Raw genomic sequence first — 72,089 nt, forward strand, 5'->3', positions numbered from 1 at the left:
TTGCTTATTTTCTATCTGTAAAACCTAAATAAAGTTTCTCTTCTCAATACAGTATTTAGGCCCCTTCTTCTGTTATACCTTCTTCTGCTAACCTACATGGAGATCCTTCAAATAACTAAAATATTTGCAAAATATTTACAATAAGTCTGAATGCAGGAAAAGGGGTATATGATTTTCACTGAAAGATATATTGAGTATTTAAAGTATAAAGAGAGTGTTTTATTTGTAATGAAGTTTCCATGATATAAATATTTTTTGTTGAATAGTATATGCTACAATCTTCTTTTAAAAAATTTTCAGAACCTCTTTATAATGGAAGAGTAGGGGTTTACACAGAGAATGTCTTTTTTTAAATTTTTTATCTCTTACATACATGACAATAGTGGAATGCATTACAATCATAATTATCCATTCACAGCACAATTTTTTGTAACTCTATATATAAAGTATGTTCATGCCAAATTATACCATTATACATGAGCACTCATTATTATTATTATTTTTTAATTACAATTCTTAACACACTTTTATACCACAATTTATCATGTTTCTGTTTGTATATAAGGTATGTTGACACCAAATTTTCATCTTCATACATGTATTTTGTATAATGATGAGGGTCTCCTTCCACCATCCATGCTACTCCCTTTCTCCCTCTCTTTCCCTCCCATCCCTATTCTCTATCTAGAGGTAATCTTCCTCCCATGCTCCCTCTGTACCCCATTTTGAGTCACCCCCCTTATATCAGAGAAGACGTTCGGCATTTGTTTTTTTGGGGGGATTGGCTAACTTCACTTAGCATAATCTGTTCTAATGCCATCCATTTCCCTGCAAATGCCAGTATATGCTACAATCTTAAAGATAACTATGTTTCTTGGAATATTTCCTATATATTTCTAGAAAGCACTTGCTATTTAAAACCCACAGGAAAAATTATTAGACAAGGGCAAATGATATTGTGCTAATGAGTTACAAGAAGTATCTTTATTTTATTTTATTTTTTGATATTTAATTGATTCTATTTTTTAAATACATGACAGTGGAATGCATTACAATTCTTATTACACAGAGAGCACATTTTTTCATATCTCTGTATATAAAATTATGTTCACAACAATTTATGTCTTCAGACATGTACTTTGGATAATGATGTCTATCACTTTCCACCATCATTGCTAACCCAATGTCCCCTCCCTTCCCCTACCAACCCTCTGCCTATCTAGAGTTTGTCTATTCTTTCCATGCTCCCCCTCCTTACCCCATTATGGGTCAGTCACCTGATATCAGAGAAAAAATTTGGCATTTGTTTTTTTGGGATTGGCTAACTTCACTTAGCATTAGGTTTTATGTTTATGTGACTGTTTTAACAGTTTAGTTTTGGTGATGTGTATAATAGCTCAACATTTTCATTGACATTAGATTTATGTTTCTCCTTTGTCGGTTAAACAGAATGCTTATTCTTTACAGAACTAGTTTTGAATAATTTATAAAATACTCATTGCAACTACTGTTAAAAAATTTCCCCTTGTAGTTCAAAATTAACTTTTAAAATGTTTCTATGATAAACTTGCTGATAATAAATATTTTTTATCTAACTTATAACCAATAGTGATTTAATCTTTTTGGCTTATAAATAGTGCTATGGTTTTGTTATAAGTTTGAATTTGTCTTCCTGTGCTTCATGTGTTGAAAGCCTGGTGGTCCTCAGTGTGTAGTGGAATATGTTAGAACTTTGAAGAGTTGGACCTTAGTGGGAGGTCTTTGCGTCATTGGAGGCATGCCAATGGAAGTGATTATGACAGCACAGCTTCTCTGGCATCTTGTTTTGAGATATGATCACTTTCTCCCAAATGGATTTTAGTCATTGTGGTGGCATACACCTTTATGGCATCTTTAGTTCACAGGCTTAACAATGTAGCCATATGGCCTTGAACTTTGAGTATCCAAAACTGTAAGCTAAATGAACCTCTTTTCTTTTAAAAATTAGATTGTCTCAGGTATTTCATTAGAGTAAAAATTTAGATTAATACACATGTAAACCACCTTATTGAAAATACCAAATAAATGTCTATGAGGATACACATATTTCTGTGTTTTTTTGTTTGTTTGTTTGCTTGTTTGTTTTGGTACTGGGGATTGAATTCAGGAGCACTTGACCACTGAGCCACATCCCAAGACCTATTTTGTATTTTTTTGGGAGACAGGGTCTCACTGAGTTGCTTAACACATTGCTTTTGCTAATACCGGCTTTGAACTAGCTGATCTTCCTGCCTTAGCCTCCCAAGCTGATGGGAGCTGGGATTACAGGCATACACCACTCACTTGGCTACATCTGTATAATTTTTATGATTGAGTTATAAAATATATATCACTAAGGTATACCAATATTAAATGCATAAACAGGTAAATGAAATTTTATATATGCCTATGTTATTGCGATTTATTAAAAAAAAGATAGCAAATATGACACTACTACAGAAATCTCCTAATTCTGATTTTCCAATCTATATTACTCCTTAGCATAACAAATATTCTGATTTTACTTTCATAAATTATATTTCCCGGTTTTCTTTTATATAAATGAAATTAATTCCTATGCACATTTTTATATCTCTTTTTTACTAGAAATTCTAATGTTTACATTTATATCAGTGATTGGTTCTTTTTCATTATTCTGTGACATTTAGTTAATATAGCATATTCTATTTACTCATTATTTTGTTAATGGCTACTTGATATAGTTTCTGGTTTTCTAACTTTTGGTTGTGACAAAACTTATAAACTAAAAAAAGTATTTCTTTGACAAACATAAGCACTCATTTCTGTTAAATATATTCACAAAATACACAAATACTGAACTGTTAAGCTATTTGAGATGTTAGGTAATAGTCCTCATCCAGTTTATTTTACTTGTGGTTTTCCTTTTAGGTATGTAGAAGTTGTATGTGATAAAATATATATCTGAATGTATATAACAGATTCCTTCAATAAGTATAAGGAGCAAATTTAAATGGATAATTATTGTGTGTAACTTTAATTTGCATTGTTTTTGATTTTAATCAAATATAGTAATGGCAATTTCTAAATAAAATATAAGCACATCAGTTCGGTGATGTTTATGTATATTGTAAGGATTCTGGCTGTGGAAATGTGCAGGACAGCCTTCCTCTGGTGAGCTAAGTACCTCAGATCAAGGTTGAGAAGACATAGCACATGTATTATCTTAGTAGGTCCTGGGAGAAACTGTAAAATGTTCCAAGTATGGAAAACAGGGTGCCTGTTACCCCTGGGAGTAGCTGGTCTAGTGATTCTCCTCAACCTCTGTCGGAGGGAGGTCTGACAGTTCTATAAGATTAAAACTATTTTCATGAGTCATAACATTAATAAGTTAAAAGAAAACTAAGTAGATGCAGGAAAAGCATAAGAATATTTAATAAAGCTAGAGGTTACAATAGAATTCAACCTATACACAGATTTATGTGAAGACCTGATAGCCATCTTAATACTTATTGAGAAACTAATGTTCCACTTTTACCTTCAGAAGCCACCCACCAATCCCGAACAAAGTACTCCTTTTGGCCATGGATGCACAATTTTGCTTTACCTCCACAAGACCTTAGCTATTACATAAGGCTTAAAACTATTAACTTCCAGGCCCTGCAGTACTATGAGCTGAAATTTTAGTCCCTATTTTGCTTATTATCTCTAAATCAGAATATTTCTGTTTTTGCTCTTATGAGGTTATATAAGTTATATTAATGCCATAACAAAATTTTTAGTAATAAAAAATTAATAATATAAAAAATAGGCCCAAATGTTCACCATGTTGGCTTAGGAAATGACTTCCTTAATAAGACTAATAAAGCAGAAGAAGTAAAATCAAGAATCAATAAATGGGATAGAATCAAATTAAAAAGCTTCTTCTCAGTAAAAGAAACAATCAGGAGTGTGAACAGAGAGCCTATGAATGAGAGAAAATCTTTTCCACATGCAACTCAGATAGAGCATCAATCTCCAGGGTATATAAAGAACTCAAAAAACTTAATACCCTGAAACTAAATAACCCAAATAATAAATGGGCTAAGGAACTGAATAGACACTTCACAGAAGAAGAAATATAATTGATCAATAAATATATGGAAAAATGTCCAACATCACTAGCAATTAGATAAATGAAAATCAAAACTATACTAAGATTTCATTTCACTTCAGTCAGAATGGCAATTTTTAAGAATGCAAGCAACAATAAATGTTGGTGAGGGTGTGGGGGAAAAAGATACACTCACATGTTGCTGGTGGGGCTGCAAATTGGTGTAACCGTTATGGAAAGAAGTTATTGAGATTCCTCAGGAAACTTAGACTGGAATCACCATTTGACACAGCTATCCCTCTCCTTGGTTTATACCCAAAGGACTTAAAATCAGCATACTACAGTGATGCAGCCACATCAATGTTTATAGCAGCTCAATTCACAATAGCTAAACTATGAAACCAACCTAGGTGTTCTTCAGCAGATGAATGGATAAAGAAATTGTGGTATATATACACAGCAGAATATTACTCAGCCTTAAAGAAGAATGAAATGGTGACATTTTCCAGTAAATGGATGGAGGTGAAGAATATCATGCTAAGTGAAATAATCCAATCCCAAAGAACAAAAGGTCAAATGTTTTCTCTTATATTCAGATGCTAATTCATAATAAGGAGGCAGGTGCAGCTAGGGGAGAATAGAGTTACTTTGGATTAGACAGAGGGGAGTAAAGGGAGGGGAGTAAGTCTGGAGTAAGAATGATAGTATAATGAATTGGACATTATTACCCTATGTCCATATATGATTATATGACTGGTGTAACTCTAAAACATGTACAACCAGAAGAATAGAAGTTATATTCCATTTATCTATGATGTATCAAAATGCATTCTACTGTCATGTATGAATAATTAGAACAGATTTTAGAAAAAAAATAATAATGTAAATATAGCAAATTCCCGAATTTTTATGTATTAAATCTTCAGGGTTTTAAAAAAAAACAACATTTTTTTCTTTTGGTACCAGGTAATGAACTTAGGGGAACTCAACAACCAAGTCACATCCCTAGCCCTACTTTGTATTTTAGAGACAGGGTCTCATTGAGTTGCTTAGCACCTCACCATTGCTAAGGCTGGCTTTGAACTTATGATCCTCCTGCCTCAGCCTCCCGAGCTGCTGAGATTACAGGTGGTGCCACCATGCCCAGCTTGTTCCTAAAATTTTCCCATTCATTTCTTTTTGCCTCAACCAGAGGGAGGTCTTATTTACTTATGTGCTAGAGTTTAGGATTCATTCAGCAGAAGCTAACTATACTGTGTATACACTAAGTGCATCTTTCAAGGTTCTCCAGAGAAGAATAGCAAATATTATGTGTACATGTATAAAAACAGAATTATTTTACTTGGTGGTATTATGAATTATAGAATATCCAAAATCTATAGGATGGGCCAGCTGGCTGGGTACCAGGGCAGAGTTAATGCTATACATTAAGTGTGAGGTCTGTTTCAGTTGGAGACCCAGGGAAAACTAATGCTGAAGTTCAGGTGTGAAGGCTGTGTGCTAGTAGAATTCCCTTTTACTCGGGGAAGTCAAGTTTTGTTCTCATGGGTATATAACTCATTGGATAAGGCCCCCTTTATTATTATGTAGCATAACCTTCTTTTATCTAAGCCACCAATTTAAATGTTCATCTCATCCACAAATGCCTTCCCAGAAACAACCTGAATAATATTTGACTACATATCTGTGGCTTAGTCAATTTGACACAATTAATCATCACAAGCCTATCTCTTGTCAGCTTGATAGAAATACCCTGAAATAAAGGCAAGAAAAAGTTTACACTTCTGCCTAATATGAAATAATAGTCCTATGTACAAACACAAGTACACTAACCCTTTCCCCAGAAGAAAATTACCAGCCTCTGGTTAAGGTTGTTCTTCTCTTTGGTACAGTATAACTCACTACGATGTAAAGTAACCAATATTGAAATATTGATACAAATGTCATATAACCAATGCTATATGAAAAAGGAATAAAAAATTAAAACCAAAAATATTATATACTTATGTATAACAAGATGATGTAGAAAATCTCATGAAAAATTTAATTCTTTTTTTTCTATAATTATTCACATGGCTACTGCTGGCATTTTTAACTATCTTCTTCCACTACCTATTCCAAATTCCTCTTTCCAGTAGCAAGCACTTTAGCTGATCATGATTATTTGGTTGATTGGGTGATTTTAGCTTTTGTTCCTAAAGCACCTGGACCATTAATAAATGTTTCTAGATTAGTTTGTTTTAATTTTCTACTGAGGGTGATCACAGGATATGTAATACTAAGGGGATACCTTCAGGGAGCATTATATTCCAGGTGTACTCTTTTTTTACTGTGTTGACTGAGGTTATTGATCCAGATTGCAAAAGGGAACACAGTAATTCCCTTCTTTGCCTTTATTCAAGCGCACGAAGAATCCAAAGTTGCTGGCTGATAGTCTTAATGTCCTGTTCAGTGGGATCATTGCTGTATATCCTGGTGGAAACATTCCTTCCTTTAGACTTTTAAGCAAGCAGAGCATAAGGTCATGGATCCAGTAGGCACATATTTTGGTAATGGATCACTGAGGGTAGTGGTGAATACTGCCACTTTTATTTCTTTATCACCAAATTCTGAACTGATTTTTCATACTATCTTCCTAAAATTTCTTTTTGCTTCTGTAACAAAGCACTGCACATCTTTTGGGTTAAGCACTAATAAGTGCCTTGGAAAGCTTGTAGTGAGATAAGAAGATACTAAGAAATGTTATAATGAAGGAAATTGAGAGGGAAAGCTGACCACATAAAATTTAAAGAAGTTCAGTATTGCTTCACCTATTCAGAACTAAAAGTTTAAAGACCAAAAGGTGACCTAAAATAATTTTGTAGTTTGTGCCAATGAGAGCCACCTTTCTGGTTTTAACCAAAGACTACATTCCTGGATGAGAAAGAAAATAAAATAAGTATAAATTGCTCAATCCACCAAAACAGTAAAATTCACATGTATTAAAATTCTGTCAATTTTAAGGTGAGTCTAGTTTTGCATTAAAGACTTTCTTTCTATGATCATCAAAATACTACCTTATGTATCCCTCAAAGCTGCAGTACCAGCTGTGACCAAGTGCTGAAGTTTGTTGAACATACAGGTCTGTACAATCTGTTCATTTAAGACACACAGCTTGCCTTGCTCAAATTTGCACCTGTTACAAACATTTCCCTACCTGCACACACCTGCTGTGACAGCTGCATCATGTGGTTAGTTCTTTCCATGGGTAATTTTGGTCCCCAAATACCATTCTTTCTGCCAATTTCTCAGTTTCCTTGCCAAAGCTCCACGCGTTAGAGTCTGAAGGTGATAATATTGCACATATGCCTAAAATACAAGTTTTCAAAGAGTAGGTACATACAAAATCAGATAGGGATAAATATATAAAATGTTATGTCATACTATGCTGTTATGTTATTACAAGATGTGGTAGCTTGTGCTTAAGACCAAAATGGTCTTTTTATTTCATCTTTCACCACCAGTCTAGACCTTTGCACTAACTGAAGAAGTTGGTAGTTTTCCAGCCAGTTTTACAAAGGTTTGAAATCTTCTTTGGAGAGAATTGTTAAAGATGTACAGCAAAAGAAAGCCTTTATTTTATTGGTGATGATATAGATTACTAAGACCATTTTGAAAAATTATTTTTCTTACAACAGTCATTCACATTGCTAACATTATGAGAGAATGTTTTAGCAAAATTATGCACATACATACACTCAAGTACTTACATGTATACTCATACATACCTCTCAGCAATTATGTGGGGAAAGGTAACAATGATATTCCCTAAATTAGAAATTTGCTTTGATATGTAATGGCTTATATTGTAATTTTCGGGTAACAGATATAAAATATATAACAATGTTCATTTTGTACTACGTAACATGTATGTGTTGTTCTTAGACCCACCAACTATATATTTATAAAGTTTACTTGCACAGATTTGTGCAATCTACTTTGGGATCAGCATGCTTTAATTCTGATAAATGACTCAAGTTCTAAATATTATATAATGACTTGAACATACCATACAAGCATCAGGTCTGCAAAAACAAGCAAGATTTAGATATTGTTTTCAAGAAGAAATTTATTTATTGAGATCAGAGGTGTGTGTGGGGGGAATGGATTTGAAAACACGTGAAATAAAGTTCCAAAGATGCTATTTAATGAGTGTGTGTAGAATATACTATGATAGAAGAAGAGGCAGGAACAATTTTCATTTGAGTTTTTGGTCAGGAATTCCTTTTAAAATGTAGTATCACTTGAATAGAGTTTCAAACCAGAAGTTGATTTTCTTGGGCCAACAGATATAGAAAAAGATTTCCAGGAATGAAATTAAATAAAACAAAGACTCTAGTGCATTTAAATAATCAAAATCTCTGAGGACTGTATTTATGGAAAGACAAAGTGTTTTAAGGAAAAAAGAACTAAAGCATAGCCAAACAATTCCCATTTCCTTAATATAAGAAGGAAGAATAACATGCTATGGAAAACTGGCTTAACTTGAATTTCATATTTAATTGTATATATTAACAGCAAATGAAAATTCATCCATACAAATAGTTTTTGGAGTGGGAAGGTAGATCTATATGTATTAACATTGGGTAAATTTAATATGGCAAGAGAAAAAAATCTCATAATTTTATAGTCATTTAAATCAGATACCCTTCAGTTTAATTTCAAACCCACTTCAAATTTCATGCTTTCTAGCTGAAACTGTTGCCTGTTTGCAGGAAATACTTTTCTTAGTATTATGCCTATAATATCACCATTGAGGCTAAACTTGGCACTTGGTAATAAGCTATTAGTGTTTAGCATATCTAGCCAGCTCTACGAGCTAACATTATTTTCATAGGAGCAAAATTAAAATTTTAATATGAGTATTTCATGTGTTATCTATACATTCACCAGTATATATTTATACTTTATGGTTAGGTGAGAGAAAACATATAATTTTATATCCCAGAATACTCATTATATACTAGAGTATTTAACAAATTCAAACATTATACAAGCTTGATGTAGAGTCATAATGGAATCTTTGATCAGAATAGAGACTGGGTCTCACAGAGCTCACACACTTAGATTTATCAGCTTATATAGTATTTATAAAGTTGATTAAAGAAGTTTGATTTTCTGGTTTCCATTTGCATAATTCAGTGTGTCTCTGAAAAAAGTTATCAATTGGAATGAGCACTAGGGCTGTGAGAAACATCAGTAGTGAGAAATGAACATAGGTGAGACTAAATATTTATTGTAAAAGACCTTACCAGCACAGTGGTGCACATCTGCAATCACAGCAACTCAGCTGAGGAAGGAGGATCACAAATTTATGCCAGCCTTAGCAATTTAGCATGGCCTTAAGCAATTAGCAAGACCCTGTCTCAAAAAATAGATAGATAGATAGATAAATAAATAAATAAATAAATAAAAAGTAAAAAGTAAAAAAAATTAAAAAGGACTGAGAATGTGGCTCAGTGGTTAAGCACTCTTGCATTCAATTCCTGGTGCCTAAATAAATAAATAAATCAAAACCAAATTGTAGTAAACACACATGTGCGCTCTCTCTCTCTCTCTCTCTCTCTCATACGTGCGCAGACACACACACACACACAAATGCTGCATCAATTATAATGATTCTAGAGCATAAGAGTAGGAGAATTGTGTTAAATAGTTCATGTTTGCTATAGCAATGCACTAAGGAAGCACTCTGATTAATTTATTTTCTAAATTGCAACCAGAATAAAATATTCAAAGATGTAGTTTACTATACTTCGCAGCTTAACATTTTTCAATAACTTTCCATAGTTCTTAGAAGTCAATCTTTCCTATTCAGACGCTTTTCTTCTTTTTAGTGAGACATTTTGCCTCTCTGCTTCATTCAGTGAATCCCAGCATGTCAATTCCTCAGGGGTCTTCCAGAGTCCCGCTAGAGAGTTCTCCCTATTGTACAATCTTTTCTACTTTTAAATATTAATCAATTGTAGATATGTGTTCAATGACAATCTTTCTACTGAGACTATAAATTCCCTGAGGTGAAAGACATGATTCCTTTTTAAAAATTTGTAAGTGGTACACATAATTTGTACATAGATAATAAGCCCAGTATGACAATTTGATACATCTATGAAATAATCAAATCAGGGTTATTAGCATTTCCATATTCCTTATACTGCTGATTATCAGTGATGAGTTCTCTTCCTCACATGTTGAAGTTCGAACATTAGAGAAGCATGCTCAGGCAAGCATATAAAGCTGTGTTTATCTAAAAAGTAGTAAAGCAGATTTCTGGGAGGGAGAAGTGGGCAAGAGATCCTATCCTGATATCCCAAGAAGTGAGAGCTTCTGCCTCTTTTATATATTTTAGTCTTTCTTTGTTCTCTTTCCCCTATCTCTCCTTCACGCATACTGACTAGACCCAGGGGATGGCCCAGGTAGGATAGCGGAAAGGTGAGAAATAGATGGGCAGGGGAAGGGCCAAATGGAGTGATCTAGGTAGGAAGCAGCCCAGGAGACATTAATCACAAACATTTACAACTCCCTGTAGGGAGGGGCAATTCCTGGGAGAGGTTATCTTAGGTACAGGTTGGAACAGGGGCAGGTTATCTTGATAAGGTACAGGAAGGGCTCTGGGCTCTGATGACATTAACATTTCAATTCCTCAGTACAATTCCTCCAACTTCCAGGACCCAAACTGACCTCCATTCTCTCAATCCGACCCCATTGCCACCACCTCCCAGTAGCATCACAGACTTGAGAACAGGCATTTCCAATGATTTGGGGATCATTTAAGAGCCAAACCATAACAAGGATTGTTGGGTCTTCTGTGTATATGGGTTTTAGGTATTCAAATTATAAACTTAGTATATTTTACTTTCCTAACAAAATTTATCTTGTGATGAGACATATATAAAATTCAAGGATTAGAGTTAAATGATTTGAACAGTTTTCTAGAAGTTTGAGTCCATGGGATTGGTAAAGATGTCTGTTTTAACAAAGAAAAAGAATATTCTTATGGAAGAGATAAGTAAAGAAAACAGATGAAGGAGAGTGTGAATGGAAAGGGAGGTGATATAAAAACAGGAAAATAGGAAGGATATAAAACTCTAGTAAATATCTAGGCTATGTAGATTTCCAGATGGTAGTAATGAGAAGGAAAACTAGGGAAATATTTAATAAATTATTTCCATTAAATGTGGTATTTAAGTTTTTAAAAAGTTTATTTTATGATAGGGAAAAGTTTATTCATTGGTTTTCTATATAATTTTCTTAGTCTAAAATCATCTTGTAAATCCATATGCAGAAATACTTATTTTTGTGTGCAAATACTTACTTGTTTTTGACATAGTTCCTGATGCATAATGGAAAATTTAACATAAATGATTGCCTGAAAAGCTGATTAATCACACTAGTAGAATTAAGGTGCTATTGCAGATTGAGTAGGAAAAGTTCTGGGTAGGAAAATTCCAGTGGCCTAGAATCTTACTACTCTGGGAATGGTTCCAAAGCTGATCCAAACGTTGGTTACTAAAATCCAGAAAGGATAGTCTGATTTTTTTCCTCACTAATGACAAATTATCACCTCTCCCAATTATCTATTCTTTTCATTCATTCTTCACCATGATTTTGGCCTTTATTTCCTTGATCACTTTATAAGTTTTCTTTGCATACATTATTAGATTATGTTATTATTTTACATCATTATTTTATTTATTATTTTAAAATTATGTTTGACCCTTCCTCCTGTTTCTACTAAGTATGGAAAATACACTATTTTTAATGTCTTGTGATTTAAGCTTTTAAAGTGTCAATATGCATAAAAGATGGAAAATGATAAAAGCAGTATTTCTTTTAAAAATGAACTTTGCTGTAATTTTATTGCATATATTTCTAGAATGATTGTCTGCCTAATTCCCTCTAAGTAAATATGTATTATTCATAGAGTGCCAGAAAAATATAAAATTAACAAAATGATGCCTTTATATTTGTCCTGAATAAAAATATTTAAGAAGATGATTTCAGTCATTTAAGAGTAAATGTATGTGGTATACAGGTGATTAAAATATTTTAAATTTCTTCAATACCAGACTTTGACTTTATGTATTTTTTGATAGTTCCTTTTCATAAAAGCTTTGCTAAATCTTAATTAAAAGTAAAATATTTGCATGCACATACTGACATCTAGTGGCTCCTCTATATTATTATTTCTATATGTAAACTGAAGGAAAATAAAATCACTACAATAAAAACAAAGTTCCATTTAAATGTATTAAAATAATAAAAATGGGTTTCCCTTTATATTTTTAGGAAACTAAATATAAGAAATATTTTTTCTAAGAACAAGAAAACTGTGAACAATTTTTTTAGACTCTTAGTAAATTTGTTATGAATTGTGTTTTCAGTTTATGGAAACATATGCAACCCATTGCATCCTAGAGTCTAACAACAATGTTTGCAGACTGTAGATGCTTTGCTTTTATGGTATTTATATAAATTGTACCTAATATCTATATCTTTTTAAAAATTTTATTTTGACACAGGGTGTCACTAATTTGCCCAGGCTGGACTCAGCTTCCAGAGTAGTTGGGGTTACAGGCATGAGCCACTGTGCCTGACTATGTTCACTCCATTTATTTATTTATTTGTTTGTTTGTTTTTGGTACTGGGGATTGAACTCAAGGGCACTTGACCACTGTCCACATCCCTAGCCCTATTTTGTACTGTAATTTAGAGACAGGGTCTCACTGAGTAGCCTAGCACCCCACCATTGCTAGGGCTGGCTTTGAACTCACCATCATCCTATCTCAGTATAGCAGTATACCGCACCCAGCTTATATCTATATTTTGATAGCTAAAATTGTCACAGGGTTGAAACAACTTTACAATAAGGGAATTGAGAAAATGTAAATGCTACATGTTTAGCAATGTTTTACTAAATTAGGAATATCCTGAGAGTTGGGAAGAAATTAGAGGAGAGAGTTTCACTAAAGTACAATATCCTAAAAGTGTGGGTACATCTTTTATCTTTGAAGTAGACTGTGCAAAGCAATGCACTTCATCTCTGTTTCATCAGGATCTAAAGTAGCCCCCAAAATAAACCAAGCAAACAAACAAACAAAAAACAAATAGTAAACACAATATGCTCAAAAATGTTGTGTAACCACATCTTTGAAATATGAGATAACAAGGATTTATTAGTCTAAAGGCTGAATCTTAAGCTTATATGACAGAGTATACTTATGTCTTCTTATGAAATAATTCATGTATGGCTACTCCTGAGGTGCTAGACTCACATTTTCTAGGTGTGAAGTTCTCACATTCTCTAGGTGATAGAGTTGGGATTTTGTGGTGTCCCCCAGAAGCTCATGTGTGACATAATACAAGAATGTTCAGAGATCAAATGATTAGATTAAGAGAGCTGTGACCTAATCATTGGATTAATTCACTTGAGTGGGTTAACTGAATAGTACCTGTAGGCAGGTAGGATGTAGCTGGAGAAAGTAGGTCACTGAGGGTATGTATGACTTTGGGATTTTATTCTGGACCTGGTAAGTGGAGCTCCCTTTCTGCTTCTACGTTGTCATGAATTGAGTAGCTTTCCTTTGCCAGACCATTCCACCATATTGTTCTGACTCACATCAGGACCAGATCAATGGAATTGACAGACCGTGGACTAACCCTATGAAACTGTGAGCCAACATAAATTTTTCCTCTTTTAAGAAGTTCTTGTGAGGTGTTTTGGTCACAGCGACACAAACAAAGCTATTAAAATGGTAGGCAAGCAGTCATCAGAGACAGTCTAGCTTACACATGCCATAACACTCCTTGATCTTGTGTGTTTATCACATCCCTGTTTGTGGTTTCTGAAAAAGAGATCTTGAAATTCAAGTTGTATTTTATGACTGTTTTCAAATATGAATAGATCTTATGCTGTGGTGTCTTTCTCACAGATGACAATGATTTTTTTTTTCAGACTGTAATAAACCTTGAACTTTGTCCAAGTCTGACCCAAAGCTTGACCAAGATTACTTTTTAAGAGTCTGAAAAAATAAACACATTCAAGAACCATTTATTGAAATCCACCCCTATAATATGTCTTGATTTTACCTTACCTAGGTATAGAGCCAATGAATATCTATATGTTCTTAATATCTGTTTTTCTTTTTTCTTTTTTTATTGGTTGTTCAAAACATTACATAGCTCTTGACATATCATATTTCATACATTAGATTCAAGTTTAATATCTGTTTTTCAATTGTCAATTCAAATTAATCACTTAGTCTTTAAACATCTTTTAAAGTGCATTTCCATATGATTCTTGATATTTGTTTTGAATATATTCCTTATCATTCTGTTGCTTTTGTCTCCTCCTCCTTTTCTTATCTGTGTCTGACCATCTCTGATTTTGTAGCTTTTCTTTCTAATTTCCTAATCTATGTGATAGACATCGAGGCTAAGAAAATGATATCTGATACATCTGCCATGACTGCTATCTTAACATGATCTTATTCAGCAACAAAAATCACCATACAGTTTATGTATACTTATTTTATATGTGGATAAAAAATTACATGAAAACAGATTAAGTAATTTGTCCAAAGTTATTTGGAAAGTACACAGAGCTAGAGTTATCCCTTAATTCATTGGTCTGGTAGTCTTTCCCTATTTTTACCTTTAGTTCCTAATTAGTCCACCATTGTGCAATCATAATCTAACCATGTTTACACTTCTGAAAATTATTTCCAGTCACAATTTTAAGTTGAGACTTGTGATGATTCCTATCTTAGTGATGGTGAAATTGAATCTTTTTGTTTACATATTCCCTGATTTTAAATTCACCTTCCTCAAATGAACTATAAGTTTTCAAGTGGGATAGATACTTTTGTGTTTGTGTATGCTGGGGCTCTATCCTGTGGCCTTTCACGTGCCAGGTGAATGCTACACCATGGTACTACATTCTCAGCCTGAGATGGACACTTGAATAAGACTTTATCCTTTCAAATGTTTGTGTTTACTTGTTTCCCCAAAGAAATGTTTCTTTCTCTTATGGCAAATCTGAAAATACGGCAGGATGTTGAAGTAGTTGTAACTCAGATGGAAGGGAGTCAAGAGGCAAAAATGTCATTTTTTTGTAGCTTTTCTATTGCATCAACAATACTGTTTCTGAAAGCTTAGATTCTCTACATCTTTCAGCTTTTAAATTCAGTGGTCCTTATAGTTGAAAATGTTTAGTTAAATTTTCACCTTTATTTTTTGAAATTTTATTTGTTTTACTTTTTATTTTTTTTTTGGGGGGGGGTACCCAGGATTGAACTCAGGGGCACTGAATCACTGAGCCACATCCCCAGCCCTATTTTGTATTTTATTTAGAGGCAGGGTCTCACTGAATTTTTCACTTTTGCTGAGGCTGGCTTTGAACTTGCGATCCTCCTATCTCAGCCTCCCAAGCCACTGGTTTTACAGGTGTATGCCACCATGCCCAGCCTCACCTTTAATTTAATTACTTTTCTTATTCTTATTGATTCCACCAAATTTGTGGTAGCTGCTCACTTTTGCCACTGTTTGTGCTAGGAGCTTGAAGATCACAGGTAAAAGCAATAACTCTTAATCTTGTGCAGCTCAGTATAGTTCAGTAAATCTCTCTTCCTTGAAAGTTTCCACTCAGCTTTCTGCACAGAAAAAAAAACTATTCCTATTTTTTTTCTCCATTTTTGAGAGGTCCTAATCTCTTTGATTTTCTAGCCTCCCTCTTGAGATCCATCTAAAAATTTGATTCCTCAAACACTACGTTTTTTTCTTCACTTATACTACCTTTGGGTAATTTCATTGACTTTTCTTGTTTCAACTGTTAATTATATCACTTGTTCTTCCAAATTTGTTTGTCTTCCTACAAGCTAGGATTAATTAATCCAACTGTTTTCGTGCTGTGCAAACATAGGCAACACACAAGAGCTTCAAAAAAATGTCAAAATTGAACAAATATTCTACTCCCAAGGTTTATTTTTAAAAAAATTTTCTCTCTCTGTGCACAGTATTGATTTTGGTTTATTAAACTAACCAAGGGTCTCAAACTTCTTAGAACCTAGGGTCCTAATTTCTTATTCTTTCTACTTATCCTCTGTAATAATTAACCACCAACTTCCCTGATTTTATTCTCCATATATTTTTGCAGTTAATCCATCCCTTGCATTGATATTACCTTTGCCCTCTTTCAGAACCTTATTCTTTAAAAGTAAAAACAATGTAATAACCATATTTGATTTTTTTGTGTCCTTGTCTCATTCTCTTTTCATCTGTCCTTCTTGTGCATGTCAGAACAACATATCAAATGGAATTTTAAGCAATTACCTAAATATTTTTTTGGAGCTCAAGTTCATATTTATTTGTAATCAATTGGTCTAATGTTAGAAATAAGCAACCTATGAGCTGAATATAGCCCATAACCCCAAGTTTATGTTTTTCTTAGCCTTCATGATATTTAAAACCAAGACATTTCCCGTAAGTATACATTTTGGCTTCTTTTGGTAGGGATGCGCCTGTCTATATTCCTGTTCCTGCAGCCCCCAGTATACCTTGTTCCTTAGCTGCCTGGCTCCTGGAGGCACTGGAGTTCATGATCTCTGGGTTGGAGGCTGCAGGGAGAGCAGGAGAGACTATGTCCACTCCCTTGACTAAGACGTGGCACTTGGCTGTCTCCAGCAGAAGACTGCTGTCCCTGAGCTCAGTTTCCTCTTTGGGAGGGATTCCTCATGTAGGACACTGACCATGGTCCCTGAGGCTACAACTGAAAAGGTACTAAACTCCAACTTGAGAGGACCTTCAGTCTCTCTTCTTCTATTTCTTCTTTTTGGTGCTCTGGTCAGTGCTGACTCTCGTTCTTTCCTCCCTGAGTTGCTGCAGCCTCCTCTTCTTACCTCTGTTCTCTCTTTCCTCAGTCCTGCCATTGTCACCTTCACAGCTTACATCCGAGAACACCTCCTCTTTCCTGCACTGCTGTCTTTTCTTCTTGCTTCTGCTGCTTCTGTTACTACATGTCGTGCTTTCTGCTTCCCTGGCTGCACCCTCTAAAGCAGTCTCCTCCCCTTCCCCATCAGCCATGCTCAAGTCCTCCTCAGGCTGCTGCCTTTTCTTGTCTCTGCGGCAGGGGTCCGTGTGCGCTCTGCTCTCACCTCCTTTCTCCCAGTACCACTTGCAGGATCCTTCCCTCTTCCTTCTCCACCCAACACCACTGTCTCTTCCTCCCTCTCCTACCCTTCATGGTGTTGCTTCTTCTTTTTCTTCCTTTTCTTAAGAGATGGATGGACTTGCTCTCTGCTCCTGAGTTCCTCAAGCCCACTGGTTCCCGCAGCCTCATCCTCTTCACTCCCTACAGCTGTTCCCCCTCCCTCATCTCTTCTTGATGTCTCTTTTCTTTTTTTGCTTTTCCTGATGCTGTGCTCAGTGTGTTCTGGGTGCTCCTTATCCACACTCTTCTCAGTTGCTCTAGGCTCTTTCTGTTTCCTTTTCTTTTTTTGGAGGGTGGGGGGCTGGCTTTCAGACGGTGGCTGAGAGCCTCAGAGACCTGGCCTTTAAGATGAGTCAGGAAGGCCTGCTCCTGGGCCTCTAGTCGGGCAAGCTTGGCCTTCATTGTGATCCCAAGACCTGCAGCCTTGTGTGCTGTTCGCCCCTCGCAGGCCTGGAGCAGCATCTTATTAGTCAGGATCTTTGGAGGCCTGGGCTCCTGGCTGTCATCACTGCAGCTCTCCAAGTTTCTGTCTGGCTTCTCTCCACCTGAAGTCAGCGTGACTGTCCTAGGCAGGAATTTGCCACCCCCCCAACTTGCTCCTTGCAGAGCCACAGGAGTGGGGGCCTGCATACTTCAACCTGGCAGAAGGTGGAGTGCAGCGGCTGGAAGTAAGCAACCTTGGGCTCATAGCTGGCTTCATGAACTTCTGATACAGCATGTTAGGCTTGGGATGATTATGAGTGGTCTCCTTGAAAAGGCGTCTATCTGCACTTGGTCCCCACGAGTATCTTGCTTCAGAGTCACCTTGATGGCCTGGGTGATGCCATTCTCCTTCCGGCCTAGTCCTTTGCCTTGAGTCCGTCCATGCTTTAGCTGCTGCTCCTCAGCAAACTTCATCCCATGACTCTTGACCTCTGTGGTGATGCTCATGGTGGGCAAAGAGGCTCGGCTTTCACCAGAGGAGGAGAAACGACATCATCCTTTTAAGAGGAAAGAAGAAAATACCCATAGCAGCCACGAACCCTACTACGGCTGCTCTTGTAAGAATTCTCTTTCTTGAGCCCCTCATTGAGAGGTACTCTCCTCGGAAACATGTGCCACGCCTGATTCGGGCGCCACCATCTTCCCAGAAATCGCCTTACCTAAATATTTTCAAAGGCTTCTCGTTTTGGAGATGAACCCCAATCTCCTTAATCAGATATGTATAATGTAGACTCTTACAAACTAGTGCCTGGTATTGTGCACTCTGTTGAAGCTGGAAGGTTATTAGTGTCATATACATATCATCTGCATCCCAGGTGCAAACTGGATGCTTCCCAGGGTCCTTGCTGCTGGCAGCTGGAAGTTTGGCCCCAGCAAACTTCCAGCTGCCAGCACTTGCTGCACATGTCTCACTTCTGTCCATAAGTTAACATATTTAGCAGCAAGCCTAAGCTGATATGCCATATTTGGCTGAGGTTTATCTTCTGTAATTTCTTAATACTGTCTGTGTATTACTACTGACCATCCACAATACATCAAAATTAATATCTGACTTCATCCCCATGCTTTCCTTATCTATTGCTAATAGACTGTGGAATATGTGAAGACTGGAACATCCAGTACAAAAGCGTTGTGGCCCATGCAAGGTAAGTGAGCAAATATTCCAGGAATAAGAAATTGCAAATCACAAAAGTGCATTCTAGGTAATACTTTATTACAAATACATTTTAAACATCAGTTTGGTTATGCCATCTCCCTGCTCAAAACCTTGCACGAGTGTGTTACTATACTTAAATTGTGTCATGTAAAGCTCTCTTTTCTCCTGTGTTAAGAGTTGATCCTTCTGTACCTTTGCCTAAAATCATCTCCCAGATCTTGCTTGGCTTACTTCTTCTTTTCTTTATGATTTTTGTCCAAATCAAAGAAGTTTTTACTGACCTAGGTCACATTCTATTTTTTTCCTTGCCTCATTTTGTTCAAAGCTTAATGCAACCTGATATATATTAAATATATATATATATATATATATATATATATATATATATATATATATAGTTCATTTTATTTATTTGTGCTTCACCCTGGGTTCACCATACTATAAGTTCCAAAAATTTAGGATTTTAAGTAAGATATTTACTGTTATATCAATAGCATTCAGTTTTATGGAATTATTGTGATAAATGGATGAAAAAAATAGATACAAATTTGTTTAGTTTTTTTTCCTGGTTTTAATGAAATGTATAATTTTTGAAACATTGCTTAGAGAAAATATCTCTAGAAAGGCCAATAAATTCACCTTGATGACAGTATGTAAAGTGATGGTGTTTACAGATAGGGAAGTGCTGCTTGGAGCATCTGTCTTGATTTGCCAATGTCTTAAACTGACACATGGGAGTGTTTTTCCTACTTAGTGAATAACAAGGTTGTGTAGAGATTTGGGTATAGGCTGAAATTGTTAATACAACAAAGAATTGCTAAAGGTTCTTGTGCACAAGAAATAGTGTATGTTCTTCTAAGATTTATCATGATTGGAAAGGCAGGATGTATATACAAAAATGAGTGAAAAATGAATGAACTCTTACTGAGCACTCAGTACATGATAAATGAAGTGCACTGGGATTCATCTATTGATTACATACAAATCTTGCTGGGGATTATTTCCCATGTTATCATAGATTGTATAAAATAATTACAGAAAAATGAATATAAATAGAGATTTAAGGGAAACCGTATCCCTAAATCAATGAGTTTTACAGAAAAATATTAATTATAAAATAATATGTTAAAATTATCCCTGCTATTAGAATTCATTTGTTAAATTTTAATTGTATGTGGACAATTAGAAGGTGATTCTATCTAGATGAATAATCAAGATCTGCACAAAACTGGTAAACAAAATCAGATCATCATTTATTTCAATTCTTTCTGTGCATGCTTTTGAATCATGAAGATAGTGATCTTGTGTCCAAAGAGATATGGAAATAATATTAATTGAAAAATTTTAAACATAGCATGCATTTGAATAAATTAATAAAACTATACAAAACTTCTCTTTGTCATTAAATGAGTCATTTATATATGAAATAATATTTATAATATAATTTTAGAGAAGGTACAGTATTGCTTTCTTATTTTAAGGGAGGATACTCTGAAGTACCCATACAATTTGGAGATTCCAGGTTTAATAGAAGTATTAATGAAGTATGCATTTAGTAGCTATTCGACTATTGTTTAGAGGTTAATATCAGTACCAATGCAATATTCCCAATCTATTTTACAAAGTTAATACTCTCCCTGTAAGTAGTATTTCTTTATCCAGTGTATCTGGGGATTGCTCAAGTTAAGTTTTCTTTATTTTAAAGTGATCATATGAAAGAAAATTTATTTTAAATCTTTAGGAGTGGCTCCTTTCCAGCATTATGATTCACATTGAAAACTAAGCATTTTTATTACCCTGAAAGCACAAATTTTTGGAATCCTCTTTGTTTCAAGTCTAGCTACATATGATTCAAAGTCGACTGGTAAGGACTGCTTCTGTGCATAAGGGTAGGACTGTTTGAATCTTCTCACTCCCTGATAGTTAGGATTAAAACCAAATCTGTAGAGGCTATTACTGCTGCTGCAAGTGCAGGGATGTGGAAGTGCAAATAGAGATGTGGGTAATACACAGATAAACAGCTGCCATGGAGAATGAATGCAGTAGAGAAGCCAAAGTGAATGCCTGACACTTCCTTGCTCTGCTAGGGAGAAAAATGATTTTCAACAAGTTGAGTTTGCTTGCTGTGGCTTAGGGATGTAATTCCAAGGAAAACAGCAGGCCACATAAGATGCTGACATCTAGAAATGGGGCTGGAGAATTGTGCTATACTTTGTGTCCACAACCAACTGGCTCAGTGAGTCACTGGAGAATAGCAGTTCAGCATGTTTTACTAAATCCTATTCTGCATATGCCTGCATTTTAAAGTAGGTGAAAATTGTGCATCTCTTAGAAACATGCATTTTTGTCTTCTCCCCAGTTTAATCCCTGCTCGGGAATTCACATAGCTATTATTTAGATTAATGTATTTCTGCTCTGCTCAGTCACCCTTCCCATGTCCAGCTGCTTCAACAAAATGATCAATTTTGTGTGGAAGCTAGATAATGAAAAGAACAAAATTTAAGTTATTTTTGGCTCTTTGAAATGTAGTGTAGTTAATTTGAATGATTGCAAAAAATAAATTGTTAACATGACTTTAAAATCCTAATTATCCAGGTTATTCCTGATTTGGCTCTGTCAGCATGAGGTAAAGTTATTAGTTTCTTAATAGAAAGCTAATCTCTTAGCTATATTGCATTCAATATTTTTATTGCATGAAAAAATAGATTCAATTATCTTTACTATTTTTATTTATTTATTATTATTTATATTATTTTTTTTCAGGTGAGGTCATATAACATAAATTCCTAAATAACTATTAGTAAACTCATCATTTAGATGGTTCAGAGAAAAAATGATCATTTTCTCTTTTGGAACAGGAAATATTTTGTTAACTCATTAAATAATACACGTATACATATAAAATTTATATATATTAATGTGCCCTTAATTTTAGAGTTTTCTAGAACTCTAAAGTCTTATATGCAATATACTGTACTCTGTGTTTTACATGTATTATCTCCTTAAATCTTCTCGTTAACTCTATTATGAGGGAAAAATTTAATGTGGGATCTGTGGCAAAGAATCACCAAAGTAATGCACTTCTTCTGTGATGAAAACATAAGCCTAATGTTATGCATTCCAAATAGAAAGTTGATATATGACACATATGATCTGCATTTTCATAAAGAATTTGAGAAAAGATGTATTTCCTTATTGGTGATGTTTCAGACATTTCATAACTGAGATGTTCCAAGAGAAGAAATCTTCATGCAACTTCAAAAACAAAATAGTTTTGTTCACCTCTCTGTGAACTCCTCATCATATACATGATACTAGGTTAACACTCAAAAGTCAACTCATGTAAAATAGCCAATGCTAAAAATCATGGCTGTATTCATCAACCAACATTTAGTGGCATTTTAAAGATTGTAACTACATCATATATGCTTCTAAACTACTTTTTAATATAAAATTTAAAATATTTCCCCAATATTAGCATTTCTTCTGCACTCTCTTCATTTACATGCCAGACCACAGATTGATTACATTTTCTTTGTCACTACCACACGTCTTCATTTTTTCTCTTGGCTTGCATTTCTTAAAATCAAAACTATCAGTATAGTCATCTACACAGTGACCTAAACTAAAACCAAACCAAACCAAACAAAAAAAATGGGACTTATTTTCAACCAGTCCTTTTCCTATTTCTTCATTCACTTAATTATATAAACCTATAATTCCTTTTCCAGTACTTAAAAATGAATTTCCTTTGTTTTTCCTCCAAACTCACTGATGTTTTAATTGATGTCCTATCACTTAAGATCCAATATCTTCCTTGTCACGTGCAATTACCGTTTTGCTCATGTTAATTACACAAGTAACATAGTTGAAAACTGTGTTTAGTAGGTTATTGCTGTACCAAGTTGCATGTGATCATTTGTTGTCAATTTCTTATAAATATTTCTCAGATGTGTTTTATTGCTTTCAACTAAGTTCTGAACAAACATTTAGTGGAGCTTGCTTCTCACCTGTTTTAAGATGCAGAGGTAGGTCTGCATTTGGAAGCTTGCATTCCAGCTGTAGGAGTGCAGTCTCCTTTGTGAATGACAGCATTTGCGATTTAAGTCCATCTGGAATACCTCAAGCATTCAATTCATTTATTAACTTATTACCAAGCTTGGCATATGAATTCTCAGACTTTCAGTGAGGCAGGAATTTAAATGAAATTAGATAAACAGACTTTAATAGAACAGTATGTGTATTAGAGATATTGAAAAGAGTTTCCTGTTTTTCATTTTTAGGAGTACCTGTCTATTTATCTCTTTGATGCCAGATTAGTATTAATTAGCTTTACCCTAAATTTGCAATAGATTTTTAAGACTACTGTAGATAAAAAGAAATGAAATAACTCTTGTGGCCAGAAGAGGGAGATCTTGTAAAAATATTTGAAGCACAAGTTTAAAATGATTTTTGATTTGCACTTAATTCAGTTAAAAAGAAAATTATTCAAGTTTCTGAAGTTAACATTTTCTGTAATTAGATGAGTGCATTTTGTAAACTACTTCTGGGGAAAGTGGAACTAGCAATTTATGTTTATATATATATATATATATATGTATATATATACATAATATTCAAAGTATATGCTATATCAAGAATTAATTAAAATACTAATTTTTAAAATTGATAAAACATAAAATGGTAAAAATAAGAGAAAATTATTAGTAGTAAATAGTTTGTCTTATTTATAAGATTGTTGTTCATTCCTTTAAATAAATTTTTGTCCTTTATACCATGAATACTACAATTAGAAATCTAAATATGACACAATGACATAGAAAAGAACAAATAAACATTGATTATTTATCAGTAAGAATAATTTTAGCATTGATTGTATATTGCTAAGAATCAAATGTGTGTGGTAGTCCAAATTTATACACACATATAAGTATTTGAGCTACTGTATATATTCTCCTCTCTCCGTGCATTTCTATCTGTCCATCTGTCTCTGTTTCTCTGTCTTACATGTGTGTAATGTATGTATGCATATATATTTGTATTATAATATGTAACCATTTAGTTTTACTCCTCTCTTAGTTATAAAATATATAAAAAACAACCACAGATGGGGCACTAATTGTGCCACCTGGAGGGTTTCACTTGATGAATTTGTGATATGATATGAGGAGAAGTTTGTCACTGATTATTATTAATTTTCTCCTCAATGAATTAAGAACCTAGAAATTGACATTTGTTTTGAGTACCACCAGTAACACTTGCACATCTCCATAGGCACTTCCAAAATGCATGTCCTCTTTTTTAATGAAAGCTGCATTGTTAAAGAATATTAGTATTTTCATCAAATATATGATCAGCTATTGCCATATATATATATATATAAAATTCAGCTTGATGGATAGACTCACATATATATGTATATACACACATATACATATGAGTTCATTCATCAATCAAAATGATAGATAAGTATAAACATATAAATATGTATATATGTTTATTTTTTAAGCTGAATGATAATATTTTCTTGCTTGAGTTATTAGATCTGGCCCTATGGGCTCTTCTGTATTTTTGAACTAGCATGCTACCTTCCTCCCAATCCTGAACTAGTACCTGGAACTCCAGAGCAAGATCTTGAGTACTTGCTGTCATGAACAAACTTCTTCATAGTCATCCAAACTGGAGAAGTTGCAGATGTTAGTTTGCTTATAATACTTGAATACTTTGAGTAGTTGGTGCAGGAATCTGTTTTTAATATTTATAAATTAAACACTGATTTAAGTCGGTGTAGTTCTGGAATCAATGTAACTTTTCTTCCACCTACCTAAAAAATTAGCCTTCTCTACTGGGGAAGCAATGTATTGAAATCTTGTTTACAAAGATTATTGGAGCTGACAATAGATCTCTTGGTGTAATTTAATCTAAAAATACACAACTTTACATTGCTAAAACATTTCTTCAACTTCTTCTAAAAATGATTTGTATATTTTTCTAATGTTAAATGTTCTTGAATTTGAATGGCTCTCTTTATTTTCCATGTCACATTGTTTATTTTTCAAGGTAAAACAGTAAAAAATTACTTCTGTGGAAAAATTCACCAGAATACAGAAAAGTAAAATATAAAAATGAATATCTTGGACATCAAATGTGGGTTACTTGTCTGCAATCCATGTCTCTGGCATGCAGAAAGGTTAGTAGGGGGAACACACAACAGGATGCCATTGATACATAGGTATCATATGTAAAATAATATGACACACTGAGTGTGTTAAATACATATGCAATCAAAGTATAAAAGCATATATGAGATTAATAAGCAACATAATATGAGTTTTCTACTGAAACAAAAATTCTAACTCTATATTAGGTAACATTTAAGTTAGGAAGTAAATGCAGAGGTATTTAGAGTGCTTTCTACCTAGTTGTGTCTTAAATGTTACATAATAAATATAATTAAGCATGTATAATGTTGAGACAATATTTTCTTCGTGTTTTGCAGTTGTCCTAGTTTTGCATGTAAGATTTGCTTTTCCATTTTAAAGACCCATTTAAACAGATCTGCAGGACAAGATAAAGGACACCAACCTGTAACCTAAGAATTACATCTCTTTCTATACTTTTTTTTTTTTTTTTAGTTGTAGATGGACACAATACCTTTATTTTGTTTATGTGGTGCTGGGGATCGAACCCAGTGCCTCATGCATGCTATGCAAGCACTCTACCACTGAGCCACAACCCCAGCCCTATACTTTCTTTTTGAAAATAAGGAAAAACAATACAAAGGATGGAAGAATAGCAGAATTTTTATCATTCCATTGTAGAAGAAAATATGTAATGTTACTTTTTAAAAATTGTACTTTCTTTGTCTCTAGGCATTTTAAAGAATATGATTCAAACCATCTTACACAGCCATCTGCTTCAATACCTCTGTCTAGCATTGCCAGAAAAAAAAAATCAACCATTTGATTGTCCCTAAGAACATATTAAATTGGGATCTCTTTGTTTTGAAAATATATATTATCATGCAGATTCAATAGACTTCATTGGAACCCCTAATAACCATTGGTATTTTCTTCTTAAGAAATTGTATTTTGTTTCTTTCCTCAGCCCATTATCCTATTTATGATTTCAGGGGCTATATAGCTTCCCCTGGTTAGGGAATGTATGGATGCCAGTTCAAGTCTAGTAACTTGTAAGTTTTTGTGTATGCTTCAATGTGTGTCTAACTTAGCCTAATAATTTGTTGAAGTAAATTCTGCTTTTCTGATGGCCCCTGCTTCTTTCTTATTGGCTACTTTTGGCATGCACTGTAATTTTTATTCTATAGTCACTACAAATCTGGGAGATGTCTGTGAAGTTCAGTTAGATTCAGAAAACTATCAATAATGGGAACAGATCATTCATTATGTGTTTATATCCTGAGTGTTGCAGAGTTATGTATAGGAGTAATCTAATTATCTACAAAATAAAAGAAACACATTCCTTCCCCTGTCTTACCTATGGGGTAATTATCAAAATTAATTTTTTATAGTGCAGAACCTTATTTCCAGATAGAAGAGTGGGTTTGTGACAGTTGCTCAACAAAGAAAATCTTCACAGGTAGACTGTATGTGTGTATGTATGTATGTGTGTGTGTGTGTGTGTGTGTGTGTCCATTAGCCCTGGGAATATACTACATGATAATTGGATATCTTTTTAAGAAAGAATAAGAGATCTAATGTGTATCAAATAAGAGACAAGTATACTTAATTTGTGGATTCCCATCAATAATTGTCTGTCAGAAAAGTCATTATAATAATAGTTCATTATTATAGTCAATGTATAATAGTTCATTAATTTTTTCTCTTAGTTATAGCAGGTTGTTTCAAAATACAACTTTAAATTTAATCTTATTGTATTATTTCTCAGAATATTTTTTTCAGTGTGGGTTTTGTTAGCCTTTCCAAACAGTTTTTTTTTCTCATCAATACTTGTTACTCTAGGAATTTTGGGCTTGCCATTAATAAAAGATAACTGAGTTTTACTACAAAAGAATTGTATAAATGAAAAGAATGTACTTTAGTTTTGATTTACTACCCACTATCAACCACTTTGAGGGAGTCCATTTATGTCTATGCAATAATGTTCCATCAACAGAACAAGGGGGTTAATTTGACCCGAGTTCCTATTTTAATTTTTAAATTTCAAAGCATACGTGCAAGCACGTTAACACAATATAAACTACACAAATATACATACAAAAGACTTAGTGCATGTGTTTTTTAGAGATAACTTTTGAAGCTCTGATGTTGGAGAATCTACCTGAAGAGATAGGATGTATGAGCATTCACTCATCACAGCACTGAGGGAAAAAAGCAAGAGAAAATGAAAGTCAATACATTCTTTAATGAAGTGAATAATATTGTATGTATTCTTGAGGCTCAAAAAAATGACACCGTGAATTTGGCACAAAGAAGATACTTGCAACAATTCATTTTCTTCTAAAGTTCCTAATTTGTTTCTCTCTTTTCTTCCCTCTTTTCTCTCATTATTTCAATAGTTGATTTCTTAACATTTGTGAAAAATTCCTAAGTTTTCTGCTTTCCTCTGCGTATTATAGAAAAAGTAGGGTTTTTTCAACTCAATTACATTTTAAGTTTTTTTATTGTCAGAATTTATTTTAGATTTGTACATAATAGTAATAACTATAATGTGGCTAGTTATTTATTGTAAGTAACTTCAGATAAAGTAAGTAATTGACCATCTATCTTATTTTTTATGCTATTAAACATTTGCTGTTAATGATAGTTTCACTTCTAAAATTATTTTAATAATCAAATTTGACATATTGAGTTTTGTTCGCCTTAAAATTTGACAGATTCTATTTTGTATATCTATGAAAATTATCTACATTTTCTTAATTTTAACCTGACATAACATGAAATGTATTTAAGAGAAGGAAAGATATATAACAGAATTGTCAATATGATTTATCATTATCATTAATTTTTCTTCTCTGTTGCAGAATTTTCTTGTTTTGGAATACTGTTCTTACAGCATCAATACTTAATGTTTACATGATTCATTTAAACATACTTTTGTTTAGAGAGAGAGAGAGAGTGAGAGAGAGAGAGAGAGAGAGAGAGAGAGAGAGAGAGAGAGAATTTTAATATTTATTTTTTAGTTTCCAGCAGACACAACATCTTTGTTTGTATGTGGTGCTGAGGATCGAACCCGGGCCGCATGCATGCCAGGCGAGCGCACTACCACTTCAGCCACATCCCCAGCCCTAAACATACTTTTAAAAGTTATGTTTTGGTACCATTAAAACACATTTTTAAAAAGTGTATAATTGGAACCTATTATCAAGGAGTAGAATTTAAATCAACATAAAAATGTATAGCCAATATCAAAGTTTAATTGTTAAATTGAGCACATACTAGTTTTTATTAATGTCAATAGACTTACCTTATGTTTAAGTCTATAGTTATAGCTATCAATATCTGTCTCTCTCTTTGTGTCCACAGCTAATTGCTTTTTAAAGCCAATTTTACTTGTGTCATCATAAAATGGTTTTAAAGCAAGAAAGAAACCCAATAACAATCATTTATTATCTAGTTTGCACCACCCACTAAAATCAGGCAAAAAGAATTCAGTGCAGTGCCTTCAACATATATGTATTTCTTGTGTCCAATCTAAATTATTAATTAGTTCTACAGTGTTCTCATGCTTGTGTTCCTTAGACTCTTCTTTATAGAAAGAAATCAGCTACTGTATTTCATGTAGACTTTACAAACTCACATAAATTGCCTAATTTGATAGAGCAGTATTTCTTCAAGCTGATTATTAGTAACCTACTTTTTACAGAGAAACAAACTAAGGATACCTTATTTCAAGAATCAACTGCAATCACAGACCTAGAATGATCTGTCTGTGATGCCAAATAAAGCCAGTTTGATTTCATATTTTGTTGCCTTTATCCTACATAAAGTATATACATTTTCTTTCATAGAGCCAAATTGAAAACTTCTATTGAGATAAACAAAACTCATTTCAAAGACCAAAGTTTCAACAGTAACATAGTATAACAAGCATAATACATGATGAAGGAAAGGGTTGCATGTTATTGCAGCTAGATGTGTATGTATGTTTTTATGTTTTCCAGAGAAAGCTTTTGTACAGAGATTCATTTAAACACACTTTAGAAAAAAGAAAGTTAAGGTGCTGTGAATAGGACAAGGTTAACCTTGAAGTGAAGGAGAAAGCATTTGGGCTGCACAGCTTCATCACTGTCCATTTATTTGCCCTCAGGTAACTTTTTATATTCTACAACCTCAAAGGCTATTCCAAATGAGTCCCATTGTTCCAGTTCATTTCCCAGATAAACATTATAAAATGAAATTCCAAACCAGTGACTTTGATTTCTGTTTCTTTTGTTCCACTTTTTATCCCTGTTTGAATAGTGTTTTTCTTCACAATGTAAGACAACTCTATTCCCAATGCTATTGATTTTCATTGTCCCTGCTTTCTGTATATTATTTGTGTTTCTTGTGTATATAGTTTGCACTTCTGTTTGGTTTTTGTTTTCTCTCTTGCTTTATCTTAGTCTAGGAATATGCATTCAGTCAATTTTGGAGTTACAATTATTACAAATAATAGACCTGTCATGGAGGCTTAAACAATAAAAATTCTATGAGAAATCTATAGTTAACAGCCATTGATGTTAAAGACATATTAATGCTAAGGCATGTCCAGGACTTAGGCTCCTTATTTCATCTTTCTATCATGTGCATGACTTCTCTTCTTAAGGTCAAGTTAGGTGTTGTTTTCTGGTATTTTAAAACAATGTATCCACCTTTTAGGCAGCATGGCAAAAAGAAAAAAGAGAAAGCATCCCCATCTTTTTAAGACGTCGAATGATAGGTACCAGTGTCATTCCACACTCACGTCATTGGAGATCACTAAGGCACACAACTACACCTAGTTACTAGCATGATTGTAGGTGTAAGGGTGTAAGGGTTAGCTGGGTTCCGAAGGCTAAATTTAACATTGGGCTTCATTGTCTAAGCAGAAAGGAAAGGGGATCTTTTAAGGAAAGTTCCTAGTCTCTAATCATAATTCTAATTTGTGATAAGAAAATTCTAACTTTTTTAACTGGCTAATGATCTTAAGTAACCCATTTCCTCCATTCACAATTTTTTCAAGTTTGTTAATACTTTACTCTCTAACTCATGGTGCACATTTATAAAAAAAATACTTTGCAAAATTTTGTGCAGTAAAGAAATCACAATGATTTTAAATTAATATTTTATAAATTAACTTTAAGATAATTAATACTTTGTTTATTATTATACAGTTAAACAGTTAAAGAAGAAGAAAATGATATTATTTGGTTATTATTTGGAATAAACAGTTTCTGTTAGTAGATTTGAGTTGAATATTTGTCCAATTTTTTTTAATAATTACAATTTGGAGAGAATGATTATAGGAAACCCAAATAAGCACTGCAATTTAATAAGTGATGGAGAGCTATACTATAATGAAATATAAAGTCAAACTGCTGATTTTTGATATTCCTCTCTTACAGATTTTTTAAATGTGTGCTTTTATAGTTTGATTTATTTATAAGAGTTATAATGGATTCAAGACTTTCATTTATTAAAGTTTTTTTAAGACTCTAGTAGATGTATAAATATTCTCATTTTAAAACTGACATTTTTTTCTTTCATGTGTGAGGGATTAATATAATTATAGCAACTAATCCCATAATTTGAGCCATTAATTAACACATATTAGGATAAGGTTGAATAATAATAGATGTTTTGTGATTATTTTTATACTTTGACCTATAATTTCATTCTACTTTTACTTTTAAAATTTTATAGTTTAACCTTCAGTTTCAAGTAAGTTATAATCTTTATCAGTTAAGTAAATACCTGAAATTTAATGTACCATAGTGATAGTCTCCAATATTTCATAAAGAGCTGCAGAAACATATTTATCATATACCTGAGTGTTAATAAATAAGACATATTAATTTACTTAGATAAATAACTGTGAGCTCAAAAATAACTGTAAATATAGTAAGTTATCTTTTAGAGGTCAAGATTATCTAATTGTTGGAGGAAGGAAATAATATAACCAGGAAATCCTAGATACTTGTGAATTACTAAAAGTCAATTTTTAAAATTCCCCACAATTAGTAAATGATATATGTTAGTGAACAATTGAATGACTTCTCTTTAGAACTTAAGATATGTTTATGCAAACTCTAAGAATCCTAGCAACTATGTTGAATGGATAAATATAACATTTTACATGCAACCTAATATAATAGAACATTTCTAATAAAAGATGGTGAATTAAAGTCATTTTAAAATAATTTACTCTTTTGAAAACTTATGAACCATTAACAAAAAATTGCTTACATGTGTGGAATACAATGTTTATCTTTCCTTACTCTACAGTTTAAACCTATTCAGTTTCTAAGATTGTGCCCATTTTCCTCGACATTATCCTTCTATTTATTTCATTCTTCAAATCTGTTTTTATTTAAAATGTATTTTTCTAGTGCTTAATGTTATATATTCATATTAGAAATTCCACACTGTGCATGGATATCTTTGGTGGTCTAATGCTGTTTTTGGCTTTGTATTGTGATTTTTACTTGTGGCTTGTTTTTTAGAATTTTTAAGTCATTTAATGTGACATCTTCAATAAAATTTTATCCATACAGCTTGATAAAGGAGTTTCCCTCCAGGAAAATTTTGCAGTTACTCTCATAAAATTCCCATTCAGCTGCATCATCAAATAGATAAAATTTTAATATTTGTTTGGTTGAGGCTTTCTGCAATTTGCCTGAGGTACATTTGTTATTTTTTAAGCATGTTTTCAGGATATGGGTGGTTAGTAGTAACTGATTCTTCTCTTAATATTTCCAACTTTTCTAAATAAGCTCTTCATTATAATTTCAGACAATCCCACATATAATTCTCAACATAAATTTGGTATGTTTATCTTTATATGTGCTTAGGAAACCAAGAATAAGTTGGGGAAATCATAGCTCAACAGATTCAGGAACCTCTTGATATAATATATTGGTATTCAGTTCCTGAATCGATAAGGAAATTGTTATGCTATTCAATATCAATGCTAACTATTAATTTTGTTAAAAATGTTCACATTAATAAACATTAATTATTTTATTTACATATATATTCAGTCGTGAAAACTATCTTTTTCTAAAAACTATTTTTAAAATCAGAGAAATCACATTGTATATCCCCTTGGATTATATTTGAATATTTTTATAGCTAGGAGAAAGTTTTCTTCCAACTCCCAACAGTCCCTCTTGACTAGCTTTGTGACACAGCTTGTGACTTTGCAAACTGCAAAGCTAAGAACAATAGCTGCTTCTTGCATTTGCTGAATCTCTTATAACTTTTTTTGCTTTTAAGTTTTCAATGTCCAGAATTTTTCATAATAAATTCTCTGTTAAACCAATTAATGCAGTTTCTATTTCTGGACAAACCAGAAGTGATTTTAATATTGTTTATCTTATAATAATATTGGTGGGCAATATTTTAGTCAACAAGGTTTATTTCTCCTTTGCCACCTATTAGACTCTTACAATGGGGTGACCTAAAGAAGGCTATGAGGCTGGACAAGGAAAAAGGTTTAGGTGATTTTGTGTTGGAGTCTTATGTTTGTGTTTGCTTCTTATTTCTGTTCTTGTCACTAGCCTTCCTCTTTGAACCAAAGCCAGAAATTTATTATACGTGAGGTTTTCCATCTCTTACAGAACTAGTGCTGTTATACACTCTCAGAGACACCAGCAGCAAGTAGCCTGATCCCTTTTTCAGAGGCTTGTTCTCAATTCCGTGGGACCCTCCTCTTGCTCAGATACAAAACCAACTTTTGAGTAACACCATCTTTTCAAATATACGAGTTTAAGCTCCACGGGCTCTTTTTCCAGGACTCTATACATTTTAGTAATTAGAACCTCTTACATTGTTCCTCAAAGCTAAGAACAATAGCTGCTTCTTGCATTTGCTGAATCTCTTATAACTTTTTTTTGCTTTTAAGTTTTCAATGTCCAGAATTTTTCATAATAAATTCTCTGTTAAACCAATTAATGCAGTTTCTATTTCTGGACAAACCAGAAGTGATTTTAATATTTTTATCTTATAATAATATTGGTGGGCAATATTTTAATCAACAATGTTTATAATTTTTCAAATATAATTTGAATTTATTATTGCCTTATTATCAATGGTATAAAAGGCCAAAATCCAATTAACCTTTTTACGTGGTACTCCAAGGCAACATATGTTAGTAAAATAAAAAGAGGAGAAATGTTTAATGGGAATTCCAAGAGGAAGTTTCCATTTCTTGTTGGAAAGTTTGTAGGTACATAGAATAATACTGATGATAATAATAATAATGATGGCAAAGATATGCAGGTAAGGAGTGGGACGCATGGGAAAACACAATGTGAGAGACATTTGGAGAGAGTAACAACCAGCACATTTTGATTACGGAATGTAAAGACTCCAAAGAACAGAGTGTGAGCCCATGTGAACTGTGTTGTTGGTGAAAACACAGAAAGACAGTGAGAATCAATTTCTGGTAATAAAATTTTAAAAATGGAAAAACAAATTGATTATTAAATACACAACGGATGGGTTGGGTTTGTGGCTCACTTGCCTAGCCTGTGTGAGGCACTGTGTTCAATTCCCAGCACCACATAAAAATAAATAAACAAGATGAGGGTATAAAAATATTTATAAAAAATATGCAACTGAAAATAACGTTAATATGGAGAAATAGATCAGGGATGAACATGAGAAATATGCCTGAGTTAATAGTTTTGAGAATCAAAACTAAATAGTATTAGTCACCAATTAACACTTTGTTTTTATGTCAAGATTTATAATGTTGCAATTAGTGATGTTTTGAAGAAATGCTCAGTATATTCCTCTGCCCCATTAAGTTTAAACTTGGTCATGTAAATTGTTTCAGGTGGGGTGGGCAGAAATGTTGAGAGCTGAGGCTTATGCCTGCTTGTTTGGTTTATGTTGTTCATGAGATTTACCAGAAAGGGTGGAGGGAGGCCTGGAAGCAGCTAAAGCAAGAAGAGTGTGGAGACATAGAGCGCAAACATGAACCTAAGCCAGTGACTAAGAGACAAGCCATGGATGATGTGCTGCATGACAGAACTGTTCTGGTTGAAATGCAGACCTGTGAGCAAGAAAAGTATACGTTTATTACAGGCTACTGAGCTTTTGGATAATTGATAATCAAGCACTATTCTAACTAGAGTTGGCTAATGCATCTAATACTTTTGATTTTGTGGGCCAAAACAATGAAAGCAAACAGCTTAATTAAAACCTGCTTCACGATCAACCACAGAGGACTCACCTGGGTAACCGTGAGGTATGTGTGCACTTTCTTTGATAATTTCTAAGAATAACACCACAAAAGTTAAGTAGCCAACATTGAGTTCCTCTTGACTTCCATACTTCTCCACTTGTAAAGAACTTCTGTTACTTCAACAATTAACCTCAGGTAACCTTGTACTAACCTTTCCAGGAAAAACTCATTATTCAATGTTCAAAAGAAGCACGGATCTCAGAAAAGCATCGGAGAGAAGAAAACATTACTTAGAGCTTAGCTTTTACAAGATACCAGTTCATACTAGTGGTTCAAAATTTGCAGCCTATTTAAGAAAAACCAACTAGAAAAATGTTAGCTGTCATATCTTGCTTAAAAGGTTATGCTACTGTACTTTCCCTCTCAGCATTGAAATGATTCCCCCTTTTGCACGGTTGCAGTTTTGCAAGGGTAATAGTTCTTATCTTCTGTCCTCCTCCTTAAGTTTTCTGCTTTTCCTTCATTTTCACCTTGTATATTTACAAACTTGTAATATTAAGTTGTCTTTTATACTCTTAATTCAAGGCATCACACAGATGAAATGAATGTGAACATTCTATAGGGAAACAGGATGTTTTTAATTCTATTACTAATATGTCACAGCCTGAAATGTAAAACTCTATGATAAGTGGGTATTTTGAATCCAAACACTCCCAAGTCTTTTATTCAGGGTTTTCTGAGGGTTTCTCTTTTTTAGAAAGATCCTATGTGACTTTTTATTATCTCCATGTTAATAAGTTTGCTGCAGATATTATGATGATAATTCCAGGCCCCCAATTCTTGCTTTGTAACATATTGTCCCTTTTTTGTTTTTAATTAGTGTCTTGTGGATATACATGTTGGTGAGATTCATTGTGGTATATTCATATACGTACATGGAAAAGTTAGATCAGAGTCATTCCACTGTTCTTTCCTTATCCTGTCTCTCCTCCCTTCCCTTGAATCTCCTTCATTTAGTCTATTTTTTTTCAATTTTGATGGAATTCCCTCTTTTTCCTTTTGCTCTGTTTCTGCCCCCTCATTTTGGACTAACTTCTGCATATCAGAGAAAATATTTGACCTTTGACTTTTTGGATTGACTTATTTCACTTAGCATGATAGTCTCCAGGTCCATATTGTCATTTTGATCTTATAATTTCTCCACTAAACAATTACCCTCTACACTATTCACAGCTACAGCTGCTGGGCTTCAAAAACTATGGATTCAAAAATGTCTAATGAGAACTTCTGTAAGCTATGCCACAATATACATGACAAAACTTTTTCCTTTCCTGAATACTTTCTTCTTTAAAAATTTCATAGGACTTGCGTATTTTGAGCTATTTGAAAGGTCACAGAAACATCCTTATCTATTATATTCTTTCTTGCTTAATACTTATTTAATATTCTTTTTCTTGTGAATTGAACTATGTACTCCCTCAAAAAATGATGTTGAAGACTTAATCCCCAGTTCTTGTGAATATGTCTTTATTTGGAAGTAAGGTCTTTGCAGATAATCAAGCTAACATAAGGCATATTAGGATGGAATCAAATCCAATAGGGCTGATGTCCTCATTAAAAGGGATATTTGTACACAAGATGTACATGTGTAGATAAATTTCTATGTGAAGACAAAGGAAGAATGTCATCTAAAGGCCAAGGAATACCAGAGACGACTGAAGCTGGGGGAGAGGTGTGCAACAGATTGTCTTGCACAACTGTCAGAAGGAAGCAATCCCACATTTATCCTGATTTCAGATTTCTAGCCTCCAGAATTGTGAGACAATGAATTTCTGTTGGTTAAGCTGTTGAGTTTTATTGCTTTGTTATGGCAACCATAGGATGCTAATACACCTGGAATGCATGCTTTGGGTGTGCTATTTCATTTTATTAGTCTCTTACATTTTTCAAGTGGGGCATGACAGTATTTTTTTAAAAAGATAATTGATTTTAACTTTAGCTTCTTTCTTTTTTTGCATGTTGAAAGAAAAAAATACAATGTTTTTAATTAAAGGATCATCTTTCCATTCACTTTTGTTTTGCTTTGGGCTTACTTGTTTGTTTTAATGATGTATTCTTCCTGATTATGATCTATGGGTCTCCTAGAGAGATAGTTTTTGAATGCTGAGTGTGAAAAGGTACCTAATTTTTTAAAAACAATCTCTATCCTCCCAAGCAGGATAATTCCACAGAGAAATTCCTCAGCTACCTGTCCAGAATTCCAAGAAGCTAGATATACTTTATTGTTTCATGTGTTTCTTAAGTTTAACATCTCATCCTCCCCAAACTCCCACCTATAGTCTGGCATTTTCTTAAGCACCTGATTTCCCACTTCAATTATTTTTTTTAGCCAATAAAATCAGCAAATACTTAAATTTCATATTGACATTCTAAATAACACATTTTTTATAAAAATGTGTCTCAAACTTACATAATAAACTAATGACATTGTGCCAAAATGTGAAAGACACTATAGAGGATGTAATTCAATATGCTTTCCTGTCTTCCATGTTTCCTATGGAAGGATCACCAATTTTATTTTTACTTTATTTTGTTAACATCTTATCTATCTTTGAATATGTTAAATATCTTTTGAGCTTAATCCAGAAAGAAAGTAGCTTTAACTCAGCTAGGTTTAAATAGCTAGATATTATCACAATATCTTCTTTCTTATTTTGTAGATTTCTAATTAACACTGCTATCATCTTCTAAGCAGACCTGTTTTCTTCTCTAGCCAAATCAACATGATTTTTCTGCTTTTCTCTCATTCCCAACACAGTTCTTGTTCTGACTAAAATGATGAAATATAAACTCATTCAGTCTTCATGATGTCTCTGTGCAATCTAAATACCAACTGACAAACTGCTACAAGAACAGCATTTTAAAATTACCACTTAACCCTTGGGTTTATAAAAATTACAATTATTATTTCTTCTCTCTCAGCTTACTGGTAGGATAAAATCTCATAGAGTAAAATCTCTGTTCCACATTAGCTGTTCATTGAACAAATTCACCTCATGAGATGCCGATTTACCCACAAACTGGCTTTGTGAAATTCACAATTGTAATCTGGGGGAATGTCAGAGGTAGTTATAAAATGTGGGATGGGAAGATGACTACAGGAGCTTCTGGATATGCCACAAGAGTTTAGAGGTTGCCCTTTCAATATCTCTTTGCTTGGCCTTGAATGCTACTGGAACAAGATACAGAGGAAAACAATGTGGATCAGGCCAAGCCCCATGCTGCTGCCAATCAATTTCTTCACCTTTCTGTGTTCCCAAAGTCTTGTACCAGCAGTACTCTTTGCTGATTTTATTTGTTTGTTTTCAATTTAAAGTCTCCTTTTTCATATCTGGGTAAGAAAAATAAAAATGGAGATAGAAATATTTATTTTATTAACCAATGTCACCGATTCTGCTTAGATTTTTCAATTTTGAAGTGAACTTTATTGGAATGAAAATGTTTTCTCTAGTAATACAGCAACAGAATCGTTTGTTATGTCACCTCTGCCATATCAAGATCCTCAGGCTGTTCTCCGTGTGTGTGTATGTGTGTGTATTTCAATTCATCCAAAATAAAGCCCCAAGGTATAAATGGCTGAGATAAAATATGATGTCTTGATTTTCCAAATTTTATTTTTTCTCTGTCCAGAGTAAAATAAAACATGATTTGGACTTTGCATACCTTTAATCCCCTTTTCTTTTGTTCTCCTTCCCCAACCAATTTCAGAATTTTTCTGGATTAATAGAGTTATGCTTTATCCAGTAGGAAGACTTCCTTTCATTTATTGAATCCCTATATTATGAACTCCACAAACTAAAGGTTAATTTATACTCACGGCAATAAACAAAAAGGTTGATTTTATGAATGCCCCCAGTGATAAAGTAAATAGCAAGAAAGGCATATTCACCCTTGTTTAGGGACTCAAATTTTCTTAGGCCCACTAGTCCCTGACCCAGGGGCCTAGGGTACTTAGCTCAGAGCTTGGTGATAGTGAGGCCTACTACTAATGTGGGGAAATGACAGCAGAGAGGAAATGAGTAGGAGAAAGTTATTATATACTGTGTATACACTGATTGTTCATTTTATTTGAATCAGTAATTTTGGAATCAGGAAAGTTGAAGATCAGTGATGAGTATTAACATGTCTTTAATTCAGCACACTTGACCACATTTCTTCCTGTTGGTAAACATGACTAATCCTTGTCTCAGCCTCTGAAGACAGTGTCCCAGGTGATGAAGAAAGAGCAGCTGAAAGTATGGGTGAGTGATATCGGGTCTTCCTTATGAGAAGAGAGACAAAAAAGTAACCATCTGAACATTCTTGAGACTGCAGAATCATTCTTACATATCACTGTAAATGATATTATTGAACTTATTGATGAAATTCGTCATGTATCAGAACATACAAAACAGAGACCCATTTGATCATATATGAACAAAAGTCAAAGAACAATCAATTCTTTTAACAAAAATATGCCTTTATCCATGATAACAATATGTTATAAAAGTAATTTCTGTGCTATGATAGAAAAGTCACTGACATTTGGAATCAGAAATAATTGTGGCTGTATTTTATACAGTTGTAGCATCCAACTGTTTGTTACCTTGGGCAAATGGCTGAATCTTAGTTTCTTAATGGATTAAAAAAATAGAATAATATAATCATCTAATTCATGAGATCATCATGAGGACCACAAAAATAACTTACATAAATGATCTATCACAGTACATTATATATCTTTGATTTTCTATGTATAATATTTACTTTTATAAAAATGTCATACAAAAATTCAGAGTCTAAATTCAGAGTAGGAATGGTTGAAAATGTGACTGTGATGTATAAGTATACTTTGTAGATATATCAATCCTCTGTTGTCATTTATATATCCTTCAGTATAATTTGTATTCCTCAAATTTTTGTCTCAAAAAGCTAACGAAGGGGACCCAGTGGCTATTTCTTATTTTTACTCTTAATAAATAGATTGTTTCCCTAGTATAGTGTTTCGTTTACAAAAATAAGGAAGAGCTTTGGATAGAAGATGTGCTGAATAAAGGTAAATGTCTTGCTGTCAAGGGGGAAAACAGGTATTTTCTAAGCTTTTCCCATGCCTATGTGTAAATACTCCCACCATGGCCAATTTCATGGTTCTTATGGGATGCTACTGAGCTCAGAGTTGCTAAGAGATGCATATAATCATAATATATAAATTAGTATAAATACTTTCAACATACCACTCAACACATTTTGAAAAAAAGAGATGAAGACTCTCCATTATATACTCTGTCTCCTCTGCATAGTGTAGAAAGCAAGAATAATGTAACAGATATAACTTATCATTTGCTTTCTAAAGTCTAAACCTGGGAAGCTGTGAGAACTGCTAGCTCCTGCATATGCATTATCTGAACATGTGAAGGTGGTAACATCCAATGGGTTACTTTTTGTTCAATGAAGAGTGGATTGAGAATCTGGATGAGGGTTCTAGTTTTCCCACATTCTTACTAATTCTTATTCTATCCTTTTCATTTTAGCCATTCTACTAGGTGTGAAAATAAATAATCCTGTTTCTTCTTATGAACAGATAATTTTGAGTTACATTTTTATAAAAAAATCTTTACGTGAGTTGGGTGCAGTAGTACATATTTTTAATCCCAGCTGCTTAGGAAGCAGAGGCAGGAGGATCATAAGATCAAAGTCAGCCTCAGCAATTTAGCAAGACTCTAAGCAACTCAACAAGACCCTTTCTCCAAATAAAATATAAAAAAGGACTGGGGATGAGGCTCAGTGGTTAAGCACCCCTGGGTTCAATTCCTGAAAAACAAAACAAAAAACAAAAAACAAACAAACAAAAAAAACCCTTTATGTGGAATGATAGTGGTTATGTTTGGGTGTATTTGTCTACAGTGGTACCCAATCCATATGCAATCTGGGATTAATTGTCACTACATTCTTTATTTTTTTTTCATGTTACAAAATGAACAAAAACACTATTTTTAGGGGGGGCATTAAGCTCTTTGTTCTGGAAAAAAAATTCTAAGAAACTCTAACACCTTCCTGAAATTTAGTTATTAACGTTTGCAAGGCTAAACTGAAGTGACATTGAGCAACACTGAGCAGGCCCTGCTAACTACTAATCTACTATTTATCTCTGTGTTTCTGTGGATTTACCTATTCTAAATATTTTGTATAAATGAGATAATATATATGGCTTCTTTTACTTAACATTTTGAAGTTTCATCTATTCATTAATCAACTTTCCATCATTCTAATAATCCCTGAGATAATTAATTTGTAAAGAGGTATTTTGGCTTCCAGGTTTGGAGGTTTTAGTCTGTACTCAGTTGGCCCAACTGCTCTGAGCCTCAGGTGAGGCAGCACATCATAGTGTAAATGTGTGGTGCAGCAAAACCACTGATCTCATGGTCAAAGCAAAAAAGAAAATAAGTAAGCAGCTGATGTCCCACCATCTCTTCTAAAGGGCATGCCCCCAGTGACCTAAGGACCTCCCAGTAGGTTCCATCTCTTAAAGTTTCCAAACCTCCTAACAGTGCCATACCAATAGCAACCTCCTGCAACCTCTAAGAGCAGTTTTTCCTACATAGATCTTTGGAGAACATTCAAAATTCAAAGCAAAGCAACTTATATGGTAGCATTTCCCATTACTTCGTTGCTTTCTATGTCTAAGTAATAGCCTATTGTATAAATCATTTTATTTATCTATTTATCAGTTGTTTGACATTTGGATTATTTCCATTTCATGATTATTCTGAATCATACTGCTATGAATATTTGTGCATGTGATTTGAGTAGACATATGTTTTCAGTGCTCTTGGATTTGTAACTAGGAGTTAAATTCCTGCTAATTCTGTGTTTAACATTTTGAAGAATATCCAAACTATTTTTCAGATTTTACCATCCCATTAGCAGTGGATGAGGGTTCCTGTTTTCCCACATTCTTACTAATTCTTATTCTATACTTTTCATTTTAGCCATTCTAGTAGGTGTGAAAAAATCTCAATGTGGTTTTGATATCTACTTCCTTAATGACTAATGATATTGAAAATGATTCCATGCATTTTTTTTTTGTCTGTTATGCATCTTCTTTGGAGAAGTTAGATGCGTTTATTTTTCTTTCATTGCTTGTCTCAGTTTTAGAGAAGTTTTTTTTTTTTTTTTTAAGTGGATATTATGAAGCATTTGGTTATAGCCTTCAGAACAGCAGGGAAGACCTAATGAGATTATGCAATAATAATAAGATCAATTCCAGCTCTTTATTATTTGAATATGTTTTCCATATTAAGAAGTATGGTGGGACAAATTCATTACTTGGCTTCTGAGAGCTAATATTCAGGCCCTATGGCTCTGTTCTTTTAGAGAGAAGGCAATTAGCTCAAGATATGTAGCTTGCCCAAGATCACCCAGCAAGTTATTGGCATAGGAGGAATGTGAACACATGGGCTCCGAGTTTCCCATCTGTTGCCTGGTTCATTTGGCTGCTTTGCTTAGAGTGGGTGTACATATGTATATTTATGCTGCATTTCAGGAATGAGCAAAGGAAAGTGGGATGGTTTGTGTATTGTTTCAAATAGACACAGGGTAGTGGAAGTAACTCATTTTTGCTTTATGCACTAGAAAATGTACTGAAGATGGTGAAGGCCATTGTGACATTCTGCTAAAGAAATAAATGTCGTAAATCATTACATCTTTTCAAGCATTTGGATATGTACTTCTTTATTTAAATATAGCTAAATAAAGTAACAAAAGGAAATTTTATGTCCATAATTTCAATTTTTAAGGACGTTAGTAACATGCAGATATTTGAAGGTAAGCAATGAACTTATACCTCCTTTTCTTTTACAACTTCCCTCCAATACTAGAAATAAGCAAACAAATAAGAGGGAAGGTCTTGCCATACATCCATGTAGAATAATCTTCTATCACTCCAGGTAATACTTCTCTTTCTCTAGAAACATGACGATGACATTGAAAATAACCACGTTGTACAGATGTAGGTAGACATTATCTAAACCAGAGCAACCTAAAGAAATGCATCATAAATGGTACTCCTCTTATATTTTCAAGAGAGAGAATTATATTCCACCTCTTTTCTTTAGAGTAAAAATATGCTTCATGACAGAATCACTAAGATAGAACATAAGACCAATTCATATAAAATGATAGATGTTCACAAACACTATCTAAAATTTTCCTCCTATCTTCAAATATTCCAAAGTGAAAAATTTTAAAGTAAGATACTGCATTTTTCTATTTAGCACATGACTGAAAGTTAAATGGTTTAATTATTTTACTGGATGTGCTTTATTGTAGAAGTAAATTTACAAGGTTAGTATTATACTAAAAGTCAAATTGAACTCTGTTGGGAATTTCCTAGTTAATATTCATTTAGTAATGGTCTCTAGTAGACAGATGTAAAAATCATAACTTCTAAATAGAGAGTTGCAGTTTAATACATGAAAATTAGAAATTATGAATATATTATATATAATGAGTATGTGTGTGTGTGTGTGTGTGTGTACGTACAAGGGTTTGAACTCAGGAGCACTCAACAACTGAGCCACACCCCAGATCTATTTTGTGTTTTATTTAGAGACAAGGTCTCACTAAGTTGCTTAGTACCTTGCTTTTGCTGAGGCTAGCTTTGAACTCACAATCCTGTAACCTCAGCCTCCTGAGCCACTGGTATTACAGGTGTGTGCCACTATGCCTGGCTATATAATGAATTTTATTTATAACCTTATGTATCATATTTCACTTTTGATAAATGCTAAAACTCTATCCTTCCATATAGAAGAACTGATAGTCAATAGGATACTAAATTTTTAAATTATTGTTAGTTATGTAGCCACCATATGGATCAATTTTATTTTTTAATAAAAGCAAGATAGAAATTATCATTATATTTAGCCCTCTTAATTTTTTGATGAACAAATTTTGTGCCAATAATCAATAAAAAAATGAAATTAATTAAATTCATTGTACAACTTGTAAAATATAGTATACAAACCAGACATAAAGAAGCAGGAAAAATTCAACATACAAAAACAACTTTAAATTAACATTTGCTATTAGATACTAAATAACATTACTTTATAGAAAGAGCTATAATCCTTTCAACTAAGAATATAGTCTCATTTATTGAAGTTGTTCACCTGGGCCTCTGTCTTCTTTGGGCCAATCTTGTCACTGATATTTACTTTATAAAGAATGCCAACAACCACACCTGTTTTTGACTGACCGCAGCTCATTCAGCCATAGAACAGGTAATTTCAGGCTGCAATTCGCCTGCGGCTTGCAGACAGATTGCTAGGGTTCAGCGCCTGGGGGCTTCTTAAAATCTGATCTTATCGGAGTGAACACGGAGCGCGGGGCGGCCGAGTCCCGGCTCCCGGAACCGTCCCGGAACCGCCCTGGCTCCGGGCTGCGGAGCCTGCGGAGGCTGCTTCTAGGACCCTGCTAATATCAGAGCAAACACGAAACACCAAGAAGCCGAATTCCAGCTCCCGGAACTGAGCCCGCGGGGACTGCTTCTTGGAGCTTACACTTATAGGAGCTTACACCGAGCACAGAGCGGCCGAGTTCCGGCTCCCGGAACCGTCCCGGAACCGCCCTGGCTCAGGGCTGCGGAGCCCGCGGAGGCTGCTTCTTGGACACTGCTACTATCAGAGCATACACCAAACACTAAGCGGCCGAATTCCGGCTCCCGGAACTGAGCCCGCGGGGGCTGCTTCTTGGAGCCTACACTTATAGGAGCTTACACCGAGCACGGAGCGGCCGAGTTCCGGCTCCCGGAACTTCCCTGGACCGGGGCTAGGAGCCCGCGGAAACTGTGTCTCGGTCCGGGTCCTGCGGAGGGCAGGTCAGGACTCACCCATTGCTTGGGTTGCCTGGCAAGGGGAACGAAATGCTGCCATTCGCATAGGATACCAACATGGCAGAGATCTGATGTCAGCAGAAAGCGGTGGAGGAGAGATCTTCATCAATACCAGCGGTGACATAAGCAGTTGGTCTCCTGGTAAGGGGGGTGAGGCTCAGTCACCCGAGTCTCCTCAATTTGTCCTCGAGCCAGAGGGAAGGAGCCGGGCCGCCGCCAGCCCCCGGAGCAGGCCCAGCGGCTCGCCAGCGTGGTGACCGCGTGACCCCAATTGGAGAGGGGGCGGAGCGGAGCCGCCACCCACACCCGCCAGGTGGGCAGACCCACGACCCAGTAGTACATGGGCGTGGTAGGAGGGGCAGGGCAGAGCCGCCCTTCGCGCTTGCAAGGTAAACAGACCTGTGACAGCCTGGCGGGTCAGGCCCAGTGGCCTGCCAGTGTGGTACACACGTCACCCCAACTCGAGTAGGGGCAGAGCAGATCCTTATCCCACGCCCGGATCAGGCCCTGCCGGTGTGGTGGTCACGTGACCCCAATTGGAGTGGGGGTGGAGCGGAACCGCCACCCGTGCCCGCAGGGTGAGCAGAACAGTGATCAACCTGCAGATCAGGCCCAGGGGTCCGCAGGCATGGTAGGAGGGGCAGGGCAGATCCGCCGCCCGCGCCTTCAAGGTAGGCAGACCTACAACAGAACGGCGGATCAGGCCCAGGAGCCTGCCGGCGGGGTACAAACACCACCCTAATTGGAGTAGTGACAGAGCAGAGTCGCCTCCCTTGCCAGGAACAGACCCAGCATCCTGCAGGCGGGGTAGTCACGACACCCCAATTGGAGTAGGGGCAAAGCAGAGCCTCCACTCGTGCCCGAAAGGTGGGCAGATCTGCGACCGACCAGCAGGACAGGCCCAGTGGCCTGCTGGTACGACAGACACGTCACCCCAATTGGAGTAGGGGCAGAACAGAGCCGCCACCAGCTCCCAGAACAGGCCCAGTGACCTGCCGGCGTGGTAGCCACGACACCCCAATTGGAATAAGGAGAGAGCAGAGCAGCCGCCCGCACCTGCAGGAAAGATACGCAAGCAGTATGAAAAGACAAGGAAAGAAAGGACCACAAGCAATGCAGGTCAGCGCAACTTTAGAAGAGGTAACAGCTGCAGCAGATGGAATGTCAGATAAAGAATTCAGGATATACATGCTTCAGATGATCTGGAGTATCAAGGAAGACATTAAACAGCAAAATCAGACAATGAAAGATCACTTCGACAACGAATTACGCAAACAAATCCAGGAAGCAAAGGATCAACTATACAGGGAGATAGAGGTTATAAAAAACAAGCAATCAGAAATCCTAGAAATGCAGGAAGCAATAAACCAACTTAAAAACTCAATGGAGAATACTACCAACAGAGTAGAACACTTAGAAGATAGAACATCAGACAATGAAGACAAAGTATTTCAACTGGAAAAGAACATAGACAGCTCAGCAAGACTGTTAAGAAACCATGAGCAGAACATCCAAGAAATATGGGATAACATTAAGAGACCAAACTTAAGAGTCATTGGGATACAGGAAGGTACAGAGCTCCAAACCAAAGGAATGAGCAGTCTATTCCATGAAATAATACAAGAAAACTTCCCAGACTTGAAGAATGAGACAGAATCCCAAATCCTAGAAGCCTACAGGACGCCGAATGTGCAAAATCATAAGAGATCCACACCTAGACACATTATAATGAAGATGCCCAACATACAGAATAAGGAGAGAATTTTAAAAGCTACAAGAGAAAGGAAGCAGATTACATTTAGGGGCAAGCCAATCAGGATAACAGCTGATCTTTCAACACAGACTCTGAAAGCTAGAAGATCCTGGAATAACATATTTCAAACACTGAAAGAAAATGGGTTCCAACCAAGAATTGTGTATCCAGCGAAATTAAGCTTCAGGATGGAGAATGAAATTAAAACCTTCCACGATAAACAAAAGTTTAAAGAATTCGCAGCTAGAAAACCATCTCTTCAAAACATCCTAGCCAAAGTATTACAGGAAGAGGAAATGGAAAATAACAATGAAAACCAACAGTGGGAGGTAGGACAGTAAAGGGGGGGGGGAACAATCAAAGAGGAAAACAAACAATGTTTAGTAACAGAAATAAACAAATATGGCTGGAAGAACAACCCATATCTCAATAATAACCCTAAATGTTAATGGCTTAAACTCACCAATTAAGAGACACAGGCTAGTAGAATGGATCACAAAACAAGACCCAACAATATGCTGCCTACAGGAGACGCATTTGATAGGAAAAGACATACATAGGCTGAAGGTGAAAGGTTGGGAAAAATCATATCACTCATATGGACTTCGGAAACAAGCAGGCGTGTCCATACTCATATCAAATAAAATAGATTTCAAGCCAAAGTTAATCAAAAGAGATAAAGAGGGACACTACATACTGCTTAAGGGAACCATACACCAACAAGACATAACAATCATAAATATTTATGCCCCAAACAATGGTGCAGCTATGTTCGTCAAACAAACTCTTCTCAAGTTCAAGAGTCTAATAGACCACCACACCATAATCATGGGAGACTTCAACACACCTCTCTCGCCACTGGACAGATCTTCCAAACAAAAGTTGAATAAGGAAACTATAGAACTCAATAACACTATTAATAACCTAGACCTAATTGACATATATAGAGTATACCACCCAACATCAAGCAGTTACACTTTTTTCTCAGCAGCACATGGATCCTTCTCAAAAATAGATCATATATTATGTCACAGGGCAACTCTTAGACAATATAAAGGAGTAGAGATATTACCATGCATCTTATCTGATCATAATGGAATGAAACTGAAAATCAACGATAAAAGAAGGAAGGAAAAAGCATACATCAATTGGAGAATGAACAATAGGTTACTGAATGATCAATGGGTTATAGAAGACATCAAGGAGGAAATTAAAAAATTCTTAGAGATAAATGAAAACACAGACACAACATATCGGAATCTATGGGACACATTGAAAGCAGTTCTAAGAGGAAAATTCATTGCTTGGAGTTCATTCCTTAAAAAAAGAAAAAACCAACAAATAAATGATCTCATACTTCATCTCAAAATCCTTGAAAAAGAAGAGCAAAACAACAGCAAAAGAAGTAGAAGGCAAGAAATAATTAAAATCAGAGCTGAAATTAATGAAATCGAAACAAAAGAAACAATTGAAAAAATTGACAAAACTAAAAGTTGGTTCTTTGAAAAAATAAACAAAATCGACAGACCCTTAGCGGTGCTAGTGAAGAGAAGAAGAGAGAGAACTCAAATTACTAGCATACGGGATGAAAAAGGCAATATCACAACAGACACTTCAGAAATACAGAAGATAATCAAAAACTATTTTGAATCCTTATACTCCAATAAATTAGAAGATAGTGAAGGCATAGATAAATTTCTTAAGTCATATGATCTGCCCAGATTGAGTCAGGAGGATATAGAAAACCTAAACAGACCAATATCAATTGAGGAGATAGAAGAAACCATCAAAAGACTACCAACTAAGAAAAGCCCAGGTCCCGATGGGTATACAGCAGAATTTTACAAAACCTTTAAAGAAGAACTAATACCAATACTTTTCAAGCTACTTCAGGAAATAGAAAAGGAGGGAGAACTTCCAAATTCATTCTATGAGGCCAACATCACCCTGATACCTAAACCAGACAAAGACACTTCAAAGAAAGAAAACTACAGACCAATATCTCTAATGAACCTAGATGCAAAAATCCTCAATAAAATTCTGGCGAATCGGATACAAAAACATATCAAAAAAATTGTACACCATGATCAAGTAGGATTCATCCCTGGGATGCAAGGCTGGTTCAATATACGGAAATCAATAAATGTTATTCACCACATCAATAGACTTAAAAATAAGAACCATATGATCATCTCAATAGATGCGGAAAAAGCATTTGACAAAGTACAGCATCCCTTTATGTTCAAAACTCTAGAAAAACTAGGGATAACAGGAACATACCTCAATATTGTAAAAGCAATCTATGCTAAGCCTCAGGCTAGCATTATTCTGAATGGAGAAAAACTGAAGGCATTCCCTCTAAAATCTGGAACAAGACAGGGATGCCCTCTCTCTCCACTTCTCTTCAACATAGTTCTCGAAACACTGGCCAGAGCAATTAGACAGACGAAAGAAATTAAAGGCATAAAAATAGGAAAAGAAGAACTTAAATTATCACTATTTGCAGATGATATGATTCTATATCTAGCAGACCCAAAAGGCTCTACAAAGAAACTATTAGAGCTAATAAATGAATTCAGCAAAGTGGCAGGATTTAAAATCAACACGCATAAATCAAAGGCATTCCTGTATATCAGCGACAAATCCTCTGAAATGGAAATGAGGACAACCACTCCATTCAAAATATCTTCAAAAAAAATAAAATACTTGGGAATCAACCTAACAAAAGAGGTGAAAGACTTATACAATGAAAACTACAGAACCCTAAAGAGAGAAATAGAAGAAGATCTTAGAAGATGGAAAAATATACCCTGTTCATGGATAGGCAGAACTAACATCATCAAAATGGCGATATTACCAAAAGTTCTCTATAGGTTTAATGCAATGCCAATCAAAATCCCAATGGCATTTCTTGTAGAAATAGAGAAAGCAATCATGAAATTCATATGGAAAAATAAAAGACCCAGAATAGCAAAAACAATGCTAAGCAAGAAGTGTGAATCAGGCGGTATAGCGATACCAGACTTCAAACTATACTACAGAGCAATAGTAACAAAAACAGCATGGTACTGGTACCAAAACAGGCGTGTGGACCAATGGTACAGAATAGAGGACACAGAAACCAATCCACAAAACTACAACTATCTTATATTTGATAAAGGGGCTAAAAGCATGCAATGGAGGAAGGATAGCATCTTCAACAAATGGTGCTGGGAAAACTGGAAATCCATATGCAACAAAATGAAACTGAATCCCTTTCTCTCGCCATGCACAAAAGTGAATTCAAAATGGATCAAGGAACTTGATATCAAATCAGAGACGCGCCGTCTGATAGAAGAAAAAGTTGGCTACGATCTACAGTCGGTGGGGTCGGGCTCCAAATTCCTCAATAGGACACCCATAGCACAAAAGTTAATAACTAGAATCAACAAATGGGACTTACTCAAACTAAGAAGTTTTTTCTCAGCAAAAGAAACAATAAGAGAGGTAAATAGGGAGTCTACATCCTGGGAACAAATCTTTACTCCTCACACTTCAGATAGAGCCCTAATATCCAGAGTATACAAAGAACTCAAAAAATTAGACAATAAGAGAACAAACAACCCAATCAACAAATGGGCCAAGGACCTGAACAGACACTTCACAGAGGAGGACATACAGTCAATCAACAAGTACATGAAAAAATGCTCAACATCTCTAGCTGTCAGAGAAATGCAAATCAAAACCACCCTAAGATACCATCTCACTCCAGTAAGATTGGCAGCCATTAGGAAGTCAAACAACAACAAGTGCTGGCGAGGATGTGGGGAAAAGGGTACACTTGTACATTGCTGGTGGGACTGCAGATTGGTGCAGCCAATTTGGAAAGCAGTATGGAGATTTCTTGGAAAGCTGGGAATGGAGCCACCATTTGACCCAGCTATTCCCCTTCTCGGTCTATTCCCTAAAGACCTAAAAAGAGCATGCTACAGGGACACTGCTACATCGATGTTCATAGCAGCACAGTTCACAATAGCAAGACTGTGGAACCAACCTAGATGCCCTTCAATAGACGAATGGATAAAAAAAATGTGGCATTTATACACAATGGAGTATTACTCTGCATTAAAAAATGACAAAATCATAGAATTTACAGGGAAATGGATGGCATTAGAGCAGATTATGCTAAGTGAAGCTAGCCAATCCCTAAAAAACAAATGCCAAATGTCTTCTTTGATATAAGGAAAGTAACTAAGAACAGAGTAGGGACGAAGAACAGGAGAAGAAGATTAACATTTAACAGGGATGAGAGGTGGGAGGGAAAGGGAGAGAGAAGGTAAATTGCACGGTAATGGAAGGAGACCCTCAGGGTTATACAGTGGAGGGGGTAGAGAGAGAGGAGGGGAGGGGAGGGGAGAGGTGGGGAGGGGGGAGGGTGGATGATGGGAAAGGCAGCGGAGCACAACAGACACTAGTATGGCAATTTGTAAATCAATGGATGTGTAACTGATGTGAATCTGCAATCTGTGTATGGGGTGAAGGTGGGAGTTCATAACCCACTAGAATCAAAGTGTGGAATATGATATGTCAAGAAATTTGTAATGTTTTGAACAACCCACAATAAAAAATTAAAAAAAAAAAAAAAAAGAATGCCAACAACTTAATGTATTTTTTTAATAATCTTTACGTTATATAGCTTCTATTTTTACTAGGTAACTATCAATATAATGGATCCTAAGGTGATTAACATACTTTAAATTAATCTGGTATGAATTTCAAAAACTTGCCAAAGGGTAGAAAATGAACACTTATTTTTGTAGGGTTATAGCATTATACACAAAAGAGGAATTTGGCAACAATGACAAGTGACTTAGCATATGACACTTTGAGGCCACACATCTTCAAGGGAGAGTAGGATTCTACTTTGTTTTGTGCTGGGATGGGGGCTACTGAGCCTTAGACAAGTGACTTCTAAGCCTCAGGCTGCTAAAATTCAAGGACACTGAAGATAAATGTGTTTGGCAAGGATGCTGGATCAAAGAGCACAGTGGAACTTATGGTAGCCTATATTTATCTTCCCTACTGTCTTCTGTTCTTCCTGAGAATGAAGTCCTTTTTCTCTTATCATTTTCCGGCCAAGAGAGTTAATGGAACATAGAACAACTTATCAGTGATATAGATGCAAAATGTCTGTCCTAACCCTGTAATCTAGAAGTTAAAGCATTATAAAATAGCAATTGAGAAAATAGGTGTGTTAATTAGCTTGATTTAATCTTTCACAATCCACAGTTATTAAAATATCACATTGTACCACATAAATGTATACAATTATTATTTATCAATTTGAAAATGTTCAGACAGATCCCATTCCCAACTATGTAATACAGGGAAAGTCCCTGAGTATGTATGTGTGTGTTATTTTTTTTTGTGTGTGTATACACACACACACACACACACATACACACATACATTCTATCTTGTCATGATTTTATACAGTTCTGATCACATATATACTACCACTTGGCCCTTTCTATCAGCTGTCATCTTTTACATTAATTATTTTAGATACAACATATATAGTATCCAGTTCTGTAACTTTACATATAATCTACCAGTGATAGGCTTCTTTCTATATAATGTACCAGATGTTTAATGTTTACATTTTGATTTCCTTGTTGTTTATGCATAAGCTGCATTCACACCATTTAAATCCAAGGATTATAAATAAATAAGTTAAAATGCAGAAGGTCTTTTGGCCCCTCTTCGTGCAAAAATATGTTACTTGGGCCTGAAACAATTTTTTTTTTAACCTAAAGATAAAATGTCTTCATATACTTTCTTGAACTTGTCATGTTGCTTGAAAATAGTTTTACTATTTCAGACTCAAGATGTTCTTACTTATTGTGTTCAAGCTTGTGCATCTTAGGGCAGCTGGTTAACTCCACTACTACACCTGTTTCCAGCAGGGAGGTGATAGGGTCCTTTTACTACAAAATAAGAGAAGTTTATGCACACCCATTGCTTTGCAACAGTTGTCCAGAGGGACTCACTGGCCATAGTGAATTGATACCCACTACTAAGCTGATCTTGCTTTGTCTCCTTTATATGAATGAACCTGTGTTCCATCCACTGCTTGACTATGTAGTTTTCCTATTGCAAGATGCAGAGGGCAAAAGTCCTGGGATGTCTACTGCTGTTTATATACAGCAGGTGACACTTGCTCAAAAAAAATTGTACTTTCTCCCATTCAAACAGTATTATATAATACACGTAAAATATAAAAAAAACCTAGCAATTATTAAATGGTTGGTATTAAGTTTGTGACGAACAATTATGTACACTCCCTACATAAAAACTCATGGAACCAAAATATTTTACTTAAAAAATACCAGCTCATTTTTTACCTTCCTTAGATTTTCAATGTCCCTTAGAATAAAACTGCGAGGAGTTTTAATGATGAACAATTGTATTAATTCTAGAAAATATAAAAATAAGACCACTATCACTATATGTGCTATTTCAAAATTATTTTCTATAGTTATCTTTATAGTATAATTATTTCAGTGAACTTTATAAATTTGTTATTTTTATACTTCTAAATTCAACAAACAATTGCTAATAAAGCTACTACAACAGAATTTGTTATTGGCTCAACATGTCACATGATCTCTCTCAATTTGTATTTGAAATTGTCCTTATACCATGAAAAATCTTATAATTTTTGGCTGAGATTTCTAAATCCCTCTCCTTTATTATTCGATGAAAATAAATGAAACAATATTTTTATCTTCGATCTCATAACTTTTCTAGGAATCTTTAAAAAATCTTTAAAGTAAGATGGAAAAGCAATATTGGGTTTCAAGAGTTTTGTGACATAAGAGACTTAACTGTGTAGAACATTTTTAAATCATTAAAACAAAAATGTCTCTACATTTTTTTTATTTTTATTTTTTCATCATTCTTTGCATTTTAACATTAGAATTTATCCTCACAAATATTAGCTATTCTTTATAACATGTTCTACCCTCTATGTATATGGAACAATTAAAATGTTTCAATTAAAAAAAAAAAGAAATTTAAAGATTTTTAAATTGATATTTATAATATTATTTATCCTTTAAATTTGGAAAATAACAATAGATGCATTTCTTTACCTCTGAAAATCCACTCTCCACTGAACATTTTATTTCACTGGTTTATTTTTAATAAAAATTTATCCAATTGGAATCACATAGTATGTAGCATCATCAAATTGGCTTTTGTTAAAACTAGTAGTATGCATTGCAATTTTCTCCATATCTTTTCATGGTTCTATAATTCATTTTTTAGCACTGAATAATAACATTATATTGTCTGGTTATATCATAGTTTATTTATCCATTCACCTACTAAAGAACATTTTAGTTGCTTCCAAGTGTTTACAGCTATGCATAAAGCTGGTATAAACATCCATACTGTGTGTTTTTGTGCTGACATAAGTTTTCAGTTTCTTTGTGGAGATATCATGATTGCTGGATTATATAGTAAAAGTGTTTTGTTTTTTAAGAAACTGTCAAACTGTTTTCCAAAATGTCTGCTGCATCCCTACCCCCACCCTCAGTAATGGATAAGAGTTCTGTTGTCCCACCAGGATTTGGAGTTGTCAGTGCTTTAGATTTTGGTAATTCTTCTAGGTGTGTATTGAAACCTCCTGGTGTTTTTAATTTGCAATTCCCTAATGAGATGGGATTCTGAGCACTTTTTTCATATGCTTATTTTTCATCTGTGCTCATCTTTATCAGCAAGATATTCAATTGGCTTATTTGCCTATCGTATTTAGTTGAGTTTGTTTTAATCAGGTTTGTCATTGTGTTATTGTTGAGTTTGAAGTATTATTTGCACAGTTTGGGTGACAGTCCTTTATCAAATGTCTTTACAAAACTTTCTACAGTTTTGCACCTTGTCTTATTCTCTTGTTATCATTTTTGCTAATCAAAAGTTTTTAACTTTAATGCAGTCCAGCTTATTAATCAATTCATGGATCATGCCTTTGGTATGATTTCTAAAGATAACTTTTTGTTGTCAATAAAACTAGTAAATCTAAATTCTATGGATTATAGGATTTAACCCACTGGAACATATTATATAAAGTTATAGATTATAAAAGATAATTATTTCATTATTTTCAGTTACTGCTTTTTTTCCACAAGAATTATTTCAAATTTTACATATGAAATGCAAACCATAGGATGTTCTAGCTCACGAAGAAAGCAACTGGGGATCTGGAGAATTCTTCAACATATCCATGTTTTATGAGTACTTTGAGATTTTCTAAGCTCCTCAAATTATTAAAAAATTTGATACTAAAAAACTATGATTACAGTGAGTCTGATTAGAAAAGTGACAGTAATAAAATGATATAATCTTGTGTTTGTGTATGTGCAAACCTTATTTTTAATATGTTGACTCTACTAAAATATCTATTTTTTCATGGAAATTTTAGCAGATATCTAGAATAAAATTTTGAAAAAGTAAATCTATTTTATAATTTTCACAATAGCATAAAGTTAACTATATCTGTCATAATTCTAAAATGGAAAGTAAATATAAACATACATGTGTTTATAAAATTATTAGACATTATCAAAGTATGTAGTTCCTGTAATGAAATGACAAATATCTTTGTGTACACATGGATAATTCATATTTGATAAGACATAGTATATTTATTGGGACATGGGGACATTATCAGTTTCCTCATAGATTACCAATGGCAGTTTAACTCAGGTTAAATATTTTGAGGGTTAGATTCCAATGTTGAATACGATATTGCTTCATGTAGGTTAGATTTCCAAATGCAAAAAGTAAAGCTAAAATTAATAACATTAAAAAAAAAAGAAATTTTTTGTGACTACAAAGTAGGGAAAAATCTAAAAAACAGAAGGTTTCAGTATAAATCATATGTAGAAATTGTTACTTTGGTTATTTAAACGTGAAATAATTTTAATTATTAAATCTTATCATAGGCAAAGTTTACTGTATGTGGAAGAATGAGAATTATATATGCAATATATAATCTGTTAAATATTATTGATAAAAATAACAAAAATATCATATAGGAGCTAGTGCCCTAACAGAGAATAAACAAAAACACAACAGGGAGAAAAAATATGTTACTCTTTCTTGTTAAATAAACCTAATAAATCTACATGCTATGGAGTATAAGATTTGGCTCTCTGCAACACAGTGCAAAATTATGGGATTACTAAAGAAGATTATTTTGTTATTTTCTATGGAAATCTTTATGCTTAGAAAATCTGTGAAGGATTGCCTGGATTGTAAATGGAATTAATTTAATTCAGCAAGCAAAGAAAGTATTTATAAATATAGGCTTAAAACTTTAATAATAGCTTATACTAATATAACAATTGTATACTGGATACTGTTTTTGGCAGTGTGCACATATTAATTCATTTCATACTCATAGAATATATGAAGTAGAAATTGCCATCCCCATTGTATAGTTGAATAGACGGAGGCGCAGAGAGTTAAATAATGTAAATGTATTTTTTTTAATGTCTGTCCAAGAAATTAGTGGGACTAGTAATTGTCCCCAAACTATCTTGGTCTGGAATCTGTGCTCTTTAGTAGTTTGTTATTTTGTCTTTAAAGAAATATCTATAGAGCTAATATGTGCAAAACCAGCCATAGAGTAAATGTGAAAATGTATATTAATGCAAAAAGAACATAACTTCTGCAAGTAATAGATTGGCCAAAATTTAAAGGTAGCATATTTTGAAATCTAAGAATATGCATATTTTTGAAAAATCAATTTTGTCAGTTTGAATGTAAAGAAATATGTGCAAATATTCTTGAGATATTCTTGTCTAGTAAAAACCTACACAAATATTCCACGTCCAATAGTCAGTCTCACAGCAATGTATATACCCACAAAGAAGTCCCGAAATCTTCAAGAAGGTATTAATAAAAACATTGGTCACAGTGTTAAGACTCTTAGTAACAAAGAGGAGTAGGCAATTTAAAATCTCATCAGTTGAGGGATAGATTGAAAAATGTGATATTTATATATGTATATTGAAGAGTTTAGACCATTTACATTCAATGTTATTTTTTAGGTGATTTTTATTTCCTGTCATTTTAGTTTATTTCTTGTGTTCAATAACTAGATATATTTAGTTATTTTATTTATAATGTTTGGTTTATTTCTAGAGTTCAACTTGAATTTTTTTTTTAACTTTGGTTGATTATTCTAGTGTAGTTATTCCCTCTGCTGTTTTTCATTTTTATTTTTCATTTCTTCTTTATGTAATATATTATTGAGTATGTTTTGTAGTGTAGGCTTTCTAGTTGTGAATTCTTTAAGCTTTTGCTCATTGTGGGAAGTTTACTTTATCTTCATTTCTGAAGCTTGATTTTGCTAGGTATGGTATTCTTGTTTGGCATCCATTTTCTTTCATAGCTTGGTTTATATTATTCCAAGCCCTTCTCACTTTAGAGTCTGAGTTCAGAAATCATTTGAGATCTTGATTGGTTTACTTCTAAAAGTGATTAGTCATTTTTCTCTAACAGTTTTTAAAATGCTATCATTGAGTGTGTGTGTGTGTGTGTGTGTGTGTGTGTGTGTGAGGTATTTTTATAGTAATATCTTGGAGTGGATGGATCTGTTGTGATTTTGTATATTTCATATACATAGAAATATATAACAAATGGCATGCACCTAATATGTTGTATTTATCATAGGAAAATGGATATATCTTTAAAAATCTAATGTTAAGTGGAAAAAGCATGAACAATGGGATATATAAGAAACACTGCTTTTGAAAATAAAAACACACTAAAATTAATATAATTTTTTTGGTGCTGGGGATTAAACCCCAGGTTTTGTGCATGTAAGGCAAGCACTCTAACAACTGAACTAATTAATATAATTTTAAAAGAACTATTAATATATAAATCAGTATATTTTAGATGCAGTGAAAAGTCACATATTAGGTTGACTAGAAAAGGAACCATGTATTTTATGAGAGAGTGAAAGAATAGTAGATGGCTTAGTCTCATATGACAAAAATGAAATAAAAATCAAAGAAGTTGGAAAGGCAAGAAATTGCAACTTAAAAACATATTTTTTTTTTGGTTTTCTTAGGGATATTTTATTTATATTTAGTTAACTAAATATAAAATCATGTGTATACTTAATATATAAATTTTCCTTAAGTCCATTTTCTACTATGAATTGAAAGTTTTGGCATTTTAAAATAAGCTTTTATAATCATATTAAATTCAATAGAATACCTTCTTGCAAAAACCTCTTATATGTATATTTTTCAGCTTCATTCTTTAACATGCCTCAACTTACTGGTTTTCAGCCTCAGGCTCTTAAAGCTCTGGTTTTCCTTTAATAAGCATACTTAATGAAGCATTCATTTATTTTAATATGTCCAGTATTTTTTATTCAATTAATAGTCAAGAAAGATATCTTAAAGAAGATAAAGTTAAAATAAGATTTTAAGTAAAATAGAACAATATGTCATTTCTAAAACATTGATATCTTAAAATAGAACATTAGGAAAATGATATGTTGAAATATTAATATTCTTAATCCAAACAATTTTATAACTTATTTTTCATTTTAATGTCAACTGAATGTAAACAGAATGACAATGTTTAGTCCCCATCATTGCCTCTTGAGAGTTTTCTTTGATTTCTGGTATGATATAAATGCAGGATGACTCATTCAGTATGATTTAGTGCCCTTGAGGAAGGGTGAACAGCACAGCTCAAATAGGGAAGGTGAATTCCCCGTAGCAACCCAGACGCTCACATTTTTAAAAGATAGAAATATTTTTCCACACAATTAACACAAAATCACATTGTTAAGCATTTGCCTTCAGGTCATTAACTAATATGTTCACTAACAACTTTCACAAAATGAATTGGAAGGAAAAAATATTTTCTGCCTGAGTCAGAACTGTGACTGATTTGGAATTAAACCATCCGTATTGGTATTCTGTCAATAGCCTTATACTTTCACTATTTCTGTTGTAAGCCAGGAAAAAACACATCTTCTAACACATCTATTTATTTAATAATAAATACTTTTTAAACAAAATTTACTTAACTCCTTTATATTTGATTCTGTTTTTCTTGAAAATAAAGAAATATATTATTTATAAAACAAATTAGAACAATATGTCTGCTTTCTTCATAAAATTGTTAATGTTATGTTGTTTTTATTGTGCAGGGAACAATGATATTAAATATTTAATATTGTGACAAAGACTTAAATATGAAGAAAATAACACAATGTTCATAAAGAAAATAATCTATAATTCAAGATAACCTATGAAAAATATGAAATTTGAAAAGAAAAACCCTAAAACTTTAGATATGGTGTTAGATGTTAGTATGAGAATTTTACATCCTGATAGGATAGGATAAAATGTTCTCTACAATCAGGTCCTAAAGAGCTTATTGACAGTCTTTAAATTAACATGACCTATGAATACAAGCAGGGCATGAAGCAATTTGGAAAACATCATCACGGGGCATTATTCCATGTTGCAGAATAATAGCAAACCAATTCTTATTAATGTCAATTGGCAGGATATGAGATTTTTCATATACCAAAACTGGAATATAATGATCTTCTAAGCACAAAGGGTTTTGAGAGAATTAAAAAGACTGACTGACATTTACTAACAATAATAAAGTTCTCCTTTAATAAAGACTCCTCACAGGACTACCTATAAGAGATCCTACTCTCTATCCAGGAGCAGGCATGAAGCTTGAACATTCCCTTTGCCTTCTCCTTGATAAATTCACACAGACTACTGATACTACCATTACAGATCTGACAAGGCAGGAATAGCAGGAATAAGTAGCACATTCTCATTTCCCAGAAGTGAGGTATAAAAACCTCCTGCCAACTGAGGATCTCCTCCTATGATAATACCATCAACCATTTTGATAATGCCAAGGCAGAAGCTCCACAAGTTTCAGCTCTCAGGACCAGTCAGAAAAGAAAAGTTGGCACCTCTTCTCTATACAGAAAGAAGTGTTGACTGGAGGAGCTAAGTTGGTCTTAGAGGCTCTTAGTAGTAGTACATACAGTGTCCCAGGTACACCAAGCTCAGGCACTCATGGTCAATCAGGAACGGAAATCTGTTTATTTCCCTTTTGTAGTTCATGTCCATCATATTCTTTCTATAATGATCTTTGTTTTCTTCATATTATCATTAGGAGGCTCTTGGGGGAATAAATGTTAATTCATTATTTGTTAAGTAAATTGCGTATCTTCATGTATTGGTTCAATTTACTAATGGCAAATTTTGTTATTGGCAGTATTTCTTCCTTCTATTTTTTATTTTAAGTGAAAAATATGTGATTTTTTTCTGTATAAAGGTTTCCTTTATCATTTACAATGACATACATTTTATTTGTTATAATTTTATAATACATGTCAAAATAAGATATCCACCTCTCATTATAGCATTATGGGTCAAATTGTATCTATTAAAATATCATATGCTGAAGTCCTGACTACCAGTACTTCAAAATATTACTATACTTGGAGAAAGGACCTTTAAAGCGGTAACAAAAGTAAAATGAGGTCATTCCTGTGGGACCCGATCCAATCTGTCCTTTTAGTTGGATTGTTAATACATCCCATAAAGGAAGATTATATGAACACACAGAAGATGGCCATCTAGAAGCCAGGCAGGGACGCCTCAGAAGAAAGTACTCCTGCTGACATCTTGATGTTGGATTTCTACCTCCAGACCTATGAGGAAACAAATGTCTGTTCTTTATGCCACCTAGTCTGTGATATTTTGTTGTGACCACCCTAGAAAATTAATATATCTCTGTGTGTGTGTGTGTATACACACATATGTATGTATACATACATATATAATCTTTATATATTTTTAATATCTTTATTTTGTTTATTTTTATGTGGTGCTGAGGATTGAACTGAGTGTCTCACATATGCAAGTCAAGTGCTCTGCCACTGAGCCACCACCCAGCCTGAAAACTAAAATATTTGGGTATAGATATGCATATTTGGATATTAAACATACCTTTTCAAAATGTATTGTTTTGGCAGTAGTATTAGGAAGAGGTAGAGAATGTCCCTAATTTCATTGTTTCATATAGTAGCCTTTTGTACCATTAGGAAACTAATTTATCTTTTATTCAATGTATTGAATAACACATGTGTACTTACACATTCCCATTTGTATCTGTATCTAATTGTGAACTTTATTTTGTTTGGTATAGGAGATTATATGGTAATATCCTTGGAAAATCAAATTTTTGGAATGTTATCAGTGGAGTTGTAGGCAGAGAAATAGTGGTTGTGTTACTATCTGAAATCTGTAGGATTTCATTAATTTCAATGTATACCCAATAGTATAATGCCTATATTGGTCAGACTGATTGAGAAACCATGGACCCCCCTGACTGGGTGCTATTGTATAATGAAGTGGCAGGATAGAAAGCTATTCAAAGAAGGATATGGTGTCACTGGACTACAACGATTGACTGCCTCTACTAGAAAAAGAAATAAAGCTATTTTAAAATAACTCAATTTCCTAAAATTATGATTTCTTCTTTTGTCTTATTTCTACCAAATGAGCTTGAAGATCATCTTTCAGTTTATATTTATGAGAATTTTTCCTTAATTGAGAAAATGAGAAATATGACTTAATGTGTTTTTCACCTTGATATAATTTAAAGTCTTTGTGTTTCTTGTCATATGCAAGCAATTAGCAATACATGTCTTCCTGTCTTTAGTCTGAAATAATTAATGTTATTCTGAGATACCATCATTTAGTAATGGAATGATATTTTTACATGATTCTGCTCATGTAAAATTAACAGCTTATTAATAACATTTTAAAACTATTGTTACTGAAGTTTTTAGTCAATCATTTTGCTAATCATTTAATAAAATGTACTTATAGAAGTGATTAATTTATATTTATAAGTACATGTATTTTCTTAATGCTACAAATGATAAAAATAGAATACAACACTTCACTGTTTAACTGAAATTCTAGTAATGTCTTATATTCCTCTTCAGTTGAAACTCATCTCTTTAGTGATATTTTCGGAAGTAATTTGAATATAAAATTATGTGAATCATGAATATAATTATTATTTTATTTAAAACAAAAACTACGAACTTTTTTCTTTATTCATCCATTAAGTACACTTCTGGTTTTTCACTAAAAATTTAATTTAGTTCATCACAAATTCCGTCAGTATAAAATCTATAATTTCAACATATCTAACAATTAGACAAATACAAATTAAAACTATACTGAGAGTCCATCTCACAGTAGTCAGAATGGCAGTTATTCATAAAGGTAGCTTCATACATTTCTGGTGGGATAGTAAATTGATACAACCACTCTGGAAAGCAGAATGGAGATTCCTCAGAAAACTTGGAATGGAACCACCATTTGACCCAGTTATCCCACTTCTTGGCATATATCCAAAGGACTTAAAATCAGCATACTATAGTGACGAAGCCACATCAATGTTTATAACAGCTCAATTCACAATAGCTAAGCTATAGAACCAACAACAAGAGCAACGTAGGTGCCCCTCAACTGATGAATGGGTAAAGAAAATGTGGAATATTGATTACTTAGCCAAGAAAAAAAATGTCTTTATGACTTCTGCTGGTAAATGAGTGGATCTGGAAACTATCATGCTAAGTGAAATGAGCCAGTCTCAAAATTACTAAAAGTTGAATGTTCTCTCTGATATGTGGATGCTAACACACAAAGGGGGTGTGGAGGAAATTTGGAGAATAGAAGTTCAGAAGACTAGACAAGGAGGAATGAAAGGAAGGGAGAGAGGATAGGAATAGGAAAGATACTAGAATGAATCAGATATAACATTCCTATGTTCATGTATGAATGATATACTACCAGTGAAGCTCTACACCATGTACAGTCATAAGAATGCAACCCTAATTATAATAAGTTATACTCCAGTATGTGTAATGTGTCAAAATACATCCTACTGTCATATATATCTAAAAGAACAAATTTTAAAAATTTTTAAAAAAAGAAAAACAAAATCTATAATTTCAGAAAGCTCTAATATTTTCTTGACTTCCGTTACCATACAGGGAATTCCCTTTGGGCAACCCAATGAGCCATTTTCATTACAGTTGAACTCCTTCAATTGTAGTTCCAAAACATAAGGTACACAGTTCTGAAAATAAAATAACTAGTAAGCTATTCTCAATTTCTTAATATTTTTTCCAGTTATTTTCATTCACTATATATTAATTCTATTTTTAAAATAAGTACAGTGAATATGAGCATGTGATTTCAAATTAGAAGTGTAGGTACATTAAAATAAATATTAATAAAAGTAAACTATTAAGAGCAAAATTACTTGCTCTATTGTTGCAATTATTCATTTCTTTTTTCTCTTTGCAATATAAATCATAGCCAACAAATCATAGTTCAACAATGTGATATTTCTTTGAAAGATACTTATTGATTCTATGAATATCTGAAATTGGCCAATATTCAAGGACTGAAAAAACAACAGGAAAAAAAAATCAAGATTTTATTTTTTTAATGGACTTTGATATGTGGTAGATTGTTAAAGTTTAATTAGAAAATATAAAGCTCTAAAAAATATAAAGGTGTAATTTGCAGTGAGTAAAGTTCAAGCTGCCAACACAATGTCATGAACAGAGTTGGGAAGGGATATGTTCATTCATGTCCTTCAAGTCCTTCAATATGTTGTCTCACTCTCTCCAAATAATAAAGTTATAGATCTAGTTTATGCTCTGGCAATGCAAGTAACTACAGAAATCATAAGAAAAAGATTGTTTATATGGCATGGGCCTACAGTGAACTAGAGAACTTATCATCCTATGAAAAAATATTTACTTAGTACTAGCATACTGTGTCTGAAATATATCTAAGACTAATTTTCTATAAAAATTATAGTTACTGATCATTTCTTAAAAAAATATACATCTTTCCCTTAATAGTTCCCATATGAGATAATATGTGCATGGGGTTTAGCATTTCCTAGAGGCACATGACACACTAGTCAGAGAATTATGGTTACTAGTCAGTAACAAAATAGGTGAGGACTTAGTTCCTAGTTTTTAATGAACAGTGACTTTAATGTTACTTTTTAAGTATTAAATTATAAAGTATTAAGGAATTGCTGATTATTTTTCAAATAAAGGGTCAATATTCTTGGTTTAAAGTTTCAAAATAATTGAGCATAACTTTGTTGTATATTGTGTGAAGGACACAGTTGCAAGCATCAAGAAGTTATGTCAAATGAAAAGAAAAATGAAGTGCTGCAATTACCTTGAAAACAAAGTATAATTAAAATAGTATAGAAATATGATGAACTCTAATGCATAGTTACAAACAATTGGGTAAAACATGAAACTTACAAAGCACAAAACGTTGTCACACTTTATCATAAATAATAATTTCAAGAAAACTTTGAAAAATAATCAGAATTTGTTTTTATTCCCTGAATCTAAATCTCAAATTTTCCCCTTTTACTTCCCTTTATTTGAACAAAATATTTATCCATTCTAAAGCATCGATTTAACTTACTGAAAAAAATGTAAATGGTAAATGTATTTAATTACAGAATATAATTTAATGGATTAAATAAAGTATCTATAAAACTCTTATAAGTTTAACTCAAATGTTGCTAGTTTATATCCCTAACTTATTATTGGTCAAACTGAAGTTCAATGAAGATAAATTGCTTGATTTTGGTTACAGTATTTATACACATACAAGCAAAATTTGGTTTTAGATTCTGGTTGAATGCTATTACTTAAACACATACTTTTTAAACAAAAGTATATGGTATAAAATGAAAGAATATTTTCTAATAATATAGTAAACATGAATATCAGATGTCATTAAATTACAAATGCATATATGGGACATTACATACAAAAGCTTCTGTCCTTTACATCTCACAGTTGGAAAATGTAAAGAAAGGACACAAATTGGAGACATCTGCAAACCATATAACTGGCAAAAATTCATAAAGAACTTTTAAAATGTCTTGTTAAGAAACAAGACATCATATAATGAACAAAATAACTGAAAGATACTTCATAAGGAAATGTATGCTAATGAATAATATACTTACAAAATATGTTCAACACCACTAATCATCTGGGGAATACAAATTAAAACAATGAGATACCACTTCACACCTATTAGAATGACTAAAATTAAGAGGTTGGCTATAGCAAAGATACTCTGTCAGTTACTCTGGTGCAGGAAAGGCAAGGTATGTTGTTACAGGGAATCAAGGTTAGATTTTTTTTTTTTTTGTTAGGGCAATGAAGAGTTTATCAAGAGGTAAAGAACATTTTTAAGGATATTATAATGAACCAGAATCTAAGCTGAATATTAATTGGATAAGTAGGGAATTATGATAGCAGCGTATATGTTCCAAAAGAGGGACAATTTGGATTTGTAGCCAATATGTTTACCAATCATAAAAGTTTCTGTTTTATATATATTTATTTTTGTTGTTTTTAGATATACATGACAGTAGGGTGTGCTTCAACACATTATACATACATGGAGTGTAACCCATTTCAATTTGGATCCTATTCTTGGTTTTATATGATGTGAAGTTAAACTATTCATACATAGGAAAATTATCTCAGATTCATTCTACTGTCTTTCCTATTCCCATCCACCATCCCTTCCCTTCATTTCACCTGTCTAATCCAATGAATTTCTATACCTCCCCTTCTTACCGTCCCTTGTTACGGGTTAGCATCCACATATCAGAAAGAACATTCAGTCTTTGGCTTTTGGGGCCTGGCTTATTTCACTTATCATGATTTTCTCTGGGTTTAGAGGCTGAGGTGACTGGAGGAAATTTTATTTTTTTAATAAGAAAATCAAAGAAGGTGAATGTTCCATTTCTGAACTAATAATCCATTTTCAGTTTGAGGTCAAAGACTTATGAAAGCTGTTGGGGTAGAGTAGTATACTATGATCCAGATTATGAAGGAGATATTTTCAGAGTGAACAGAAATCTGAGCAGGAAGTAACAGGATAAAAGTGCTATCAGATACCATGTGCTTCTTTTAGATTGATACTTTTGTTGGAAGAAGCTGGAAGTTGTTTTTGGAAATGATGTGAGGAAGGAAGAAATCTATCATAGCTCCATCTTTACTGGGGTCTACAAGCCTGACCAGAAAGGTAAAGTAATGGAGCGATTCCACCGAGATCTCTTCAGGAAAAACAGCCAACAGAACTTTCAGAAAAGAGATTGAAGGGCAGAAGTTTTGATAAAACTTTTCTAAGATGGTGGAAAATGATGTGGAATTGGGGCAAATTAGAGAATACTTAGAGTATAGTGGAGTACAAATAAAAGTGAAGTACAGATCTGGGAGCCTTAAATAAAAGGAGCTTAGTAATTAAATTTAAACTTACATGGTTTTGTAAAGGAAGATGAATAGTTTATCATTTGTGAGAGGATATTTGTAGTACCCACTCTTCTCTCCTGAAGTTAAGGATCACTTGCTGACCTTGAGGAAATGCAATGTCAGTGAGGACCCTTGGATATAAATGACCTTCAGATGGTCTCCCTTTCAGGAAATTATGAGGGAAGGGGACTTTTCTCCTTTGGTTCCCACTGAGTATCTGGAAATAGCCTGCATCTAACATATGGAAGGTCATCAATGAATAATATTTGAATAAATGAATTGATAAGAAATTCAAAGAAATAATAAAAGTGAGAGGTTCAGGAATATATTTCTCTTTAGCAATATTGCTTCACTTACATAAGGTTATCTCTTTTTTAACCAAATTTTAATTTGTGTTTACTTAATCTAAGAAAAAAACAGTATGAATCCCTTTGCCTGTTATGAATGACCTCCCAAGTACCCCAAGTACGTACCCAGCATTGAGGCTCATAATTTTTATCCTAAAGTTAATCAGTCCTAAATACATCTTCTCCTACTTCACCTGATATTATTTTTCTTCTTCTTCCTTCATTTACTAAGGCCTATACCACAAAGAAGCCTTTTCTTTCCAATTGTATACAAAAATATTGATAACCTCCATTATGCATGTTTTTCCATTTTTATAGTGTGCCTCATGCCTCCTATTTTATGTTACTGTAATTTCTCTATGATAGAAGCTCTTCTAGAGAAAGTCTTGCTTGTTCCATACATTCTTGATTGCTAGTATTATAAGTGAAATAGGATAAAACAATTAATAGGATTGATTGTTTTGTGGGTATAGACAGCTTCCATGAACAACCACTTATATAAGGATTTTATCTATCTGTAAACCTAACCAAAATGTTGATAATGTCACTTAATAAAGTTTTAGAAATAGATAATAAAAGAGTAAATGCACCACAAATTTCTTTTATTGTGAGCAACAAGATGTCCCCATTTTTCATTCAAAAATTGATATCTATTTAGCAATATATACAAACCTTTTTACTATACATTTAAATGTATACAACTTATTGTGTGGCATGTAAATATATCTTTTTACATAATATTTAATAAACATAAATTTTAGTATGATTTTGATTAATGTGTATTAGTAAAATAACATAGGAATAAAAAGAAATTATATTTACAAAAGTCATTTAAACCCATTCCTTAATTATCTAATTTCTCACTTTGAAAATATTATAAAAACCCAAATTTCTTTGTAGTGTTGATCCAACTTAACATTTGAATTCAAAGAGGAGAGATGGAAATTCTGATCAGTATGTCCTATGCTGTCACTTGAACCTGAATTACTGCTTATATTGTGATGCAATAATGACCATTTTCCTACAGATAGGAGCCCTTGATAACCTCTCCCACTTCAAAGGCATCTGACCTCACCACCAAAAAAAAAAAAAAAAAATTCTATCTAAAGTAGGGAATTTCAAGAGTAATGGGTCTTTTCTGTGAACAGTAACACACCAAAATGAATTTTCAGGATACAGAACAGGATATTCACAAATTTCTAGATCTCTGAAGTTGGCCTGCAGTCTTTTGCTAATATCTTTTGAGGAATGATCAATGATAAAAAGGTTTTAAATATTTTCTCTGTCCTATTAGGACTCCAAGTTTGTAAAGCAGTTGGTTGTAAACCATACTTTAAATCTTTCCAAGGCGAAATCATTTTAATTGGTGCCATATATGGTGGAACAGTGGTCAGTAAACTATGAAGTAGATTATTTCCCTTAAAAATGAAGTAAAAATGTGTATTTATTAATCTTCCTTTGCAGGCTGTGGAACTCTTAAAGTTATCCATATTACTTAATAGAGTGCTAACAAGAGACATTCAATACACTTAATTTGACATTTTGTAGAGGTAGTAGCACTGATAGAAGCAAATGGGTTCTCTTCCTATACTTTTCTTCTATTCTATTCCCCAACACAAGACAAGGATCAGAATGAGATATTTCAGGGATATTCAATAAAACCCCATAAATGTTTGCTTTCTGTGTTTTAAGTGCTCAAAATTTAAACTGATGAAAACCATGGTAATAATGCTCCACAGTTTTAATCGAATGTTCTGAAACCATATTTGTATTTCTAATGAATCTGTATGACTCACTTTTTGCAAAAGTATTTTTTAAAATAAGCTCTTGATTAGATGAATTATCAACATTAATACTTTTAAGAATCAAAATTTGTTCAATTTCCTTTGAACATAAAATACTCAACAGAATTCACATTTCAAACTAAAATTTTATTCTAGTTTGGAGAACTTTGTTCTCTCACTTCCTTCTTTCTCATTAATACATCTAGTCAGTGGAGTTGTTCCCCTCTCAATAAACACAAGGAACTTAATAAACAAGAGGAAAAATAAACTTACAAATACTCATTTTTCTATTATCACGTATTTTAAATCCTTTCCAGTTTTATGGCCTCCTAAACTAGATTATTAGAATAAATATAAAGATGAGCCAGAAAAGATATTTCTCAATAAATCACATGTGGACGAAACATGAGAAAAATTGTAAATTTCACTAGATTATTCAAAATTCTAACATAAGTTTTAAGATAAACATTTGCTCTTAAGAGATACCTGTTATCATCCAATGTCTCTAAAAATAAAGTGTAAACCCAGCTTTTACATTTGATATCACGTTTTGATTGAGTATTTTTGGCATTATATCACTGTTGCAATTCTAAAATTCAAGTAAACATTAAAAAGAAATTAATTTTTTTTTCTTTAAAGGACTTTATTTTGTTTTCAGGACCAAATACGGAGCCCTATGAATTTCTGGGCTTTGCTCTCCAATCCCAACAACAGTATTTCAACTTCAAATTCCCATTTTTTCCCCTGGAATGTCAATGATCCTCGTGGTTCTCAGGTCACATCTTTAAGTCACCCTTCTGCTCTATTTCATTGTTGTGCTGTTGAGCTCACTTTTCTGAAGAAAGTTGTACCACGACTGAAGGAGTAGGGCCTCCTCCTGCAGGGCTCTCTCCTCCTCCTCAAGAGCGCTGTGCTCTTCTCTCAGAGCCTTGTTCTCCTTTCGCAGGGCCCGCTCCTCCTTCCACAGGGCCTCTTCCTCCTTCCCAAGTGCAATCCCCTCCTTCACCAGGGCCTGTTCCTCCATGTTGATGGCTTTCTTCTGGTGGTGCAGGGCCCTGATCTCCTGGTTCAGAGACCTCATTTCTTCGTCCAGAGCTTTGGCCTCGTTCTGGAAGGCCATCTCCTGCTGCTTGAGGGCCTTGAGCTGAGCCTCGCGGGCTCGTTTCTGTTGCCGACTTGATTTTCTCTGAGTGTTCAAGGCCTTGACATTTTCTCTAGATGATTTCTGTTTCTCCAGAGAGGTCTTTTTAAGCTCCCAGAGTACCTGGTTTTCCTCCTGCAGGAGCTGGTTCCTCTCCCGGATTAACTTGTTGTCCCTTCGAAAGGCTTCGCTCTCCCCTCTGAGAGCTTTGTTTTCTCTCCAGAGGGACTTGTTGTCCTCCCTGAAAATGTCGTTCTCCTCTCTGGACGCGCGGTTAGCTTTCCAAAGATTCTTTCCCACTTCGGGAGATTCCTGTTTGACTTGACTTGGTTCTCGGGCACAAGAGCAGAAAGGGGAAAACAACTGCAGTATCTTCTTTTTATTTATCCGTTTTGATTCAGAGCTATCCATTGTTCCTTAGTGTGCTGAGCAGAATATATATAGTTGGCTTCTACTACAGGTGAACTCGTGATATTTGCAACAGAAAAAGCCCTAAATGTGTGGAGAATTTCTTCATATAGTTCTGGTTGTGGTGTTGACTTGTATTAGGAGAAATGTGGCCGGGTCTAAACCAGGCTCAGTCCGGCTCACTGGAGGAGAAAGCAGTGAATATATGAATTAAAGTCAGTAAACTAATTATAAGGTTGATATCACTCAAATTGGGTCTAAGTCATAACACGTAAATTATATATTAATAACTTTATCTTGAAGTACATATGGAGTCAATCAAGAATAATGTATGGAATTATTATCTTCATGTCTCAGTTAAATTATTTCTGCTAAATATAATCTTCCACTAATCACTTCATTTTCAATAAATATATCACTTGTTATTAGTATGGAAATACATTATGTATTTTAAAAATGTTTCTAGTTATATAAAAATAATTCCAGTAAGAACTAAAAAAAATTTTTTAAAAGAAGTTCTGTATCATACTGTTTAAACATTTAAGATTATTTGAACTGTTAAATAGTTAAATATTTAACTAGAGTCTCACTTACAATTCTGTGATCTCTGAATTCCCTGAACATCTGATCTCTGCTAATAACAGAAAACAAATAAGCAACATCTTATGTCAACTATAGTGATGTCATTTAGGGTCAGAACTAATGGCACAATGAGTCAAATATGTAGCATTTGGCTCTTTTGTTAGTATGCGTTTTAAGAAAAAAACTGATTTTGAAGATAAAGTTTATATTTGATGTTTTTTGTTAAACTAATAAGTATTTGATCCTTACTTCCATAGGAATTATTAACATTGACTTAAAACATTGATTTTTGTTAATAACAAAATAGCTTATATTGATAATATGTTAGTTTAAAATTACTAATAAACACTGTATAATCAAAGGTGAAAATGTTTAAAAATTTTAAGACCACTCCTGAATAATCAACATAAGGTAAATTTTTTGTTATATTAAGAAACTTAAACTGGTAAATTTTTAGTTACAGTGATTTCATTCTAGATGCAGTTAATATTCAACTTTTATTCACTGAAAGAACAATAACAAGAAAACAGACTTTTATAGTTTTTTCAAAAATGATATTTCTGATAAGTTATGACAATATTTAACTATTTGGATGTTGCATGGATACCACAATGTTTTACCTGTTATTATGAGCATATTATTGGTTTAAGGCATAAATTTGAAAATTTAACATAAAATAGCATGAATAATCCCAAATACTCAAATCTGAGTAAAGATCTGTCAATTATTTATCTTACCATATTTATTAGCAGCCACTTATTTATTTCTTTTTAATAAAGTTAAAAAGTAATTTCTATATATTCCTACTAACTTAATAAAAATAGTATGAAATTCATAGTGGTATGAAAGGATAAGAGATATTAAATGAAAAGGATCTATGTGAAACTTTTTTGTTTTCAAATTGAGAGTGAAATACCTACCTGATAACTTTCACCAGTAAGATAGTTGAGAAAGTGTATTAGCTGGATCCGTGGCAGCTTCTTTATTGTGTTCCTGCTACCATGGTAGCTAAAGATTCCAAAATAGTTCTAAAAAACACAAAACTCAGGGCATTCTGCCTTGGAATGTTATGATTCCTGAACAAAAAGACAAACTGAGAAGCAAGAAAAAAATATCTTTTGTCATTGATCTATTGAATAAATTGAATCCATTATTTAAAAGGTTTTCACAAATAATCCACATGCCTAGATGACTTTATCACTGAATTCCTACAAATATTTTATTTTCATTGCTACCTTTCTCATTTTTTTTATTAATAGCATTTAATTGACAAATCCTAACTGTATACACTTATGAGGTACTTGATATTTTGCTATTTATGTCCAAAGTGAAATAATTAATCTAGCTAATTAACATATCCAAATATTTAAGACAGAAATAATACTAATATATCCATGAATTCTTACAGGTGAGCATAAACGACACAGTATCAAAATTTTTTAGATTATTTTTATCAGATCATTATTTCACTGCTTATAATGAAAATAATTTTCTAGAACATCTTTACATTTGTATCAAATGTCACTGGCATTGTTATTGTAGTACCTTGCCTCATGAAATAAACTATGTTTTCATATTTTCCAAAATTCCTGTTCAAATTATCTTCTTTCTTTTTTTTAATAATATTTTAATTTTATTTTTATGAGGTGCTGAGGATCAAACCCAGTGTTTCACGTATGGTAGGCGAGCATTCTACCTCTGAGCCACAACCCCAGTCCTCAAATTATTTTCTTTATTGGCAAATATATTATTTCATAATTTAGATAAATTACAAATTTCAAGTTGGCCTTGCCTTTGGTATCTTTTAAACAAATTAAGTGTGAGAAATGTAGGCAAAGATAATGATTCTTTGGCTGTTAATTACTTAGGAATATTAGAAAATGCAGACTAGGTTAAAGATAATTAAATGCCATGTTAGTAATACTTTCACTTCAGAAAGCAAATTCTCCAACTATATAGATATTTCTAATTTTTTTTTTTAGTTTTGTTAGTTTGTAGATGAATTATCTTGTTTTAGGATTTTAATGTATTTCAAGAAGTTGCCACATGCCATTTTCAATGTACACATGATAGTGTTTATATAATTGCAGAATATAGGGTAGGGCAAAATACAATAAAGATTCGAAATATTGTCCTCAGAAAGTGTCCCATAACTGGTCACAAATTATACAGATTCAGTTTAAAATCAACATGATTTATTTTCTGTGCTTTCTGAGTTGAAGGCTTAGCACATAAGATTGCCAAAAAATTTTCAGAATGAATCAAAACATTGGGGTATTTACAAAACAGCATTATAGAATTTTAATATCTTAACATTAATACTGGTTTGGTTTGACCCTGACTCTGACACTTTCCATTTCTATGGCTTTAATA

The 72,089-nt window shown here is 33.6% G+C and overlaps 1 protein-coding gene and 1 pseudogene across 1 annotated transcript; both read right to left on the reverse strand.

Moving 5' to 3' along the window:
• Positions 1-16,930: 16,930 nt before the first annotated feature.
• LOC124108094 (G patch domain-containing protein 4-like) lies at positions 16,931-18,278 on the reverse strand (annotated as a pseudogene).
• A 50,109-nt stretch (positions 18,279-68,387) lies between these two features.
• LOC124108121 (golgin subfamily A member 6-like protein 22) lies at positions 68,388-69,246 on the reverse strand. The gene has a single exon (XM_046466466.1). It carries the CDS (start codon positions 69,135-69,137, stop codon positions 68,388-68,390), a length of 750 nt encoding a protein of 249 aa, XP_046322422.1. The 5' UTR covers positions 69,138-69,246.
• Positions 69,247-72,089: the final 2,843 nt, after the last annotated feature.

Source organism: Marmota monax, unplaced genomic scaffold, assembly GCF_021218885.2.
Source record: "Marmota monax isolate L192 unplaced genomic scaffold, Marmota_monax_Labrador192_F-V1.1 WCK01_AAM20220418_F8-fsc00049, whole genome shotgun sequence".
Classification (NCBI taxonomy): Eukaryota; Metazoa; Chordata; class Mammalia; order Rodentia; family Sciuridae; genus Marmota; species Marmota monax.

Excerpts from the sequence above, each read along its gene's own strand:
- LOC124108121 (XM_046466466.1), bottom strand. The coding sequence starts at position 69,137 with ATGGATAGCTCTGAATCAAAACGGATAAATAAAAAGAAGATACTGCAG.